General features: G+C 40.3%; 3 protein-coding genes and 1 pseudogene across 3 annotated transcripts; all 4 read left to right on the top strand.

Annotated features, from left to right (window-relative positions):
- Positions 1–8,210: 8,210 nt before the first annotated feature.
- LOC145544556 (olfactory receptor 5BS1-like) lies at positions 8,211–10,935 on the top strand. The gene is made up of 2 exons (XM_081587452.1): positions 8,211–8,983; positions 10,773–10,935. Exons 1-2 carry the CDS (start codon positions 8,211–8,213, stop codon positions 10,933–10,935), a joined length of 936 nt encoding a protein of 311 aa, XP_081443578.1.
- A 14,300-nt stretch (positions 10,936–25,235) lies between these two features.
- On the top strand, positions 25,236–28,173 carry LOC145545655 (olfactory receptor 5BS1-like). Its single transcript, XM_081590493.1, has 2 exons — positions 25,236–26,008; positions 28,011–28,173. The coding sequence occupies exons 1-2, from the start codon at positions 25,236–25,238 to the stop codon at positions 28,171–28,173; spliced, it is 936 nt and encodes a 311-aa protein (XP_081446619.1).
- A 13,437-nt stretch (positions 28,174–41,610) lies between these two features.
- On the top strand, positions 41,611–43,958 carry LOC145544897 (olfactory receptor 5BS1-like). The gene is made up of 2 exons (XM_081588281.1): positions 41,611–42,387; positions 43,797–43,958. Exons 1-2 carry the CDS (start codon positions 41,611–41,613, stop codon positions 43,956–43,958), a joined length of 939 nt encoding a protein of 312 aa, XP_081444407.1.
- Positions 43,959–53,025: 9,067 nt separating this feature from the next.
- Positions 53,026–65,359, top strand: LOC145545654 (olfactory receptor 5BS1-like; annotated as a pseudogene).
- The last annotated feature ends 6,730 nt before the right edge of the window (positions 65,360–72,089 follow it).

Here is a 72,089-nt window from a genome sequence, read left to right as displayed (position 1 = left end):
TACAGACCTAGAATCCTCAGTCATATGGTATTGGCACACACACACACAAAGAAAAAGTTCCACACAGATCTATGGGACAGAATAAAGAGCCCAGAAATGAACCCACACTTATATGGTCAAGTGATCTATGACAATGGAGGTAAGAATACACGATGCAGAAAAGAAAGCCTCTTCGATAATAAATGGTGTTGGGACAACTGGACTGCTGAATGCACAAGAATCAAACTAGAATCCTTTCTCATGTCATCTACAAAAATAACCTCAGTTCAGTTCAGTCGCTCAGTCGTGTCTGACTCTCTGCAACCCCATGAATAGCAGCATGCCAGGCCTCCCTGTCCATCACCAACTCCCGGAGTTTACCCAAACTCATGTCCACCAAACCTCAAAATGAATCAAATGCTTCAGTGAAAGATCTGAAGTCATGGAACTCCTAGAAGAATATATGGGCAGTATGCTCTTTGACATGAGTCTTAGCAATATTTTGCAGAGATCTCTCTCCTCAAACAAGGAAAACAAAATGAAAATAAACCACTGGGAATCCATCCAACTGAAAAGCTTTTGGACAACAAAGGAAACCACTCACAAAACAAAAAGGCATCCTACTGAACGTGAGAAAATATTTGCAAAAAAAAATGATGTCTTGTGACAAGAAGAATTGACCTAGAGGGTATTATGCTAAGTCAGATATGTCAAATGGAGAAAGAGCAATACCTTATGATGTCATTTATATGTGTATAGAATCTACAAAATGAGCAAATGGATGCTTAGATCCCAAGAATATGCTTATGGTTGCTAGAAAAGAGTGGTAGGGGGATGGCTGCAATAGGTGAGAAAGATTAAGAGGTACAAAATTCCAATTATAAAATAAGTGTCATAAGAATGTAATGTACAGCATATGGAATACAATCCATAATATTGTAAAAACATTGTATGGTGATGAATGGTAACTAAACAAATCTTGATGATTATTTTGTAGTGTATAAAAATATTGAACCACTATGTTGTATTCCAGAAAGCTAATATAATATTGACAGTCAATTATACATCAATCAAAAAAAGAAGAAGAAAAAATACTATCTTAGAAAAGAAAGAGCATAATGAGGTAAAAAGCATATGTCAGATGAAACTGTGAAAAGATGTGTGTTGAAGAGACCATGTCCGCTGAAGCTCACCTCTCAAGTCACCCAGATGAATTGAAGGACTCAAAGAGGTAAGGACATTTGATACTACTAGAGAACTTGTTTGTATCTTTGTTTAAATAAGCTTTATTATCTGTTTAAAGAAGCGTTGTTGTTGTTCAGTGGCTAAGTCGTGTCCGGCTGTTTGTGACCCCATGGACTGCAGCACACCAGGCCTTCCTATCCCTCACAATCTTCTGGAGTTTGCCCAAGTTCATACCCATTAAATCCGTGATCTCATCCAACCATCTCATCTGTAAAGAAATGTTGAGTTCAAAGCAAAATTGGATAAGGTACAAAGAGGTCATATAAGCCCTCTGCTGTGACCTGGCTGATTCTCTCATCACCCCCCATGGGTGCTCACAGCCTTCCACATCCAAACTCTCCTATTAACATCCTGTGTGGTGGTCACCCATCATGATCACCAGAGTCCAGAGTTTACATTAGGGTTCACACCTGGTGTTGTACATACTATGGGTTTTGACAAATGTATGTCACCATGAATACATCCTACTGAATAATTTCACTGCCTTTAAAATCCTCTGTGCTCAGCATATTTATCACTCCTCACCCCTCAACCCCACCATGAGCCCCTTACATCCCCACTGATCTTTTCATCCTTTCCATGGTTTGCCTTTTCCCAAATGTCATACATAGTTGGTACTCTATGGTAAGCCACCTTTCCAAATTGACTTCTTCCGGTGAGTAACATGCATTTCAGGTATCCTACCTGTCTCCCCATGGCTCTCTATCTCTCTCATTTCTTTTCGGTGCTGAAAAACATTCTGTTGTATGGATATAACCAAGTCTATTTGTCCATTCACCTCCTGAAGGACATCGTCATTGCTTCTAAATTCTGGCACTTAAGAAGAAAGCTGCCATAAAGGTTCCAGTGCAGGTTTTTGTGAAGATGTAAACATTCAATTCATTTGGGTCCTTTGATTCCAAGTATTTTGAGGGCTGGATTGTATGGTAACAACGCATCTCATTTTGAAAGACACAGCCCATATTCACAGAATTTCTGAAGATGGTAGCTGAGAGCATGTCTGCCTACTGAAGACTTAAGACAAGTAAAGGGGTAGAATTATAGATGCCAGCTAGAAAGATGACTCTAAGACAAAAACCTTACCTCCACCTTCTTAGAGTTAAAAGCTGGTCCTGAGAATTAAATGGATACAAGACATATTCACAGGAGAGAAGCATACATATTTATTCCCCATAAGTTGTATGTGACATAGTTCACTTTCCTAAGGAAATAAAGAAAGACAAAGAGAAGTGACAAAACCTAAATGTTTTTCTATTGGGTTGAAAAAAGAGAGGTGATTGTGGGAAAGGAACTACACTATGTGGGGAGGCTAACGGTGGTAACAATGATATTGAATAAGGTCTATTTGTACAGAATTCTCTCATTCTCAGTTTTCTGTCCTTGATAATGATGTCACCCTCCTTCTAGGGAGGCAGGACATCATCAGTGGGGGTTGAGGAAGGGAAAGGACATTTACATGCATATATACATACACACATACACCCATACAGACAGAAAAATAGAGAGGCAAAGACAGAGATAGAGAAACTGAGAGACAGAGAGAAAGAATGAACACAAGAAAGGGGGGATGAGTAGAAGTCACAGACTTTTCATAAGTCAGTCTGTATATTATAACCCAGTTGCAATGTCCATCCACTTGGAGGCGTGGGGATTACACAAGGATGCATGACCAGGAGCCAGGAACCCTGGGAGCCATAATGGGGGCAGCCCACCACATAGACCAAGATGAAACACTTAGACTTGAATCTAAACATACATAACAACAGGACCTGGAAGGCTGTATGCCAGAGGGGACAATGTCTGAATTTCATTTAATTTCAACCTTCCCAGGGGGCCTAGGAAACAGGCAGGGAGGAGAGTGACTTCCTCTTGATCTCAGAGTAGACCCAGGCTTGTTGCAGTTGTATTCTGTGCTACAGCAGCCCTTTATAAATGTAATCTTTCCTTTGCTAAGTCTGTCCATGAGCCATGTGTGATACGAGCCTATGGGCTTTACAGGCAATATAGGTATATAAGGTCTATACACCTTATGACCTCCCTAGAAAGTAGACACCAGAATGGCCCCCACTATTCAGATGGGGAATTGGGGGACCCTGAGAGGTACATGGCTTGCTAAGGGTCACATCACTGTTGAAAAGGAGGAGCCGGGTCTGAACCCAACTATGTCCTCAAAGTTGGGGCCTTTACTGCACCCAGGCCTCCCTGGAGCTATGGATTGGGTTGTGTTGGTATCGCTGTGCATGGACATGGCATGCAGTCATCAGCTCAAAGGTGCCCTTGGGGAGCTTTGTGAAAGGAGGAAGCCCAGGTAAGGGGACCCCATGAAGTGGCCTCATTTCCCTGGCAACAAAACCAACAATCTTGGAACCTGAGTAAAAAGTCAACCACATTCTAGAGATGCCCGCTACCCAGCTAACTTGAAAACTCTCAAATGGACATGTTCTGCTGTGTCCCAATGTTCCAAGGTGGTGGCCTCAGGAGAACCCATAGTGAGAGCCTTTACTGACACTGCCAACATTGGGTCAGGTCTCACCCCAGACACCTATGGCTATTTGCCTAGAGGGACCCAAAGGTAACACAGGGAGGCCCAGAATGGACTAGCCCAGGCCAGGACACCACTCTGATTCCACTTGGGTAGTCTTATAACTTCACATAGATAATGAATTTTAGCCTAATTCATTATTGGTATGAAGTTATAAAAGACTACAAACTATTTAATTTGTGTTAAAATGCAGATATATTTCTGAGTCACTCAGAAATAGCAACAGACTTTATATTCTTGGGCTCCAAAATCACTGTGGATGGTGACTGCAGCCATAAAATTAAAAGATGTTTGCTCCTTGGAAGAAAAGCTATGATAAACCAAGACAGTGTATTAAAAAGGAGAGACAGATATTACTTTGACAACAAAGGTTCATATAGTCAAAGCTATGGTTTTTCCAGTAGTCATGTATGGATGTGAAAGTTGGACCATGAAGAAGGTTGAGCGCTGAAGAATTGATGCTTTCAAACTGTGATGCTGGAGAAGACTCTTGAGAGTCACTTGGGTAGCAAGGAGATCAAACCAGTCAATCCTAAAGGAAATCACCCCTGAATATTCATTGGTAGGACTGAAGCTGAAGCTGAAGCTCCCATACTTTGGCCACCTGATGCAAAGAACTGATTCATTGGGAAAGACCCTGATGCTGGGAAAGATTGAGGGTAGGAGGAGAAGGGGACAACAGAGAATGAGGTGGTTGAATGGCATCACCAACACAATGGACTTGAATTTGAGCAAATTTTGGGAGATGGTGAAGGACAGGGAAGCCTGGCATGTTGTAGTCTATGGGGTTGCAAAGAGTGCGATATGACTGAGCAACTGAACAACAGCAACAATATTTCTGAGTATGTAGTTCAAACTCTTGCAATAAAAGTTTTACTTTTTATTTTGTCTGTAGTAATATTTCCTCTTACCCTTTGTAGCTCAGAGATCACTTAATGTACATCTCAAACATAATAGATTTACTTCTGAAGGCACACCAAAAAAATGTTTAACTGCAAACTTTTTTTGGTGGTGGGAAGTTGGAAATAATTGGAGTTAGTTAGGACCTCTGTTTTAGGAAGGTAAAGGATAAAGCTATTACAGAAGAGGTTCCAAAATAAAGTGAATCAAACAATTTAAAAGATTATTTTTTTCTGAAGCTCAATAATATTGGATGGTCCAGAGTGAAAAACCCAAGTTCCTTGCATATTGTTGCTTTGTTATCTCCTAGGGTTTTAGTCAGTCAATCATCATTCAGTCTTTATCTGTGGCAAAGACTGATAATTGCTCTTCAATACCTATCCTTTTCTACCTTTGAACAAGTTCATGTTTTAAGTACTTGACTATTCATGTAATATAGAGATCACATTTTTCGATCACATGTGGTCAAATTGTCAATGAGTTGATAATTGTTGAAGCTGGGTGATGGATACAGAAAGATTATTACACTATTCTTTTTGCTTTTATATATGCTTAAACTTTTCCATAATAAAAAGTTTCTACCACAGTTAAAATTTTAAGTGTTTTTTTTCCTTTTTAACTGAAAGTGAAAGTGACTCAGTCATGTCCGACTCTTTGTAACCCTATGGATTATAGCCTTCCAGGCTTTTCGGTCCATGGAATTCTCCATGGCAAGAATACTGGAATGAATAACCTTTCCCTTCTCCAGACAATCTTCCCGACCCAGGGATCAAACCTCGTCTCCTGCATTGCAGGCAGATTTTTTTACCGTCTGAGCCACTAGGAAAGCCCTTTTAACTGAAGTTAGATGATTTCAAGTGTTGTGTTAATTTCTGCCATACATCAAAAACATTCATCAAAAACATTTACACATTCTTTTTCCCTTTATGGTTTATGACAAGATATTAAAAATAATTTCCTGTGCTATACAGTACGACCTTGTTGTTTATTCATTTTATATATACTAGTTTGCATCTGCTAACCCAAAACTGTTTTACAGTTTTTAACCTACTTGGATTTTTTCAAATTGCAAAAAATTAAAGAATTAATATTGGATGGCATAATAAATTTGTATTTTTGCCTGTTATCATGAAGTTATTTAAATATACTTTTTCATTTTTAAAATACCTAAAATATCTTTTTTTGTATTATATCTTTTATCATTATATTTCTATAATCACAAATATTATTTAAAATTGAACAGAAAGAGGAATTCCCTGGTGGTGCAGTGGATGGGAATCTGCCTGCCAATGCAGGGAACATGGGTTCAATCCCTAGTCCAGGAAGATTCTACATGCCACAGTGCAACTAAGCCCACGGGCCACAACTTCTGAGCACATGCTCGTGAGCCCTCAAGCCGAAACAAATGAGCCCCTGTGCCGCAACTATTGAAGCCCATACACCCTAGAGCCAGCAAGCTGAAACTAATGAGCCCATGTGCTGCAACTACTGAGCCCGTCTGCTGCAACTAGGTGCCCATGTGCACATAGATGCTGTGCTCCACAACAAGAGAAACCACCGCAATGAGAAGCCCATGCAACACTGCAGTGAGAAGTAGCCCCCATTCTTCACAACTAGAGAGAGCACACATGAGCAATGAAGACCCAGTGCAACCAAAAGTAACAAATGAAACATATCTATTTCTAAAAAATTTAACAAAAAGATAAGAAAAAGGAGGGAGGGGAAAGAGAAAGGCATAACAAGATTTAAAACTAAGAAACCTTAGTTTTAAGGTTTCTAAACCTTGAAAGAGAGACTCTGTTTATAGAGTCTCTTATAGAAAAGACTCTATCTTCATCTTCAGAAACTCTTAGCCACCCAAGGGTACCTCTTGCAACCCACTGAAACAAGAGTTAATACAGGGAGGAATGTTGGCCCTGGAGAACTCATTCAGATCAGAGCAGGCCTCCTGCTTAAGGGCCTCTCCAGGGACCACCAACACTCTCCAAGGTCTAGGGCTGAGATCAAGTCCCTCTGGCCATTGTTATTTTGGAGGCAAAGTCAAGAAATTTTCCCATTGGACAGAAGGACCATAGGGATATTTCTTTGCTCAAAATCTCCACCCCTGCATCTTCTAAAGGAAAGACAAAGTTGTCGGTAGTCCTTGAAGCCCTAGCCATATCTGTGGCTTTTGCTCCAGTGTTAGAAAGAATGCCATTCAAATATCTACCACCGAGAGTGTCTCTTGTTGGCCTAGGGAACCCAGGTGAAGACAAATGTCCTTCTCACTCAGCTCCATCTTATCTTAAAACTATCCAATCTGGGAACTCCTGAGTATACAAGCCATAAATAGAGATCAGATTCTCATTTACCCTCCTCCTGAGTTACCCTTCAAGGGGAGAGAGGGGAAAACAATATCTTGCTTTGCTGCTGCTGCTGCTAAGTCACTTCGGTCATGTCCGACTCTGTGCGACCCCACAGACTGCAGCCTACCAGGCTCCTCCGTCCATGGGATTTTCCAGGCAAGAGTACTGGAGTGGGTTGCCATTGCCTTCTCGGATATCTTGCTTTGCTCTGCACTAAATCCTCTGGCTGTTCATTTTGCCACATGTTCTTTTATCTCTCCTCTTTTTCTCTTTTACTATCTTTGTGATGCACAGGTGATCCAAATTTGACTTGGCTTCATCCAAATCCTCTAGTACCAACTCAGAGAATAGCACAGTCTTCACGGACTCTCACATTAGGTGATGAGATTAAAGTACAAACAGTGGACATTATAAATTTACAGAAATCTTGGGATGGGAGGCCCTTGGAGTCACTGAAATACACAGCCCTTGCCTCCCATTTGATGGCTTCCTCCTGCCTGACTTCCACGAAAACAACTACTCCAGTGCCACTTCTGCTTCTGTTGACACAGAAGGGGAGAAAGTTTCCATTTAGTACCAGAGATACCCAAAGAAGATTGACTCCCAATCTGTAGAATTCTAAGCTGGAACAGATTTTAAAATGTCTAGTTTTTCCAGATTACTTTTTTAATGAGAAACCCAAGTGACTGATTCATGAACTTACAGTGACAGAGAATGGTTTTGTGCCATCATCAGCTGTCATAATACCTCTACCAATCACTCAAACATGCATCATGGACTATCAGCCTTAGGTCGACCATATTGCTTACTCACTATGCCAGTGAGTCTTCCTGTGGTTTGAAGTCAGTTACTTTTGGAACTGGAGAAGAGCATTTCTCAGTGCTCTGGAGGCAATTTACAACTCCCTTCCTTTCCTTCTCCAGTCTGAATAATCTCTTTTCTCTTCTCCTTCCTTTCTAGGTTTGAACCTCTACATCTTCCTTCCCACCATCTCCACTGCCACCAATAAGTTATTGCTCTGAGCTGGGCAGGATTGATGAGTTCTGACTTAGCAAGTTGGCCTCTGCTACACAATCTGTCCTGGGTCAGCCCTGAAGCTTTATTCATAACACCTCATCCCCAGCCATTCTCTGAGACTCATAGCACACTGGAGCATTCTTTTCTGTTCTTGTCCTTCTAAAGAGAAACTCCAGTGCTCCATGGAAGCTGGCAACACCACCAGGGTCACTGTGTTTGTTCTTCAAGGACTATCCAACAACCCTCACATCCAGGTAGTACTATTTGTAATATTCCTGGTGATTTACCTCCTGATCCTCACAGTAAACCTGCTGATGCTGCTGGTGATCAGGACTGAGTCCCGCCTCCACACCCCCATGTACTTCTTCCTAAGTCACCTCTCCCTCCTGGATGCTTTCTATGCCTCAATCATTGTGCCTAAGCTGCTAGAGAACCTGCTTTCCAAGTGGAAGACTATATCCTTTCTTGAATGTTTCATCCAGATCTTCTTTGTTATATTTCTTGGGGGCACTGAAACTTGCCTCCTTTCAGTCATGGCCTATGATCGGTTCCAGGCTGTGTGTCACCCGCTATTGTATGTGGTGACCATGAACAAGAAGGTGTGTGCTGGCCTGGCGGGAGCCTCCTGGGCCATAGGAATGGGGACTGGCTTACTTAACACCATCCTCCTGGCTCAGCAGCACTTCTGCGGCCCCAACCTCATCCACAGTTTTGCCTGTGAGCTTCCCCCAGTGCTCCTGTTGGCCTGTTCTGACCCCTACGTTAGTGTGTTCTCCATCCTGACCACCATGGTGGTCCTGGGCCTTGGCACCTTTGTCATATTGCTAGGTTCTTACACCCGTATTATCCTGACAGCCCTGGGAATGAACTCTGCCACAGGTTGGAACAAGATCTTCTCTACCTGCTCATCTCATTTTCTTGTGGTCATCATCTTTTATGGTTCTGGAATTTTCAGGTATGTCATTGGTAAAACTTTGCCTACAAATGCAGTGTGTTTTTCACACTAAGTAAACTTGCCCTTTAGACAGAGCATTGCAAAGTAGCAGGAAAAGAATTATACTGGGATCAGTAGGCCTAGGTTCTAGTTCTGCTTCGTTGTGGACCTGATGCATGAATTATTTTTTTGAAAATTCATTTTCTTTCTGAGGCCTCAATTGCCTAACTCTGCAAAATAAGTTTTTACAATAAGTAAAGACTTTCTTGTTTTCATTAACCTGTGGTTTCAGAATCATCAAAAGAAAATCATACAGCCTTTTGCTAGATTTTTATTAGCGCTAGACAAAAAAATAAATAAACTATATCATCCTTGCAACAGATGTCATTTCTCTTTCCTACTGGAAATTGATGTCTCCACAGCTTATTTCTGCCTTAACTGTTTATTAGGCATTTACTATGTAACAGCTGCTTTACATAATCAAGCTCAATTTTAGTATACATCACACCACAACAAAAGAGAAATATTATTAATCTCATTTTCTGATAAGAAAGTTGATTTTTAGGAGTAACCAAGTACCCTACAAAACTTTCCAGAACAAACTAGGAATGAAGCCAAAATAAAAACCAAGTCTCACTGACTTGACACCTCAAGCTCTTTTCTACCACATTTCTCTCAAACATAAACAACAATACCTGATGAGTCCTTGCTTCCCAGGGAACAGAGTAGCTAATGGCCTATGCTCTCTACTAGTGAACCAGAGATGGATTTACAAAAATTGCTCTAAACTTTTCTCACCTGCTTGTTTTTTTTTGGGCAGAAGTCACAAGGTGTGAAAGGATAAGGAATGGTCTAGGAGAGCTCACTTGAGCCTGTGGACAAATCTCTTGAGCTCTCTTTGTCTCGGTTTCCTCATTTTCCCCAGGGGGTAGGAGATTTCTCCCACCTACTTCACAGATATGTTAGGAGAGTGAAATTAAAAGATGAAAAATGACAGTAAGATGAATATCTTTCTTAACCAAGCACACCAAACCCACAAAAGAATATTCCAATGATAATGGAACAATTGCAAAGTTTTTTTTCTAATGCTTCTTTGGGAAATACTCCTGGTGATACTTAACAAAGTACATCCAAATTTTAATTCTTACTATTTTGGAATCATATCTCATGCTAAATACATTTTTATAGTTCACTCTATTTACAAAGCTTGGCTTCTTTTCTAAGCCAAAGACAAATATATTAAAAAAGGACAAAATTTTATTCTACTAAGCATTGTAAAAAATAAAGTGCTGTGATTCTGGGTTAATTCCCTATAAATGTTTGGAAAAAATGACGACATTATTGGACTAGCACATAGTTTTACATATGCTAGTCCAACAATGGAACTATCATCACAAGATGGGAACATACAGTTGTGTCTATGAGAAAAAAAGAAAAAAAATCCTCATCGTCATCATAACTATTAAGAAAAGACACTTTGAAATGTATGAAGTGCTACAGAAATGCATGAAATCATTTTTAGCTCTATTCTAACCTGTAGCACTTCATATGCTGCAGAACTTCCTTTTGCCTCAGGGTAGATCCTATAATGTTTTGCATAAGAAAATTCATGTGTGGAAGTGTTTGAAGGCAGAAATGACAAGACTTCTCACTGACAATACAGTCACTTCTAGATGCTTCTGCCAGTAATAGCCGACTCAGCCCTGAGGACCCTCTTTGCAGAGTCTGGGATGGGATGGACACTAGCTGCCAACAGCATTGTGGTCATTGTCCTGAGCTCATTTTATTCCTTTGTGCAATTCCCTTCAAGGTACATGACTCCAGCTTCAGGCTCAGCCCTGGAGCAAGTGCTATCCATGCAGTACAGTGTGGTGACCCCACTACTGAACCCACTTATCTACAGTTTGAAGAACCAGGAGGTGAAGGCAGCTCTTAGGAGGAGGTTGGCCAGGAAACCCAGCCTTACCTTCTAAGCCAAGCTCTACTCCATCCTCATAAAAGGAGGAAAAGTCATGAGAAAGGAGAGGAGACAGAAAAACCTTCATCTCAAAGCTATCTCAGCATGAAAAACAGAAGCCTTAGTTGCTTTGACCCCAGTGCCCTCCCTAGTCAGTTCAGTTCAGTTCAGTTCAGTCGCTCAGTCGTGTCCGACTCTCTGCGACCCCATGAATTGCAGCACGCCAGGACTCCCTGTCCATCACCAACTCCCGGAGTCTACCCAAACCCATGTTCATCGAGTCGGTGATGCCATCCAACCATCTCATCTTCTGTCGTCCCCTTCTCCTCCCGCCCCCAATCCTACCCAGCATTAGGGTCTTTTCCAATGAGTCAACCCTTCGCGTGAGGTGCCCAAAGTATTGGAGCTTCAGCTTCAACATCAAACCTTCCAGTGAACACCCAGGATTGATCTCTTTTAGGATGGATTGATTGGATCTCCTTGCAGTCCAAGGGACTCTCAAGAGTCTTCTCCAACACCACAGTTCAAAAGCATCAATTCTGCGGCGCTCAGCTTTCTTCACCGTCCAACTCTCACATCCATACATGACCACTGGAAAAACCATAGCCTTGACTAGACGGACTTTTGTTGGCAAAGTAATGTCTCTGCTTTTAAACATGCTATCTAGGTTGGCCATAACCTTCCTTCCAAGGAGTAAGCGTCTTTTAATTTCATGGCTGCAGTCACCATCAGCAGTGATTCTGGAGCCCAAAAAAGTAAAGTCTGACACTGTTTCAAGCAAAATGGAAATACCTCCACAAAACGAATGGCAGCCATCCAGAGGACCCAGTCACCACACAAGAAAATCTTCTCAATAAACATATGGAGGATCTTCAGAAAACTAAAAATGAAGCCACCATATGTATCAGCAATTCCATTTCTGGGAATACATTCAAAGGAAATGAAACCAGTAACTCAGAAAGGTATCTGCATCCCCATGTTCATGACAGCATTATTTACAACACCCAACACATAGAGAGAACCTAGGTTTCCTTAATGGATGAATGGATAAAGAAGGCATGGATAAAGCAATGGAATATCATTCAGCTATAAAAATGAGGAAATTCTACCATTTGTGATGAAACGGATGGACCGTGAAGGCATTTTGCTCAGTGAAATGTCAGACAAATAAAGACAAATGCAATATGATCTCACATACATGCAGAACCTAGGGAAAACCAAACTCTTAGAAAAAAAGGTCAGACATATGGTTATCAGAGATGGAGGGTAGGAGGAAAGGCAATTGGAGGAAAGTAATTAAAAGGTACAAATTTCCAGTGTAAGATAAGTATTAGGTGTAATGTACAATATGACGACTATAGTTAACAGCATTGTATGATACATACAAAATCTGATAAGAAAGTAAATCCTAACTAGCAACATCACAAGGAGAAAAGTTTTTTCTTTTTCTTTTCTTCTTGCTTTTCTTTATATTATACATTTATGAGATGATGGAATTTTTTGAGGAATAGAGAAGAGTTTTATATGAGCCAAACCGAGGACTATAGCCCAGCAGACAGCCTCTCAGATAACTCTGAGAAACTGCTCGATTGAAGCGTGATTTTTAGCATAGTCATATGCCTTATCAGAACACAGAACATACATCAAACATTACCCAGGTATATTCCTTCAAGATTCCAAAAGAGACAGGATAAGTAGATATAGGATGAGACAGCAGGACCCTGGTATCTAGGAAGGAAACCTTTCTTCAAGGGAGTTAAACACAGATGTCCTAAGAAGAGAGTTTTTTATCTTTATCTTCAAAACAGATGTTGTTTGCCTTAATGGTTGAAGCAGACCTGCTGTGTGTGTTTGACAGGTTCTTCAGGTTCACACAAACTCCAGGCTGAACCATGTATAAGCTAAAATGACTTCCCCAAAACTCAATGTGTGAAATTTTTTCAATCAGAGCTAACTTGCAAGATTTTTTCCCTATTAGAAGTTTTTAGATGATGGATATTAACTGAACCTATTGCAATACATATTTATGTGTGTGTGTGTGTGTGTGTGTATTTATACTCTCTTGCTGTGCACCTTAAACTTACCCATTAAAGTATGTCAATCAGCTCTCCATAAAACTGGGGGAAAAATAGTAAAGACAATCTTCACAGCTCCAACAGCCATTTCCACTATCTTTCTCCTCTCATTTCTTACCCTTTCAATCCCTCCTCTTTTGCCTCTCCTTCAATCTTTTACTTTTGTTTATACACAAAGAAGAAATCCAACCACTAGCAAATTTCCCACTTCATTCTGGGAGAGTCTTATCTTAGTACTGAGATCCAGCTCCTCCCTTGTTCCCATACAGAAAACTGCCTGGCAAAATCTACAGCTCCAGAGTAACCTGGAAAGAAATAAAAGAAAAATAAATATGTTTCCAACTGTATTATTCTTAACTAGTAATACCTAAAGTAGAACATAGCAAATAATAAATTCTGAATAACTATTTTTTGATTAAGGGCTGCATAAAGGAATGAATGATCAGTCTGTCTCAGGAATCCTTTCCCTTGCATGATCCTAGGAAAGAACAGGGAATATTTTCCTCTAAAATGTGAGTCTTGAGAGTAAAACCCTATCTAACCAATTCTGTATCCTCAGTGTCTAGTAGTTTCTATTACTTAATAGGCTCTCAATTAGAATACAAAAAAACATGAATGAGAGAGAAGAGAGTGAGAGAAGGAACATATGAAAAGAAACATTTAAAAGAAAAACACCAATACAGTATACTATTGCATATATATGGAATTTGAAAGATGGTAACGATAACCCTATATGCGAGACAGAATAAGAGACACAGATGCATAGAACAGTCTTATGGACTCTGAGGGAGAAGGTGAGGGTGGGACGTTCTGGGCGAATAGCATTGAAACATGTATATTATCATATGTGAAACAGAACACCATTCCAGGTTCGATGCATGAGACAAATGCTCAGGGCTGGGGCAATGGGATGACCCAGAGGGATGGGATGGGGAGGGAGGTGGGAGTGGGGTCCAGGAAGGGGAACACATGTAAACCCATGGCTGATTCATGTCAATGTATGGCAAAAACTACTACAATATTGTAAAGTAATTAGCCCCCAACTAAAATAAATAAATTTATTTTAAAAAAAAAGAAAAGAAACATTTAATTTAGTCCAATAAAATTCCTGCCTTCATAACAATATAGATTTCACAGGAAAGTAGCATGGAGGAGAGATCAGGATAGAAAAAGAGAAAAACCGTCCTTATTTTGGGACACCATCCAGGGTCATCTTCACAAGAGGTTGCTGAAACATGTGCACTCTGACCCCCTGTCCTGAGTCTCTCCATCACCCACCTGAGTCCAGACAACTTCAGATCCTTGACGGGTTCAAGAACTGTTCCAAGCCTAGAGGAAGGAGAAGAAGTTGGAGAAAGCAAAACACATGCTCAGCTGCCACCTCATCTCCCACTCAGCTTCAAGAGAGTTCTCAGAAAGACAATAGCAGACCACTTCCATGCCCACTCCCTGACTTCTATCTGTTCTCGATCCTTTGACCCTCAGGCTAAGATCCTCTCCTCAATTGTCGGTTTTCTTCAGCAAAGCCCTCTGAAAATCGAGGCCTCATATGTGGCATACTCACAGGTGAAATTTCCAAAATGAGGATGTTTCTCTGGAGATGAAGGCCAGAGCTGAGGAGCTAGCAAAACAGTCCCAGGTTCAGTAGCATTTCTGCTCTGCACACTTGGTGGAGCTGGTGCTTTACATTTTGCAGAGCATATGCCTTCCTGAGGGTGTAACTGAGGCAAAATAATAAGCAGATTGTGAGATCAGTAGGAGGAATAGCCATTCAATCCTGCCCACCCACACACAACACACAGGAATTATTCCTAAAACCCTATAGATTGGGGAAGACTATTATCTCATAATTAGGGAAGAAAATACATGCAATATCCCTGGGAGATGTGTCACATTATGTTCAAATTCAGATTAAAATCATATTATGAAAGCCGAGTTATTTCCTGAGAGTTTGGTTTCATTAAGTATAAGAAAGAGCTGTCTTGTCCACCACTTGCCAGGGCCTATATGTCCTTTAACAGGCTATGGAGGCTTCATTTGGGAGCTGCTGGTCTCTGAGACAAGAGAAATATGGTCTGAATGCCAAAAGTACCAGTGAGTATAGAGTGTAGGAAGAGAGAATTAGAAGATAAATAACTTCGTTAAGACAGAAATGGGGTATCTTGAATGGAATTTTGGCAAGGTGAATTGTCAAAGCAGGATGAGATCTCAGAAAAATCGCTGGACCAAAGCCTTCATTTAATGATAAAAAAAAATTGAGCCACAGAGACAGAGATGACTTGTCCAGATTTGGACCATCAGTGTGAAGCAGAAACAGACTTTAGGACTACATGTCCTAATTTCCTTCTTTCACATTTCTCATGATCAAACTACAATTAAGTTCTGCAAACCTACCCCTTAAAGGCCAGTAAAGCAGCAAGGAAGAGTAATGGAGTGCAGGGTCCCAACAACAGGCCCCAGGTATTCAAATTTTTCAATTGCTGAGTTGCTGTCATATATATATATATTTTTTTTTAATCAGTTAATTTCTATGGCAATATAGCTGCTCAAACAGTAAAGAATCTGCCTGCGAGGCAGGAGACCAGGGTTCAGTCTCTAGGTTGGGAAGTTCCTCTGGAAAAGGGAACGCAATCCACTCCACTATTCTTGCCTGGATAATTTCATGGACAGAGAAGCCTGGTGGGCTACAGTCCATGGGGTCGCAAAGAGTCAGACTCGACTGAGTGACTAACACACACACATAGCTGCTTTACAAGGCTGTTAGCATCTGCTGCACAGCAAAATGAATCAGCCATATATATATATTTCTCCCTGTTTAGATTTCCCTCCCAATTAGGATACCACTTTAAATGCATCAAGAGGAGTTCTCTGTTATACAGTGTGTTCCCATCAGTTGTCTATTTTATACACAGTATCAATAGTGTGTATGTGTCAATCCCAACCCCCCTGTTACTCCCACACTTTCCCCCTAGGTATCCATACATTTGTTCTGTACACTGTGCCTCTATTTCTGCTTTGCAAATAAGGTCATCTATACCATTGCTGAGCACCAAAGAATTGATGCTTTTGAACTGTGATGTTGGAGAGGACTGCAAGGAGATCCAACCAGTCTGTCCTAAAGGAAATCAGTCCTGAATATTCATTGGAAGGACTGGTGCTGAAGCTGAAACTCCAATACTTTGGCTACCTGATGCAAAGAACTGACCCATTGGAACAGACCCTGATGCTGGGAAAGATTGAAGTTGGGAGGAGAAGGGGATGACAGAGGATGAGATGGTTGGATGGCATCACTGACGCAATGGACATGAGTTTGAGTAAGCTCCAGGAGTTGGTAATGGACAGGGAGGCCTGGTGTGCTGCAGTCCGTGGGGTGCAAAGAGTCGGACACAACTAAGCAACTGAACTGAACTGATACCATTTTTCTAGATTCCACATATATGCATTAATATATGATATTTGTTTTTCTCTTTCTGACTTACTTCACTCTGGACTAACTAGGTCCATCCATGTCTCTACAAAAGAAGAAATTTTGTTCCTTTTTATGGCTGAGTAATAGTCCATTGTATAATCTCTAAAATATCAAAGCAGCCCATGCAGTTCAAAATCGAAAAAAAAAAAATCAGAAAATGGGCAGAAGACCTAGATACACATTTCTCCAAAACAGACACACAGATGGCCAACAAACTCAAGAAAAGATGCTCAACATAACAAATTATTAGAAAAATGCAAATCAAAACTGCAGTGTGGTATCACCTCACACCGGTCAGAATGGCCATCATCAAAAAATCTACAATCAAGAAAGCTAATGAGGGTGTGGAGAAAAGGGAAACTTTCCACTGTTAGTGGGAATGTAAACTGATGCAACCACTATGGGTAACTATCTGGAGTTTCCTTAAAAAGCTAAAAATAAGACTTCCCTGGTGGTCCAGTGGTTGGGCTTGCCAATAGGGAACACAGGTTGGATCTTTGGTCTGTGAAGATTCCAGGTGCCTCAGGGCAACTCAGCTCATGTGCCAAAACTACTGAAGCCCCTGTGCCCTAGAGCCTGAGCTCTGCAACAAAGAAGCCATCACAATGACAAGCCCACACACTGAAACTAAAGAGTAGTCCCCACTTACCACAGCTAGAGAAAGCTCATGTGTAGCAGTGAAGACCCAGCACAGGCAAAAACAATAAATAATTTTTTAACAATACTCTACTCTCTGAGAGGGCTTCCCAGGTGATGCTAGTGGTAAAGAACCCACCTGCCACTGCAGGAGACATAAGAGATATGGGTTCGATCCCTGGGTCAGGAAGATCCCCTGGAGAAGGATATGACAACCCACTCCAGTATTCTTGCCTGGAGAATCCCTTGGACAGAGGAGCCTGATGGGCTACAGTCCAACCAAGACCAGAAAAGGCAGTATGAATTATTAGATGTAAGTGGGTAGGAGACATTCTCCTGATTTTCCTTAATCTTAGAATGCATGGGAAGGGAGGGACCCTACAGTCCACAGGGTCACAAAGAGTCAGACACAGCTGAAGTGACTTAGCGCACACACACTATCTGAGATTGTTTTCTTCAAATGAGTCATGGATTACTGGGAAAAAAATGGAAGCCTGGGAAACCAGATCAGCATAAAATGGCTCACACAAACCATCCTCACATTCCCTAGAGTGAAATACAGATTTCTGGTATTCAGTGTTTTAGTGATGTTGATGAATTATTGATAACCTTTGCTTCACAGACTTTTCTCTCAGACTGAGGTAGCCATATTGGGTTATCTATACCAACATTTCTTATTGTTTCCAAATATCCACATGACTGCCTTTTAGAGAGTTTGATCTGGACATAAGGTGCCATCTCTACATTGATTCAGTGGTATTAAATGCTAAAAGGGTAATTTAAAATAAGTAAACAAATTTTTTAAAAAACTAAAAATAGAAATGCCATCTGACCCAACAATCCCACTACTGGGCATTACCCACAGAAAACCATAATTCAAAAAGACACGTGCACCCAAATGTTTACTGCGGCAGCATGGAAGCAACCAAAATGTCCATCAACAGAGGAGTGGATAAAGAAGAGGTGGTACATCTCTTGTTTCTAGAAAGATTTCCTCTCACAGCAATTTCTGAAGGGTATGTTCTTATCTCAAGGGTAAGGAACTACCTCAACCCCCTTCAAGTCACCCATTTCAGATTCTTGGAGCCCCTGCCCTTCCTGTCCTTTTCCCACTCCACATCTCTACCTGTGAAAACCCCACCAACATTTCAAAACAAGCTTAAATTCATTCCTGTGCCATCAGGAGCACCGAGCAAGGGTCAAAAGTCAGAGCACCAGTAACATATCCCTGGAGAATAGTCCCTGCATGTCCAGTGGTGTCACTACAGGGCCCAGGGCTCAGACACAAATTAGCTTCAAGAAAGTACAAAGAAGCAAAATAAACTAGCCCTAGGGAAGGGTAGTTCCAGGAACAGAAAGAGGGCAGAAGCAGCGAAGACAGCAGGTGTTCACAGCTTCTCATAGAGGTGCTGATCCAGCTTCTCAGAACAGAATGCTTTATGGGCCAACCTGATCAAAAGGGAGACAAGGCAAGTTGACTGACAGGAGTTAGCTCGACTTCCATCTACCTTTGTCCCCAGGAAAGCTGAGATGGAAGAGTGAGGATGAAAATTAAAACCAAAAAGATTTTCCTGGCCAGCTGGCAAGAGACACTGAGCCACCTCCATTTTTTTTAAAACTCCAAGAAGATAGTAGGGCCGTGGTACAAAGAACTTGCCTTAGGGTTTAGGTCTAAATAGGTCGAATTAAATGTGCAAGACCCGCTGAAGGAAATCCTGGTTTTCAGCCCTCTATTAGGGAATTCTTGTTAGGAAAATTGTTAAACAGAAGTGGAGTAAGTGAGGCTCGACAATTGGAAACCTGAGTCTGCTTGATGATTTTTGTTTAGAAGACTATGTTCTAGCTTAAAATACCAGGAAATAAAGAAAAGGGGCTATGGTAATAGAACTAAAGAGCTAATGAGCTCAGAAGAAGGAGAGGAAGGTAAAGTAGAAAATAAAACGGGGACTCTCCAGGAGTTATTTCCTACTTTAGCCAGAATCTTCTTGACACACATAATGTCATCAGTAAGGTCATCATCCAGGAACTCTGGCAGGAGTTACAGGGGGGGAAATGAGAGAGCTAAGTATTACCCAGAAAGGTAATGAGCATCTCTATTCCCCGGTCCTTCTCGGAACTAGAGATTTGTGCTTGTTGTCTTTCTATATGAGAAATCCAATACAATAATGCCTCCCCCTAGGTAAGGACTCCCTTCGCTTTTCTCAGGCATCACCAGAAGAATTGCCAACTTCATCAACTGAATTACTCTGAAAATGCCAGAGTATTAGACTTCAAGATCCCCAAAGAGCTCAGAATATCTACCCGTGAACTTCAATAAGCTTTCTGTGAATTTAGTGATGATGAAAATTTCTAACAACCTCTTGCTCAGTATTATCAAGTCCCACAGTTGATGTGGAATCCAAGACAATGAAGTGAGAGGTGTGCTTGACCCCAGAAAAGAAGATTGTCACAAGAGTAGGCAATCTCAAAAAGAAAATCAAACCTGGAGGCTCACATTTCCCATTTTTACGTGTTAGTACAAAGCAACAGCAAATAAAACACTATGAGACTATGAGGCATAAAGACATACATACAGATGAATGAAATGGATTGGAGATCCCAAAAATGAACCCACCCATCTATGGTGAACTGATTTTAGACAACAGTTAACAATGTTAAATTGCAGGAAAATGGTGTTTTTAACAAATGGTGCTGGGCAATTTGCTATCCACATGAAATTGGACTCTTTCCTCCTACCATATACAAAAAGTAATTCAAAATACATAAAAAACTTGAATGTTAAGAAGTAAAATTACAACCAACACACCATATCCACAGGTTCCACATCCATGGATTCAACCAACTTCAGATTGAAAATATGAGGAAAAAGAAATTACAATGTTTCAAGTAAAACTAGAATTTGCCATACACCAGCAAATATTTTACATAGTATTTACATTGTAATTACTGTATTTGTATAGCATTTACATTATATTAGCTGACATAAGTAATCTAGAAATTATTTAAAGCAAATAGGAAGATATGCCTGTGTTATATGGAAATACTATATCATTTACATAAGAGACTTCGGCACACATGGATTTTGATGTGCCTGGATGTCTTTGAACCAATGCTCCACAGATACCAAAGGATGACTGTATAAATGCTCCAATAAAACATTGGTTAAATATTGAATTTAGTGGTGATTTCTTAGATCTGAGAGCAAAGCGCAAGCAATGAAAGAAAAGACAGATAAAATGGATTTCCTCAAAATTAAAAACCTTTTTGCATCAAAAGTTATAAATCAGAAAGTGAAAATATAGCCCACAGTATTTAAGAAAATATTTGCACATTATTTATCTGATGTATCATTATCCAGACTATATCAAGAACTTTTGCAATTTATCAACATGAAGACAAACAAACCAAGTTTAAAAATGAATAAATGACTTCAATAGACCATTCTCCACACAAGACATACAAATAGTCAACAAGTAGGTGAAAACATGTCAAACAACATTAGTCATGATGGAAATGCAAATTAAAACAGCAATGCAACAATTCCTTCACATACTCTAAAATGGTTAAAATCAAGAAATCTAAAAATAACATAGGTTGGCAACAGTGTGCAGAAATTGGAACCCTTAAACACTATTTGAAAAAATGGAAAAGATGTAACCTAGGTTAAGACTATAAATATACAATTGACATATGGTTGAACAACTCCACTCCTAGATATATACCTCCAAAGAAATGATAACAGATGTACAGATATATTGATAACAGCCCTGTTCACAATAGCCAATAGGTAGAAACAAGGCAAATGTCCAGCAATGGATAAATGGATAAACAAAATGGAATACATCCATAAACAGCCATATTTTGACCAATGAAGGAATAAAGTAAGATGGTTCAGCCACTGTGGAAAATAGTATGGCTGTTCTTGAAAAACTTAAACATAGAATTAAAGTATGATCAATCAATTCCACATCAGGGTATATACTCAAAGGACTGAAAGCAGGGACTGGAAAAGATATAGGTACACTTATATTCATAGCAGCATTAATCACAAGAGCAAATGGATAAACTAAATGTGGCATATACACAAAGTAATATAATTCAGCCTTAAAAATGGAAGCAGCCATAAATAGGTGTTGGATTTTGTCCAAAGATTTTTCTGCAATTATTGAGATTATCATATGATTTTTATCTTTCAGTTTGTTAATATGATATATCACATTGATTAATTTGCATATATTGAAGAATCCTTGCATCCCTGACATAAATCCCACTTGATTATGGTATATGATCCTTTTAATGTGTTGATGGGTTCTGTTTACTAGTATTTTGTTAAGGATTTTTGCATCTGTGTTCATCAGTGATTGTTGTTGTTCAGTTGCTCAGTCATGTCTGACTCTTTGCAACCCCATGGACTGCAGCACACCCGTCTTTCAATATCTCCCAGAGTTTGCTCAAATTCATGTCCATTGAGTCAGTGATACCATCCAACAACCTCGTCCTCTGTCTCCCCCTTCTCCTCCTGCTTTCAATCTTTCTCAGCATCAGGGTCTTTTCCAATGAGTCAGCTCTTCCCATCAGGTGGCCAAAGGATCAGGGTTTCAGCTTCAGCATCAGTCCTTCCAATGAATATTCAGGACTGATTTCCTTTAGAATTGACTGGTTTGATCTCCCTGCAGTCCAAGAGATTCTCAAGAGTCTTCTCCAGAACCACAGTTCAAAAGCATCAATTCATTGGCCCTCAATATTCTTTATGGTCCAACTCTCAGATCTGTACATGACTACTTGAAAAACCATAGCTTTGACTAGACAGATCTTTGTTGGCAAAGTGATGTCTCTGTTTTTTAATACGCTGTTTAGGTTTGTCATAGTTTTTTTCCAAGGAACAAGCGTCTTTTAATTTTATGACTGCAGTCACCATCCACAGTGATTTTGGAGCCCAAGAAAACGAAATCTGTCACTGTTTCCATTATCTCCCCATCTATTTGCCATGAAGTGATGGGACCGGATGCCGTGATCTTCGTTTTCTGAATGTTGAGTTTTAAGCCAGATATTTCATTCTCCTCTTTCACGTTCATCAAGAGGCTCTTTAGTTCTTCTTTGCTTTCTGCTATAGGGTGGTATCATCTGCATATCTGAGGTTTTTTATATTTCTCCCAGCAATCTTGATTCCAATTTCTGCTTCATCCAGCCTGGCATTTAGCATGATGTACTCTGCATATAAGTTAAATAATCAGGCTGACAATATACAGCCTTGGCATACTCCTTTCCCATTTTGAACCAGTCCTTTGTTCCATATCCAGTTCATCAGTGATATGGGCCTGTAATTCTTTTTTTGTGGTATCTTTGTCTGGTTTTGATATCAGGGTGATGGTGGCCTTGTAGAATGAGTTTGGGAGTGTTACACCCTCTGTAATTTAATGAAAGAGTTTAAGAAGGATAGGTGTTAGCTTTTCTCTAAACTTTTGATAGAATTCACCTATGAAAGCTTCCGACCCTGAGCTTTTGTTTGTTGGAAGATTTTTTTCATAGTTTCCATTTCAGTGCTTGTGATTGGTCTGCTCATATTTTCTATTTCTTCCTGGTTCATTTCGGAAGGTTGTAGTTTTCTAAGAATTTGTCTGTTTCTTTAAGGTTGCCCATTTAATTAGCATATAGTTGCTGGTAGTAGTCTCTTAGGATCTCTTGTATTTCTGCATTGTCTGCTTTAACTTCTCCGTTTTCATTCCTAATTTTATTGATTTGAGTCCTCTCCCTTTTTTCCTTTATGAGTCTGGCTAATGGTTTATCAATTTTGTTTATCTTCTAAAAGAACTAGTTTTTAGTCTTACTGATCTTTGCTTTCTTTTTCTTCATTTCTATTTCATTTATTTCTGCTCTGGTTTTTATGATTTCTTTACTTATACTAACTGTGGAGGGTTTTCGTTCTTCTTTTTCTAGATGCTTTACATATAAGGTTAGGATGCTTATATGATGTATTTCTCATTTCTAGAAGTAAGATTGTATTGCTATCAACTTCTCTCTTAAAAGTGTTTTGCTGCATCCAAGAGGTTTTGGGTCGTCATATTTTTGTTGTCATTTGCTTCTAGGTATTATTTTATTTAAATTTGTTCAGTGATCTCTTGGTTATATAGAAGTGTATAAAATAACTTCAATATCTTTTTCATCTTAAATGTTTCATCATTTTATTGTTATAGTCATAAATATTATTTAAAGTATAACAAAATGAGAAAGAATGGAAGGAGGGAGGGAAGAAGGGTAGGAATTCCAAGCTTTGAAATAAGAAATCTTAGAACTCTTATATTTTTTCTTTAGAAATTATTGGCCACCCAAGGGTACCTCTTAGCTGATGCAACTCTCTGAAACAAGACTAATACAGGGAAGGAATAGCTGGCCCTGGAGAACTCATTCAGATCAGAGCAAGCCTCTTTCAGGGCCTCTCCAGGGACCCTTTAGATACTCTCCAAGGTCTAAAGCTGAGATATAGTCCCTCTAGCCATTGTTATTCTGGAGGTGGAGTCGGAAGTCATCCCATTGAACAGAAGGACTATAGGAATATTTCCTTGCTCAGAAGCCCCACCTCTGCATCTTCTAAGGGAAAGTTGAAGGAACCACATGAAGCCTTACTTATATCTGTGGCTTTGCTCCAGTGTTAAAAAGAATGCCATTCAGGTATCCTCCCCTGAGAACACCTCTTGTTGGCCTAAGGAACTCAGGTGAAGAAAATTATACTTCTCATTCAGCTACATCTTCTCCTAAACCTATCCAATCTGGGAACTTGTGAGTGTACAAGCCACAAATAGTAACTAGATCCTCATTCATCATCCTCTTGAGTTAGCCTTCAAGGGGAAAGAGGCCATCACTTGGTGTTCCTATGGTCTAGACTAACCCCTCTCACTGTCCATCTTACCAGCTATTCTAGGGAGTCTTTTTTCTCTGCTCTTTTTTTTACTGTCACATTACTGTCTCTGTGATGCACAGAAGGTGGTCCAATTTTGACTTGGCTTTATCCAAATCCTCTGGTACCAACTCAGAGAATTCATTGTTTTCATAGATTCTAGCATTAAGTCCTGAGATTACAGTGCAAACAGTGATTATAAATTCACAGAAATCCTGGAATGGGAAACTGTCAGAATAACTGATGTGCACAGCCCTCACCTCCAATTTGAGGGCTTCCTCAGGCCTGGCTCCATGAAACCAGACTATGACTGTGCCACTTCTGTATGGGTTGACACAAAAGGGGAGAAATTTCCATTTAGTACCAGAGATATCCAAGGAAGATTGTCTCCAATCTGTTTTGTTTAAGTATTTATTTACTTTTATTTATTTATTTGGCTACACTGGGTTTTAGTTGTGACACTCAAGATCTTCAACCTTCGCTTTGTGGTATGGGGGATTTTTAGCTGTGGCATGAGAACACTTAGTTGAGGCATGTGGGATCTAGTTACCTGACCAAGGTTTGAACCTTGGCTGCCTGCATTGGGAGTGCAGCATCTTAGCCATTGGCCCATTAGAGAAGTTCATCCGCATTCCTCAGAATTTTTAAGATGGTATGGACTTTAGAAACCATCTAAAGTTTTCCAAGGTTGGTTTTTTTTTAAATAAGAAGTGCAAATAACTTATTCATGAACTTACAGTGACAGAGAAAGGTCCTGTGCCATCATCAACTGTCACAATACTTCTATTAATCATTCAACATGCGTCATGGACTATCAGCCAGATAGTTGGCCAAAATCTTTATTGCTTACTCACTATGCCTGTGAGGCTTCCTGTGGCTTGAACTCTGTTGCTTTTGTAACTGGAGAACGGCACTTCTCAGTGCTCTGGAGACTATTTTCCACTCCCTTCGTTTCCTTCTTCAGTCTGAATAATGTCTTTTCTCTTCTCCTTCCTTTCTAGGTTTGATTCTCTACTCTCTTCCTTCTCACCTTCTCCACCTTATCCAATAGACTATTGCCCTGAGCTGGGCAGGGTTGATGAGATCTGACATGGCTAAGTTGCCCCTGCTACACGAACTGTCCTTGGTCAGTCCTAAAGCTTTATTCATAGCATCTCATCCCCAGACAGTCTCTGAGACTCATAGCACATTGGAGCATTCTTTTCTGTTCTTGTCCCTCTGAAGGCAATCTCTAATGCTCCATGGAAGTTGGCAACACCACCAGAGTCACTGTGTTTGTTCTCCAAGGACTATCCAACAACCCTCACATCCAGGTAGTACTATTTGTAACATTCCTGGTGATTTACCTCCTGACCCTCACAGGGAACCTGCTGATGCTGCTGGTGATCAGGACTGAGTCCCGCCTCCACACCCCCATGTACTTCTTCCTCAGTCACCTCTCCCTCCTGGATGCTTTCTATTCCTCAGTCATTGTGCCTAAGCTGCTAGAGAACCTGCTCTCCAAGCAGAAGACTATATCCCTCCTTGACTGTTTCACCCAGATCTCCTTGGTCATATTTTCAGGGGGCACTGAAACCTGCCTGCTTTCAGTCATGGCCTATGACCGGTACCAGGCTGTGTGCCACCCACTGTCATATGTGGTGACCATGAACAAGAAGATATGTATTGGCCTGGTGGGAGCCTCCTGGGCCATAGGAATGGGGACTGGCCTACTTAACACCATCCTCCTGGCTCAGCAGGATTTCTGTGGCCCCAACCTCATCCGCAGCTTTGCCTGCGAGTTTCCTCCAGTGCTCCTGTTGGCTTGTTCTGACCCCTACATGAGCGTTGCCTCCATCCTGACCACCATGGTGGTCCTTGGCCTTGGCACCTTTGTCCTAGTGCTGGTTTCTTACACTCATATCATCATGACAGCCTTGGGGATCGACTCTGCCTCAGGATGGAACAAGATCTTCTCTACCTGCTCATCTCATGTTCTTGTGGTCACCATCTTTTATGGTTCAGGAATTTTCAGGTAGGTCATTGTTACACATCCGGAATGTAAATGCAGGATATTTTTCACTCTAAAGTAACCTTGAACTACAGAACAAAACATTGCAAAGTAGCAGGAAAAGAATTGTACTGGAATTCAGAAGTCCTGGGTCCTAGTCATGGCTCTTTTGTGGACTAGATGTATGAATTATAAAACATCCATTTTCTTTCTGAGAGTTGAATTTCTACACAGTTAAGCTCAATTTTAATATGTATTACATCACACAAAAAATATTACTAACCTGATTTTCCAATTAGAAACCTGAGTTTCAGGAGTAACCTGGTACTTTATCAAAATTACCAGAACAAGTTAGGAATCAAATCAAAATATAAACCAAGTCTCACCGACTTGAAACCTTAACCCCTTTTCTACCAAGTTTCTCTCAAACATAAACAGCTCTAGTTGATGAATCCTTAATCCCAGGAAACAGAGTAACTAACGGCCTGTGCTCTCTCCAAGTGAACTGGAGATGGATTTGCACAAGTTACTCCATACTTTCCTCTCTGGTTGTTACTTGGAGAGAAGTCAGGGGTGGGAAAGGATAAGGAATGATCTAGAAGAGTTCACTTGAGCCTGAAAGCAAATCTCTCCAGCTTTCTTTCTCTCAGTTTCCTCATTTGCCATAAAGGTATGGTAAAATTATTCCCACCCACTTCACAGAAATGTTTGGAGGAATAAACTAAAAGATAAAAAATGAGAATAAAATGAATATCTTTTTTAACTAAGCATGCAAAACCCACAAAGGACATTCCAATGAAAATGGCACAATTTCAAAAAGCAAATTTTATTGCTTCTTTGGGAAATACTCCTTGTGACACTTAAGATACACTAAAAATTTTAATATTACTATTTTGGATTCATATCTCATGCTGAACACATATTTATCTTTCATTTTATTCAAATACCTTGGATTTTTTTTAATAAATTTATTTATTTTAGTTGGGGGCTAATTACTTTACAATATTGTAGTAGTTTTTGCCATACATTGACATGAATCAGCCATGGGTTTACATGTGTTCCCCTTTCTGGACCCCCCTCCCACCTCCCTCCCCATCCCATCCCTCTGGGTCATCCCATTGCCCCAGCCCTGAGCATTTGTCTCATGCATCGAACCTGGAATGGTGTTCTGTTTCACATATGATAATATACATGTTTCAATGTTATTCTCCCAGAACGTCCCACCCTCACCTTCTCCCTCAGAGTCCATAAGACTATTCTATGCATCTGTGTCTCTTATTCTGTCTCGCATATAAGGTTATCGTTACCATTTTTCAAATTCCATATATATGCATTAGTATACTGTATTGGTGTTTTTCTTTCTGGCTTACTTCACTCTGTATAATGGGCTCCAGTTTCATCCATCTCAATAGAACCGATTCAAATGTATTTTTTTTAATGGCTGAGTATTTTATTTAAATACCTTGGATTATTTTCTAAGCCAAAGACAAACGTGCTTAAAAGGACAAATGGTTGTTCCACTAAGCATTAGAAAAATAATGTGCTGTGATTTGGGGGAATTTCTCAGAGTCATAAATGTTAGGAAAAACGATAGCATTATTGGACTAGCATTTAGTTTTGTAAGGAACAATCATCACAAGATTGGAACATGCATATATAGGGAAAAGAAGAGGAAAAAATCCTCATATTATCATCATAACTTTTAAGGAAAGTCGCTTTGAAAACTGAAGTGCTACAGAAATGCCTGAAATTATCTTTAGTTCTAGTCTAACCTGTACCACTTGATGTGCTGAAGAACTTCCTTTTTCTTTGGAAACTCCTCTAACATTTTGCATAATATCACTCATGTATGGAGGCATTTGAAGGCAGAAATAACTGACTTCTCACTAATAATACAGTCATTTCTAGATGCTTCTACCAGTGATCGTTGACTCAGCCAGTCTGAGGTGGGATGGACAGTGGCTGGCAATGGCACTGTGGCCACTGTTCTGAGCTCATTTTATTCCTTTGTGCAATTCCCTTCAAGGTACATGACTCCAGCTTCTGGCTCAGCCCTGGAGCAAGTGCTATCCATGCAGTACAGTGTGGTGACACCACTACTGAACCCCCTTATCTACAGTCTGAAGAACCAGGAGGTGAAGGCAGCTCTTAGGAAGATGTTGGCCAGGAAGCCCAGGCTTATCTTCTAAGCCAGGCTCTACTGCCTCCTCATTATCGAAGAAAGAGTCAAGAGAAGGAAGAGGAGATATAGAGAGCTTCACTTTTAAGCTATTTCAGCATGAATTCTTCTCCACAACAGAAGTCTTAGTTCCTCTGACCCCTGTGCCCTCATCCAGTCAAGCAAGATGGGGAAACCACCGCAGAACTGATAGCACTCCTCCACAGATGACCCAGTCACCACACAGGAAAATCTTCTCAAAAACCATACAGAGCAATTCTCAAAAATCAAAAAATAGAACCACCCTATGTCCCAGCAATTCCACTTCTGGAAATATATTCAAAGGATATGAAAATACTAACTTAAAAAGATATCTACACACCCATGTTCATAGCAGCATTATTTACAATAGTCAACATATGGAAAAGAATCTAGGTTTTCTTAATGGGTGAATGGATAAAGAAGGCATGGAAAAGCAACTGAATATTATCCAGCCATAAAAATTAGGAAATTCTACCATTTGTGACAACATGGATGAACACTGAAGGCATTATACTCAGTGAAATAGATCAAAGAAACACAAACACTATATGATCTCACGTGCAGAACCTAGGGAAAAACCAAACTCATAGAAAACAAACATGTAGTTGTCGGGAGTGGAGGGTAGGAAGAAAGGGAATTGGAGGAAGGTGATAGAAAGTACAAATTTTCAGTGTAAGGTAAGTACTAGGGATGTAATGTACAACATAATGACTAATTAACACCACTATATGATACACAGGAAATATGTTAAGAGAGTAAATCCTAAGATTTCTCATCACAAGGAAAAACTTTTTGTGTCTTTTTTTTTTCTTTTGCTTTTCTGTTTTTTATATATTTAATTTTAGGAGATGATGGACGTTTTAAGAATAGAAGAGAGTTATATTTGAGTCCCAGTGAGGACTATAGCCCAGGAGACAGCTTCTCAGATAACTCTGGGTAACTGCTCAGTTGAATCTTTTTTTTTTTTTTTTTGAATAGTAATATAACTTATCAGAGCACAGAACATACATCAAATGTGACAGGGGTATATTCCTTCAAGTTTCCAAAAGAGAGACGTTTAGTAAATATAGAGTGAGACAGCATGATGGTCATGTCTGGAAATGGAAGCTTATCTTTCAGGGAATGTTAATATGGATGTCATAAGGAGGAAGATTTTTATCCCTGTCTTCATAACAGACATTCTTTACCTTAATGGTTGAAGCAGATATGCTGTGTATGGCTGACAGGCTCGCCACATAAAATTCAGGCTGAACAATGTATTAGTCCAAATGACTTCCCCAAAACTCAATGTGTGAAAATTTTCTCCATCAGAGGGAATTTTCAGGTTTTCCCAATTTGGAGTTTTGTGATGATGGATATTAACTGAACCTATTGTAATACTCATTTATATATGCATATCAGAACATCCTGCTATACGCCTTGAAATTATACAGACTTATACAGTAACGTATGTCAATTATCTCTCCATAAAACTGGGGGTCAGGAGAGTAAAGAATATCTTCACAGCTCCCCAGCCATTTCCACACCTATTGCTTTTCCCTCTCATTTCCTGCCTATTCAGCCCCTCCCTTTTGCCTCTCCCTCACTCCTTTACTTTTGCCTATACACAAAGTGGAAATCTGACCATTAGGAAATTTACCACTTGATTCTGGGAGAATTCCATCTTAGTACTGAGAGTCATCTCCTCCTTTGTCCCCATACTGAAAACTCCCTGGCAAAGCCTACAGCTCCAGAGAAACCTGGAAAGAAATGAAAATCACTGTGTCTCTTCCTGTCTTTGTCTTTAACTAGCAACACCTAAAGTAGAACATAGAAAACAGTAAATCCTCAATAACTATTTGTTGATTATGGAGTGAATGAAGGAATGAATGGTGGATCAGTCTGGTAGTCCTTTCTCTTGTATGATCTTAGGATATAGAAAGGACTGTTTACCTGTAAACCTTGAAATACAGCAGACCGTCATATGATATTTAGCAATCAGACAGAAACACATGGCATAAAAGGTCTTATAGAGTTCTGTCTCATCACATTCATTTTAAACAAGGAACTAATATCCAGAAAGTTAATGTACACTGAAGTTGAAGTTATTAAAATAAACAAACTTACCTAAATAAATAAATAAAATTTTAAAATAAAGTGTAAGTCTTGAGAGCAAAACCATGTCTAAGCCTTCCATATTCCCAATGTCTAATAGGTCCTGTCACTTAATCGGCTAACAACTAGTGTGCAAAAAAAAAAAAAAAATGAATAAGAGAGAAGGAACATATGAAAAGAAACATTTAATTTTGTTTAGTAAAATTGCTGCCTTCATGACAATACAGATGTCAGAGGAAAGTAGCATGGAGGAGAGATCGGGATAGAAAAGAAGAAAGAGTCCATATTTTGAGACATCATCCTGAGTATTCCTCCCAAAAGGAGAAACCTGAAACCTGTGCACTGTGACAGTCCCTGACTTGAGTCTCTCCACCACCCACCTGAGCCCGTACCACTTCAGATCCTTGACTGGTTCAAGACCTCTTTCAGGCCTACAGGAAGGAGAAGTAGTTGGAGAAAGCAGAACAAATGTTCAGCTTCCACCCGCATCTCCCCTTCAGCTCCAAAAAGAGTTCTCAGAAAGACAACAGCAATTGTTCCATCCAGATACTGACAGGTCAACATCAGCCAAGACCACTTCCACTCCAGCTCCCTGAATTCTGTCTGTTCTTGATCCTTTGACCCTCAGGCTAAGATCCCCTCCTCAGTTATCAGTTTCCTTCAACAAAGCCCTCTGAAAACCATGGCCTCATATGTGGTACACTCACAGGGGAAATTTCCAAGGTGAGGATATTTCTCTGTAGATGAAGGCCAAGGACGTGGAGCCGAGCAAAACAGTCCCAGCTTCAGCTACATTTCTGCTCTGACCATTTGGAGAAGCTTGTGTTTTACATTTTCCAGAGCATATGCCTTCTTGAAGCTGAAACTGAGGCAAAGTTAAGTAGATGTGTGAGATCAGTGGGAGGAATGGCCATTCAATCCTGCCTTCACATACAACCACATACAGGGATTATTCCTACAACCCTGTAGACTTGGAGGAAAGCCTTTTACCTCATGATTAGAGGGAAATGTATACAGTACCCTCTGGGAGATGTGTCACATTATGTTCAAATTCAGACTAAAATCATAGGATCAATAGCAAGATATTTCTTGAGACTTAGTTTTCATTAAGTGTAGGAGAGGGATGTCCTGCCCACTATTTGCCTGGCCCTATATGTCCCTAAACAGGCCATGGGGCCTTCATTAGGGAGCTGCTGGGCTCTGAGACAAGAGGAATATGGTCTAAATGCCAAAAACTCCAGTGGGTATATAAGGTAAGAAGAGGGAATTAGAAAATATAACTTGGCTAATACAGAAATGGACAATTAAAATTGAAGCTTTGGAATATTGGATTGTCAAAGCAGGAAGAGATCTCAGAAAAATCACTAGACCAAAACCTTCATTTAATAATGAGGAAACTGAGCCACAGAGGCAGAGATGACTTGCCCAGCTTTGGACCATCAATGAGAAGCAGAAACAGATTTAGGACTCAAATCTCCTGATTACCCTTCTTTCACATTTTTCATAATCAAATTAGAATAAAGTTCTTCAAACATCCTCCTTAATGATCAACCAAGAAGTAGGAATAATGAAATTGAGTCTCAACAGCAAGGACCCAGGGGTCCAGATTCTTCCATTGCTCAGCTCTCCTCCTCTATTGTTTTCAGAAAGAGTTCCTCTCACAGCAACTTGTGAAAGGTATTTCCTTATCTCAGAGGTAAGGAAATAACTCAAACCTCCTTCAAGTCATTCATTTCAAATACTTTGAGCTCCTGCCTTGGCTGTTCTTTTCCCATCACACATCTTTACTTGTCAGAATCCCACACCAATACTTCAAAGCATGCTTAAATGTCAATCCTCTCATGAATCTTTCCTTGAGCGCTTTTTCCCACAGCTCCCCCACCAAATATAAATTATCTTTCCTCTTACAAACACTCAGGGCACATTTCTAATCTCTCTCATGATACTTATGACACTATAGCTTGCATTTTAATTAATTCTTAATGTTTATCTTATCTTTCCTACTATTCCTTGAGGAAAGAGATGGTTTCAGCCAACTTTAGATCCCATCCATCTAAGGTGGAGATGATGGAATTCCAGCTGAGCTATATCAAATCCTAAAAGATGATGCTGTTAAGGTGCTGCACTCAATATGTCAGCAAATATGGAAAACTCAGCAGTCACCACAGGATTCAAAAAGGTCAGCTTTCATTCCAATCCCAATGAAGGGCAATGCCAAAGAATGTTCAAACTACTGTAAAATTTTGCTCATTTCACATGCTAGTAAGGTTATGCTCAAAATTCTTCAGGTTAGGTTTCAGCAGTAGGTGAACTGAGAACTTCCAGATGTCCCAGCTGGTTTAGAAAAGGCAGAGGAACCAGAGATCAAATGGTTAACATTCACTGAATCATTAGAAAGCAAAGGGATTCCAGAAAATCATCTACTTCTGCTTCATTGACTATGCTAAATCACAACAAACTACGGAAAATTCTTAATGAGATGGGAATACCAGATCACCTACCAGTCTCCTGAGAAACATGTATGCAGGTCAAGAAGCAACAGTTAGAACTTGACATGGAACAACAGACTGGTTCAAAATTGGGAAAGGAGTACATCAAGCCTGCATATTGTTATCTTGCTTATTTAATTTCTATACAGAGTACATCATGTGAAATGCTGGGCTGGGTGAATCACAAACTGGAATCAAGATTGCCAGGAGAAATATCAACAATCTCAGATATGCGTATGATATCACTTTAAAGGCAGAAAATGAAGAGGAACTAAAGAGTTTGTTGATGGAATAAAAGAGGAGAGTAAAAATACTGTCTTAAAACTCAACACTCAAAAGACTAAGATCATAGCATTTGTCCCATCACTTCACGGCAAACAGATGGAAAAAAAGTGGAAGTAGTGACAGGTTTTATTTTACTGGGCTCCAAAATCACTGCAGACAATGACTGCAACCATGAAATTAAAAATCACTTGCCAACCTAGATGTCCATCAACAGATGAATGGATAAAGAAGCTGTGGTACATATATACAATGGAATACTGCTCAGCCATAAAAAGGAATGATGCACATGAGTCAGTTCTAATGAGATGGACAAACCTAGAGCCTATTATACAGAGTGAAGTAAGTCAGAAAGAGAAATATAAATATCATATACTGACACATATATATATGGAATCTAAAAGGATGGCACTGATGAATTTATTTTCAGGGCAGCAATGGAGAAACAGACATAGAGAACAGAACCTATGGATATGGAGGGAGGGGAGGAGGGAGAAGATGAGATGTATGGAGAGAGTAACACGGAAACTTACAATACCATACGTAAAATAGACAGCCAATAAAAATTAGCTGTGTGACTCAGGGAAGTCAAACAGGGCTCTGTGACAGGCTGAAGGGAGGGATGGGGAGGGAGACGGGAAGGAGGTTCAGGATGGAGGGGACATGGGTGTACCTATGGCTGATTCTTGTTGATGTATGACAGAAAACCACGAAATTCTGTAAATTATCCTTCAATTAAAAAAAATTTTTTAGGTTGCTTGCTCTTTGGAAGGAAAGCTATGACAAACCTAGACAGTGTATTAAAAAGCAGAAACATTACTTTCTGCCATCAAAGGTCCATATATTCAAAGCTATAGTTCTTCCAGTAGTCATATATGGATATGACAGTTGGACCATAAAGAAACTTGAGCATTGAAGAACAGATGCTTTTTAATTGTGGTGCTGGAGAAGACTCCTGAGAGTCCCTTGGACTACAAGGATATCAAACCAGTCAACCCTAAAGGAAATCAATCCTGAATATTCATTGGAAGGACTGATGCTGAATCTGAAGCTCCAATCTTTTGGCCACCTGATGTGACGAGCCAACTCATTGGAAAAGCCCCTAATGCTGGGAAAGATTGAAAGCAAAAGGAGAAGGGGGTGGTGAAGGATGAGATGGTTAGACAGCATCACCAACTCAATGGACATGAATTTGAGCAAACATCGGGAGACAGTGGAACAGAAGGGCCTGGGATGCTGCAGTCCATGGGGTCACAAAGAGTTAGATACTTCATAGCAATTGAGCAACAACACTGGAATCTATTTGTCACCTCCACCATATTATCATAAGAGATTTGATAATATTATCATAAGATCATACCTGAATGGCCTAGTGGTTTTCCCTACTTTCTTCAATTTAAGTCTGAATTTTGCAATAAGGAGTTCATGATCTCAGCCACAGTCAGCTCTAGGTCTTGTTTTTGCTGACCATATAGAGCTTCTCCATCTTCAGCTGCAGAGACTATAATCAGTCTAATTTCAGTATTGACCATGGTGATGCCCATGTATAGAGTTGCCTTGTGTTGTTGGAAGAGGCTGTTTGCTATGACTAGTGGGTTCTCTTGGCAAAACTTTGCCCTGCTTCACTTTGTACTCCAAGGCCAAAGTTGCCTGTTATACCAGGTATCTCTTGACTATATACTTTTGCATTTCAATCCCCTATAATGAAAAGGACATTATTTTTTGGTATTAGTTCTAAAAGGTCTTGTAGAACCATTCATAGAACCATTCAACTTAATCTTCTTTGGTGCTAGTGTTGGTCCATCAACTTGGATTACTGTGATGTTGAATGGTTTGCCTTGGAAACGAACTGAGATCATTCTGTCATTTTTGAGATTGCACCCAAGTACTGCATTTCAGACTCTTTTGTTGACTATGAGGGCTACTCTATTTCTTCTAGGGGATTCTTGCCCACAGTAATAAATACAATGGTCATCTGAATTAAATTCGTCCATTCCTGTTCATTTTAGTTCACTGTTTCCTAAAACGTTGATGTTCACTCTTGCCACATCCTGCTTGACCACTTCCAATTTACCTTGATCCATGGACCTAACATTCCAGGTTTCTATACAAAATTACTCTTTATAGTGTTGGACTTTACTTTCACCACTAGACACATACACAACTGTGTGTCATTTCTACTTTGGCCCAGCTCTCTTTCTGGACCTATTTCTCTACTCTTCCTCAGTGGTATATTGGACACATTCTGACCTAGGAGGCTCATTTTCTGGTGTCATATCTTTTTGCCTTTTTATACAATTCTTGGGGTTCTTGAGGCAAGAATACTGAAGTGGTTTGCCATTCCCTTCTCCAGTGGACCATGTTTTGTCATAGCTTCATTGAGTTACACAAGTCCCTTTGCCACAACAATACCGTGATCCATGTGATCATTTTGGTTAGCTTTCTGGGATTGTGGTTTTTATCCTGGAGGCTACAGCATTGTAGTTCTTGTTTCTTTTGACTGCCTTCTGATGGATGAGGATATAAGGCTTGTGCAATATTCAGGATGGGAGGGACTGGCTGTGTAAAAAGCTGAATCTTCTTCTGGTGGGCAGAGCTATGCTCAGTAAAATTTAAGTCTAATTGCTGATGGGTGGGGTTGTGCTCCCTCCTTGTTAGTTGTTTGTCCTGAGGCAACTCAGTCTACAGAGTCTACAGGCTCTATAGTAGGGCTATTGGAGAACTTCAAGAGGACTTATGCCAACATATGCCTCCCAGGACTATTGCTACCAGTGCCCCAGTCCCCAAGGCAGGCCACTGTTGACCCACACCTCTGCAGGAGACCCTCAAACATTCACAGGCAGGTCTGGCTCAGTTTCCTGTATGGTCACTACTTTTTTTACCCTGGATCCTGGCATACACAAGGTTTTGTTCATGCCCTCCAAGAGTCTCTGTTTCCCCCAGTCTAGTGAAAGTTCTCTAATCAAATCCTGCTGCCCGTAAAAGTCAAATTCCCTGGGGATTCTCAGTCCCTCTGTCAGATCACCAGGCTGGGAAGCCTGACCTAGGGCTCAGAACCTTCACAACAATGTGAGAGCCTCTTTGGTATTATTATTCTCCAATTCATGGGTAGCCCACCTGACTGGCATAGGATTTGATTTTAACATGATTACACCCCTCCTGTGGTCTCATTTCGGCTTCTCCTTTCTCTTTGGACTTACGGTATTTTTTTTTTGGTGGGTTCCAGCATCTTCCTGTATCATAATATTTTACAAGACTGAATGTGCTCCTCCTTCAGCTGCCACCCAAGCCTCACAGGCTTGCCCTGGGCTCCTACTCAGCCTCTGCCAGCTTTTCCTGGTTCTCCTTGAGCTCCGTACTACAGGCTCTAACCACCACTGCCACCACCGCCAATCAGCTGCCCAGTTGAGCACATCCAGCTTCAATCATGTGTGAAGTAAGCATGCTCCTGCCTGAGGCTGCTCACATGTCCACACGTTCCTGGCTGATCTCAAGAATGAGCATATACACACAGGTCACAGGAGAAGTCCAGCAGAAAGTCAAACCCAGGGCATCCCAACTTTGAATATGCTCTTCAATACCTATCCTTGTAGGTAATAGAGCACCTAATGTACCTCTCAAACATAATAGACATGCTTCTGAAGACACTAAAAAAAAATTCAACCTTATTTTTTGTAGTGGGAAGTTAGAGGTAATTGGTCAGTTAGGAAATCTGTTTTAGAAAGATAAAGGCTTATGGACTCTGAGGGAGAAGGTGAGGGTGGGACATTCTGAGAGAATAGCATTGAAACATGTATATTATCATATGTGAAACAGAACACCATTCCAGGTTCGATGCATGAGACAAATGCTCAGGGCTGGGGCAATGGGATGACCCAGAGGGATGGGATGGGGAGGGAGGTGGGAAGGGGGTTCAGGATGGGGAACACATGTAAACCCATGGCTGATGCATGTCAATGTATGGCAAAAACCACTACAATATTGTAAAGTAATTAGCCCCCAACTAAAATAAATAAATTTATTAAAAAAATAATAATTAAAAAAAAAAGAAAGATGAAGGCTTAAGCTATTACAGAAGAGATCCCAAAATAAAAAGCATCAAACAAAATGAAAGATTATTTTTCTCTTAAACCCAGACATGTACCTGATAGTCCAGAGTGAAAAATCCACATTCCTTCTATATTGTTCTTTGTTATCTCCTAGACACATTTCATGCAAATATGGGCACAATAAAGGACAGAAATGGTATGGGCCTAACAGAAGCAGAAGATATTAAGAAGAGGTGGCAAGAATACACAGAAGAACTGTACAAAAAAGATCTTCACGATCCAGATAATTACGATGGTGTGATCACCAACCTAGAGCCAGACATCCTGGAATGTGAAGTCAAGTGGGCCTTAGGAAGCATCACTACAAACAAAGCTAGTGGAGGTGATGGAATTCCAGTTGAGCTCTTTCAAATCCTAAAAGATGATGCTGTGAAAGTGCCGCGCTCAATATGTCAGCAAATTTGGAAAACTTAGCAGTGGCCACAGGACTGGAAAAGGTCAGTTTTCATTCCAATCCCAAAGAAAGGCAATGCCAAAGAATGCTCAAACTACCATACAACTGCACTCATCTCATACGCTGGTAAAATAATGCTCAAAATTCTCCAAGCCAGGCTTCAGCAGTCTGTGCACCGTGAACTTCCAGATGTTCAAGCTGGTTTTAGAAAAGGCAGAGGAACCAGAGATCAAATTGCCATCATCTGTTGGATCGTTGAAAAAGCAAGAGTGTTCCAGAAAAATATCTACTTCTGCTTTATTGACTATGCCAAAGCCTTTGACTGTGTGGACCACTACAAACCCTGGAAAATTCTTAAAGAGATGGGAATATCAGACTACCTGACCTGCCTCTTGAGAAACCTGTATGCAGGTCAGGAAGCAACAGTTAGAACTGGACATGGTACAACAGACTGGTTCCAAATAGGGAGAGGAGTATGTCAAGGCTGTATATTGTCACCCTGCTTATTTAACTTCTATGCAGAGAACATCATAAGAAATGCTGGGTTAGATGAAGCACAAACTGGAATCAAGATTGCCGGGAGAAATATCAATAACCTCAGATATGCAGATGACACCACCCTTATGGCAGAAAGCGAAGAACTAAAGAGCCTCTTGATGAAAGTGAAAGAGGAGAGTGAAAAAGTTGGCTTAAAGCTCAGCATTCAGAAAACTAAGATCATGGCATCCGGTCCCATCACTTCATGGCAAATAGATGGGCAAACAGTGGAAACAGTTACAGACTTTATTTTGGGGGGCTCAAAATCACTGCAGATGGTGACTGCAGCCATGAAATTAAAAGACAGTTGCTCCTTGGAAGAAAAACTATGACCAACCTAGATAGCGTATTAAAAAGCAGAGACATTACTTTGCCAACAAAGGTCTGTCTAGTCAAAGCTATGGTTTTTCCAGTAGTCATGTATGAATGTGAGAGGTGGACTATAAAGAAAGCTGAGTGCCGAAGAATTGATGCCTTTGAATTGTGGTGATGGAGAAGACTCTTGAGAGTCCCTTGGACTGAAGGAGATCCAACCAGTCCATCCTAAAGGAAAACAGTCTTGAGTATTCATTGTAAGGACTGATGCTGACACTGAAACTCTAATACTTTGGTCACCTGATGCGAAGAGCTGACTCATTTGAAAAGATCCTGATGCTGGGAGAGGTTGAAGGCAGGAGGCAAAGGGGATGACAGAGGATGAGATGGTTAGATGGCATCAATAGACATGAGTTTGAGTAAACTCCAGGAGTTGGCATTGGACAGGGAGGCCTGGCATGCTGCAGTCCATGGGGTCGAAAAGATTTGGACACAACTGAGCAACTGAACTGAACTGATCTCCTAGGGATTTATTCAGTCAACCATCATTAGGTCCTTATCCATGGCAAAGACTGATAATAGCTCTTCAGTACCTATCCTTCCCTTCTTCCTTTGAACAAGTCCATGTTTTAGATGCTTGACTGTTCGTGTAGCATAGAGATCATGTTTTACAGTCCGAGTGGTCAAAGATAGATAATAGTCAATGAGTTGATAATTGTTGAACCTGGATAATGGATACAGAAGGATTATTACAGTATTCTTTTTATTTTATATATGTCTAAATTTTTTCATAATAAAAAGTTTTTATCACAGTTAAAAAATTTTTAAGTTTTTTTTCCTTTTTTAATTGAAGTTAGATGATTTAAAATATTGAGTTAATTTCTGCTGTACATAAAAAAAAGTTCAGCTATGTATATATATATTCTTTTATATATTCTTTTCCATTATGGTTTATGACAGTATATTGACAACACTTCCCTGTGCTACACAGTAGGACCTTGTTGTTTATTCATTTTATACATACTACTTTTCATCTGCTAACCCAAAACAGTTTCATGATTTTTAGTCTATTTGTATTTTTTTTGAATTGCAATAAATAAAAGAATTAATTTTGGATAACATAATTAATTTGTATTTTCTCTTGCTATCATGAAAATATCTTTAGTATACTTTTTCAATTTTATAATACCTAAAGTATCTTTTCTCCTATTATATATATTATCATTACATTTCTATATCATAAATATTTTTTAAAATTGAAAAAAAAAGAGGACATCCCTCATGGTGCAATGCATGGGAATCTGTCTGCCAATGAAGGGGACATGAGTTCTATCCCTAGTCCAGGGTATTCCACATGCCAGGGAGCATCTCAGTTCCTGCACCACAACTTCTGAGTATTCATTCTAGAGCCTGCAAGCCACACAGCAACGAAGGGTAGCCCCCACTCTCTGCATCTAGAGAAAGCCCACACTCCATAACAAAGACCCACTGCAACCGAAAATAAATTTGAACAAATAAATGTGTATGCATATATATATTTTTTAACTTAACAGAAAGAAAAGGAAAGAAAGAAGGGAGGGAAGAGGAGAAGGAATTCCAAGGTTTAGCACTAAGAAAAGTTAGGGCTCTCTATATATTTTTATTTTTAGAAATTATTGGCCATCCAAGGGTAACTCTTGGATGATGCAACTCACTGAAACAAGAATGACACAGGGAAGGAACGTTGGCCCTGGAGAACTCATTCAGATCAGAGCAGGCCTCCTGCTTAAGGGCCTCTCCAGGGACCACCAACACTCTCCAAGGTCTAGAGCTGAAATCAAGTCCCTCTGGTCATTGTAATTTTAGAGGCAAAGTCAAGAAAACTTCCGCTTGGACAGAAGGACTATGGGATATTTCCTTGCTCAGAAGCACCACCTCTACATCTTCTAAAGGAAGGACAAAGTTCAGGTAAGCTCATGAAGCCCTAGCCATATTGGTGGCTTTTGCTCCAGTGTTGGAAAGAATGACATTCAGGTGCCCTCCACTGAGAGCATCTCTTGTTGGCCTAGGGAGCCCAGGTGAAGACAAATATTATTCTCATTCAGCTCCATCTTATCTTAAAACTATCCATTCTGAGAATTCATGACTGTACAAGGCATAAACAGAGATCAGATTCTCATTTATCGCCCTCCTGAGTCACCATTCAAGGGAAGAGAAATGAATATTATATCTTGCTTTGCTCTATACTAAATGCTCTAATTCTCCACTTAGCCATATGTTCTGGTGGCCTTTTGTCTCTCCTCTTTTTTTTCTTTTACCATCTCTGTGATGCACAGAAGGTGCTCCAAATTTGACTTGGCTTCATCCAAATCCTCTAGTACCAACTCAGAGAATAGCACAGTCTTCATGGACTCTCATGTTAAGTACGGAGATGACAGTGCAAACAGTGGACATTATAAATTCACAAAAATCCTAGAATGGGAAGCCCTTGGAGTCACTGCAGTACACAGCCCTTGCCTCCCATTTGAGGGCTTCCTTCTACCAGGTTTCTGTGAAATGAGGCTACTCCTGTCCTGCTTCTGCTTGTGTTGACACAAAAGGGGAGAAAATTTCCATTTAGTACCAGAGAAATCCAAAGAAGATTATCCCCCATTCTTTAGAATTTCTAAGCTGGAAAGAACTTTAGAAACCATCTAGTGTTCCTAGATTATTCTTTAATGAGAAACCCAAGTTACTTATTCATGAACTTACAGTGACAGAGAAAGGTTCTGTGCCATCAACAGCTGTCACAATATCTCTGCCAGTCATTCAAACACGCATCATAGACTATCAGCCAGATGATGGGTCAATATCTTTATTGCTTCCTCACTATGCCAGTGAACTTTCCAGTTGTTTGAACTCTGTTCCTTTTGAAACTGGAGAATGGCAATTCTCAGTGCATTGGAGTCTATTTCCATTCCCTTCATTTCCTTCTCCAGCCTGAATAATCTCTTTTCTCTTCTCCTTTCTTTTTAGGTTTGATTCTCTACATATTTCTTCCCCACATCTCCACCTTAGCCAATAGATAACTGCTCTGAGCTGGGCAGGCGTGATGAGGTCTGACATGGCAAGGTTGCCTCTGCTGAAGCTTTATTCATAGCATCTCATCCCCAGACAGTCTCTGAGACTCATAGCACATTGGAGCATTCTTTTCTGTTCTTGTCCCACTGAAGGGAATCTAATGCTCCATGGAAGCTGGCAACACCACCAGAGTCACTGTGTTTGCTCTCCAAGGACTATCCAATAACACTCACATCCAGGTAGTACTATTTGTAACATTCCTGGTGATTTACCTCCTGACCCTCACAGGGAACCTGCTGATGCTGCTGGTGATCAGGACTGAGTCCCGCCTCCACACCCCCATGTACTTCTTCCTCAGTCACCTCTCCCTCCTGGATGCTTTCTATTCCTCAGTCATTGTGCCTAAGCTGCTAGAGAACCTGCCTTCCAAGTGGAAGACTATATCCTTCCTTGAATGTTTCATCCAGATCTCCTTGGTCATATTTTCTGGGGCCACTGAAGCTTGCCTGCTTTCAGTCATGGCCTATGACCGGTACCAGGCTATGTGCCACCCGTTGTTGTATGTGGTGACTATGAACAAGAAGGTGTGTGCTGGCCTGGTGGGAGCCTCCTGGGCCATAGGAATGGGGACTGACTTACTTAACACCATCCTCCTGGCTCAACAGCAATTCTGTGGCCCCAACCTCATCCGCAGCTTTGCCTGTGAGTTTCCTCCAGTGCTCCTGTTGGCCTGTTCTAACCCCTACATTAGCATTGCCTCCATCCTGACCACCATGGTGATCTTGGGCCTTGGCACCCTTGTCCTACTCCTGGGATCCTACACTCATATCATCATGACAGCCTTGGGGATCAACTCTGCCTCAGGTCAGAACAAGATCTTCTCTACCTGCTCATCTCATTTTCTTGTGGTCACCATTTTTCATGGCTCAGGAGTTTTCAGGTATGTCATTGCTATACCTCCAGAATGTGGATGTAGGATATTTTTCACTTGAAATTAATGATGATCTGTAGAACAGAGCACTGCAAAGTAGTAAGAAAAGAACCGCACAAGAATTCAGAAGTCCTGGGTTCTAGTTCTGGCTCTGCTGTGTGAAGTATTAAAAATTTATTTTCCTTCTGAGACCTCAATTGTCTAACTCTGAAAAATAAGCTCATACAAGGACTAAAGGATTTCCTAATTTCATTAACCTATGATTTGGGAGTTTCAGAAAGAAATCAGAGAGATGTTAGTAGGCTTTTATTCAGAGTTGGACAAAATATATATATATAATATATCGTACTTGAAACAGATGCCATTTCTCTTTCCTACTGAAAGATGACAATTCAAAGCCTATTTGTCTTGTAACTATTGATTAGGCAGCTACTTACAACAAATGCTTTGCACAATCAAGATCAATTTTAGTATGTGTCATACCACAAGATAAATGTTATTAACCTCATTTTTGGATAAAAAAACCTGAGTTTCAGGAGTAACTAGGTGTTTTATCAAAGTTTCCAGAACAAGCTAAGAATGGAGGCAAAATATAAACCGAGTCTCACTGGCTTGAAAACCTCAAGCTCTTTTCTACCATGTTTCTCTCAAACATAAACAGCTCTGGCTGATGAGCCCTTGCTTCCCAGGAGATAGAGTAACTAATGGCCTGTGCTCTCTACTAGTGAATCTGGAGATGGATTTGCACAATTAGTCTTACCATTATTGGATTCATAATCATTTAGCATTCATATCATGCTAAACAGTTTTATCTTTCACTTTATTTACAGATTTTGGCTTCTTTTCTAAGCCAAATGTGCTAAATGTGCTAAAAAGGACAAATGTTTGTTCCACTGAGCAAAATAATGTGCTGTCATTCTGGGGTAATTCCAAGAGCCATAAATGTTGGGGGAAATGACAGCATTATTGGACTAGCATATAGTTTTGTCAGGAACAATCATGACAAGATGGGAACAAACAGTTGTATACATATAAAAAAAGAAAAAACATTCTTCATATTCTCAACATAACTACTAAGGAAAGGCGCTTTTGAAAAGTATGAAGTACTATAGAAATGCATGGAATCATTTTTAGTTCTATTCTAACCTGGAGCACTTCATATACTGCAGAACTTCCTTTTTCTCCTCAGGGCAGCTCCTGTAATGTTCGGCATTAGATCACTCATGTATGGAGGCATTTGAAGGCAGAAGTGACTGACTTCTCACGATAATACAGTCATTTCTAGATGCTTCTACCAGTGATAGCTGACTCAGCCCAGAGGACCCTCTTTGCAGAGTCTGGGATGGGACGGACCCTGGCTGCCTACAGCCATGTGTCCATCGTCCTGAGCTCATTTTATTCCTTTGTGCAATTCCCTTCAAGGTCATGACTCCAGCTTCTGGCTCAGCCCTGGAGCAAGTTCTATCTGTGCAGTACAGTGTGGTGACCCCACTACTGAACCCCCTTATCTACAGTCTGAAGAACCAGGAGGTGAAGGCAGCTCTAAGGAGGATGCTGGCCGGGAAGCCTAGGCTTACCGTCTAAGCCAGGCTCTACCGCCTCCTCATAATTGGAGGAAAAATCAAGAGAAGGAAGAGGAGATAGAGAACTTCATTTCTTAGATATCTCAGCATGAATTTTTGTCCAAATGGAAGTCTTAGTTCCTCTGACCCTTGTGCCCTCCCCTAGTCAAGCAAGATGGAAAAACCTCCACAGAATTGATGGCATCCTTCCACAGATGACCCAGTCACTACACAAGAAAATTTTCTCAAAAACTATATAGAGGAATTCTCAAAAAGTGAAAATAGAACCACCAAATGTCCCAGCAGTTCCACTTCTGGGAATAGTGCCAAAGGAAATGAAAACACTAACTCAAAAAGATATATGCAGGAACGTCTGTGGTGATCCAGTGGTAAAGAATCTGCCTTGCAATGCAGGGGACGTAGGTTCAATCCCTGGTCAGGGAACTAAGATCCCACATAAAGAGGAGCAACTAAGTCAACGAGCTACAGCTACCGAGCCTGCACAATCTAGAGCCCATGAAACCAGGCCCCTCAAGAAGCCATTGGAGGGCAATGAGAGAAGCCTGTGTGGGGCAACTAAATACACCCACAGCCACCTCAGCTAGAGAAATTTTGCACACCTCCATGAGCCTAGGGGCCACAACAAAGACCCAGCACAGCCAATAAGTAAATAAATAATAAATATCTTTTAAAAATATATGAGCTCCCATGTTGATGCATGCGTTCTCAGTCACATCTGACTCTGTGCGACCCTATGGACTGTAGCCCTCCAGACTCCTCTGTCCGTGGGATTATCCACACAAGAATACTGGAGTGGATTGCCATTTCCTCCTCCAAGGGATCTTCACAACCCAGGGATCAAACCCCTGTCTCCTGTGCCTCTGCACTGCAGGCAAATTCTTTATCACTGAGCCATGGGGGGAGTCCCAAGTTCATAGCAGCATTATTTACAGTAGCCAAGACATGGAAAGAACATAGGTATTCATCAATGGATGAATGGATAAAAAAGGTATGGGTGAATGGATAAAAAAGGTATGGATAAAGCAATGAATATTATTCAGCCTTAAAAACGAGGAAATTCTACCACTTGTGACAACATGGAAGTTCCTTGAAGGCATTATGCTGAGTGAAATCGGTCAGACATAGAAAGACAAATGCAATATGATGTCACATACATGTGGAACCTAGAGATCAACCAAACTCATAGAAAAAGATATCATACATGTAGTTATCAGGAGTGGAGTGTGGGAGGAAGGTGATCAAAAAGTACAAATTTCCACTGTAAAATAAGTACTAGGGATGTACACAACATGATGACTATAGTTAACACCACGGTATGATATACAGAGAATCTGTTAAGAGAGTAAATCCTAAGAATTCTCATCACAAGGAGAAAAGATTTTCCTCTTTCTTCTTTCTTTTCTTTATATGATATTGTTATGAGATGATGGGATTTTTTTTTTAGGAATAGAGGAGTTTTATTTGAGCCAAATTTAGGGCTATAGCCCAAGAGACAGCCTCTCAGATAATTCTGAGGAACTTTCTCACTGAAGCATGATTTTTAGCATGATCACCTACCTTATCAGAACAAAGAACATACATCAAACATGACAGGGGTATATTCTTCAAGTGTCCGAAAAGAGACAGTTATAGTCCATATAGAGCGAGACAGCAGGACCCTAGTGTCTGGGAATGGAACCATATTTTTGAGGATGTTAATGTGTATGTCATGTGAAGGGAGTTTATTAATCCTCATTTTCTTTCTTTTTTTTTTAATAAATTTATGTATTTTAGTTGGTGGCTAATTACTTTACAATATTGTAGTGGTTTTTGCCATACATTGACATGCATCAGCCCTGGGTTTACATGTGTTCCCCATCCTGAACCCCCCTCCCACCTCCCTCCCCATCCCATCCCTCTGGGTCATCCCATTGCCCCAGCCCTGAGCATTTGTCTCATGCATCGAACCTGGAATGGTGTTCTGTTTCACATATGATAATATACATGTTTCAATGCTATCCTCTCAGAACGTCCCACCCTCACCTTCTCCCTCAGAGTCCATAAGACTGTTCTATGCATCTGTGTCTCTTATTCTGTCTCGCATATAGGGTTATCATTACCATCTTTCAAATTCCATATATATGCATTAGTATACTGTATTGGTGTTTTTCTTTCTGGCTTGCTTCACTCCGTATAATGGGCTCCAGTTTCATCCCTCTCAATAGAACTGATTCAAATGTATTCTTTTTAATGGCTGAGTAATATTCCATTGTGTATATGTACCACTGCTTCCTTATCCATTCGTCTGCTGATGGACATCTAGGTTGCTTCCATGTCCTGGCTATTGTAAACAGTGCTGCAATGAACATTGGGGTACACGTGTCTCTTTCTAATCCTCATTTTCAAAACAGACATTCTTCATCTCAGTGGTTAAAACAGATATGCTCTGTGAGTTTGACAGGCTGTTCCAGTTCAACAAAATTCAGGCTGAACCATGTATGGGCCAAAAATCTTCCCCTTACCTCAATGTGTGAAAATATTCTACATCAGAGAGAACTCTCAGGATTTTCCCAATTAGTTGTCTTGAGATGATGCATATTAATTAAACCTATTGAAATGCATATATATATGCGTGCATGCTCAGTCGCTTCAGTCATGTTCAACTCTCTGCAAGCTTATGGACTGTGGCCCGCCAGGCTCCTCTGTCCATGGGATTCTCCAGGCAAGAATACTGCCGTGGATTGCCATTTCTTCCTCCAATATATATATCTATAAAACGATCACGCTGTATGCCTAGAATTTAAACATTAGTTTATGTCAATTATCTCTCCATAAAACTAGGGGGAAAAGATAAAAAAAATCTTTACAATTCCATCAGCCATTTCCACAACTTTTGCTTTTTCTCCCGTTTCCTGCCCTTTTCACACCTCCTCTTTGCCTCTCCCTCTCTTGTTTTACTTTTGTCTGTATCACCATTCAGAAAACTAAGATCATGACATCCGGTCCCATCACCTCATGGCAAATAGATGGGGAAACAGTGGCTGAATTTATTTTTCTGGGCTCCAAAATCACTGCAGATGGTGATTGCAGCAATGAAATTAAAAGACGTTTACTCCTTGGAAGGAAAGTTATAACCAACCTAGATAGAATATTAAAAAGCAGAGACATTACTTTGTCAACAAAGGTCTGTCTAGTCAAGGCTATGGTTTTTCCAGTGGTCATGTATGGACATGAGAGTTGGACTATAGAGAAAGCTGAGCACCGAAGAATTGACGCTTTTAAACTGTGGTGTTGGAGAAGACTCTTGAGAGTCCCTTGGACTGCAAAGAGATCCAACCAGTCTATCCTAAAGGAGATCAGTCCTGGGTGTTCATTGGTAGGACTGATGTTGAAGCTGAAACTCCAATACTTTGGCCACCTGATGCAAAGAGCTGATTCATTTGAAAAGACCCTGATGCTGGGAAAGATTGATGGCAGGAGAAGGGGACGACAGAAGATGAGATAGTTGGATGGCATCACTGACTCAATGGACATGGGTTTGGGTGGACTCCGGGATTTGGTGATGGACAGGGAGGCCTGGCATGCTGTGGTTCATGGCGTCGCAAAGAGTTGGACACGACTGAGCGACTAAACTGAACTGAATGCACAAAGTAGAAATCTGACCACTAGTAAATACCCCACTTCATTCTGGGAGAGTCCCATCTCAGTACTGAGACCTTCTTTGATCCCATACCAAAAACTGCCTGGCAAAATCTAGAGCTCCAGAGTAACTTGGAAAGAAATGAAATAAAATCAGTGTGTCTCCTCTTGTCTTTGTCCTTAATAAGTAACACATGAAGTTGATTATGGAGTGAATGAAGGAATGAATAGTGGACCTGTCTGAGGAGTCCATTCTCTTATATGGTGCAAGGAAATAGGAGGGACTATCCTCCTCTAAGGACTTTCTAGGTGGCACTAGTAGTAAAGCCAATGCAGGAGGCATAGGAGTTGTGGGTTCAACCCCTGGGTTGGGAAGATTCCCCTGTAGGAGGACATGGCAACCGACTCCAGTATTCTTGCCTGGGGAATTCCATGGACAGAGGATCCTGGCAAGCTACAGTCCATATATTGGAAAGAGACACAATTGAGCAACTTAGCACATATGCACATATCCTCCTTTAAAACCTTGTCTAACAGATTCTGTATCTCCAATGTTTAGTATGTTCTGTTAGTGTTAATGAAGTGTGAAAGTCTCTCAGTCCTGTCTGACTCTTTGCAACCCCCATGGGCTATACAGTCTATGGAATTCTTCAGGCCAGAATACTGGAGTGGATAGCTTCTCCCTTCTCCAGGGGATCTTCCCAACCCAGGGATCAAACCCAGGTCTCCCTCATTGCAGGTGGATTCTCTACCAGCTGGGATACCAGGGAATAGTGTGCAAAGAAAAAGAATGAATGAGAGAGAAGGGGGTGAGAGAAGGAGCATGTGAAAAAAAAAATGTATGTCCTTCATGACAATACAGATGTCAGAGGGAAGTACTATAGGAGAGATCAGGATCCAAAGAGATAAGAGTCCAAATTTTGGTTCACCACCCAAGGTCATCATCACAAGAGCTTGCTGAAACATGTGCAGTCTGACCCCCTGCCTAGAGTCTCTCCATCACCTATCTGAGCCTGTACCATTTCAGATCCCTGACTTGGTTCAAGACCTGCTCTAAGCATAGAGGAAGGAGAAGGAGTTAGAGAATGCAGAACAAATGTTCAACTGCTGCCCCATCTCCCATTCAGCTCTCAAGAGAGTTCTCAGAAAGACAAAAGCAGTTGTTCTACCCAAAAACTGATAGGCCACATCAGGCAAGACCACTTCCATGCCAGCTCCCTGGTTTCTATCTATTCTTGATTCTTTGACCTCAGGCTAAGATCCTCTCTGCAATTGTCTGTTTCCTTCAGCAAAGCCGTCTGAAAGTCAGGGCCTCATATGTGGTACACTCACTGGGGAAATTTCCAAGATGAGGCTATTTCTCTGGAGATGAAGGCCAGGGATGTGGAACTGAGCAAAACAGTCCCAGCTTCAGCGGCATTTCTGCTCTGCACACTTGGTGGAGCTGGTCCTTTACATTTTCCAGAGCATATGCCTTCCTGAGCATGTAACTAAGGCAAAATAATAAGTAGATGTGCGAGATCAGTGGAGGAATGGCCACTTAATCCCACCCTCACACACACAAACACACACAGGGATTATTTCTAAAACCCTGTTGACTTGGGGGAAAGCCTTTTGTCCCATAATTAGGGAAGGAAGAGCATGGGAATATACTGGTTTCAAATTCAAACTAAAATTATGTGATGAATACCAAGTTGTTTCCTGAGTCTTAGTTTTCATTAAGAATAGGAGAGGAATGTCCTATCCACCCCTTGCCTAGAATTATATGTCCCTAAACAGGCAATGGGGACTTCATCAGGGAGCTGCTGGGCTCTGAAACAAGAGAAATATGGTCTGAATGCCAAAAGCCCCATTGAGTATATAGGGTAGGAAGAGGGAATTAGAAAATATAACTTGGCTAATACAGAAATGGGGAAATTTAAATTGGAGTTTTGGTAGGCTGGATTGTCAAAGCAGGAATAGATCTCATAAAAATCACTAGACCAAAACCTTCATTTAAAAATGAGGAAAGTGAGCCACAGAGACAAAGATGACTTGCTCAGGTTTAGACCATAAGTAAGAAGCAGAAACAGACTTTAGGACTCATATCTCCTGCTTCTCCATCTTTCACATTCTTTATAATCAAATTAGAATAAAGCTCTGCAAACATCCTCCTATAAATCAGAAAGAGAAGCACCAAGGATGAGTAATAGTGTGCAGAGTCCCAACCAAAAGGCCCCAGGTGTCCAGATTCTTCAGTTACTGAGCTGTTCTTATCTATTCTTTTTATTTATTTTTATCAATTAATTTTTATTGCAGTATAGTTGCTTTAAAATGTTGTATTAGTTTCTACTCCATAGCAAAGTAATCAGCCCTACATACACATATATCACTTCCCTTTGTGATTTCACCCCCATTTGGGATACCACAGTGCATTAACTGGAGTACCCTGCGCTATACAGTATGTTCCTATCAGTTGTCTATTTTGTACACAGTATCCAAAGTGTTTATGTGTCAACCCCAATCTCCCAATTCCTCCCACCCTACCCTTTTCTCCCTTGATCTCCATACATTTGTTCTCTAAGTCTCTATTTCTGCTTTGGAAATGTTGCAGTGAAAAGGAAAACAAGAGGAATGAGTTTTTTTCTTTCTCTTTTCCTAAGAACGAACAAGATACAGAGAACAGTGAGCAGGACTGAACATTCCTAGTGTTTTGTTTTGTTTTTTTCACTTTAACTGCTCCTAATTCTGCATGTCTATAACTAAGTTTGTTTTTCTGCCCCTAACTCTGCAGGAGCTACACTTTGCACCTATTTCGCTTTGTCTCTACGCTCAATACATCCTGTATATGGTGTTTACCCTTACAACACCCTTCCCCTTGTAGTTAAATATTAGAAAGAAGGCCACAGAGCCACTGAACTGCCACACTCAATTACTGCATTACAGATGCCAGCCTAATGGCTGCTTTTGACAAGATCCTAAAATCCTTGCTCCTCATCATAGATTCCTGACTGGGAATCCTCATCTTATAAGCCTCTAGAATCTTCATGGAGTGGGAGCACATTTCTTGAGGCATGAGCCTACTATATTCCCCTCTCTGCCAGCTGAGAATTAAATCAACTCTGTTTCCAAACTCTATCTCCATATTTTTTACAGCTTTGGTAGGCAGAGAAAGCCAAGATTTTGGCCAGCAACAGAAATAAGGTCCTCTATACCATTTTTCTAGATGACAAACACATGAGAAGATGCTTAACATCACTAATTACTAGAAAACTACTGTGAGTATCAGAATGGCCATCATCAAAAAAATCTACAAACAATAAACGCTGGAGAGGGTGTGGAGAAAAGAGAAACTCTTACACTGTTGGTGCTAATGTAAATTGATAGAGCCACTGTGGCAAACAATATGGGTTTCTTTAAAAAACTAAAAATAGAACTACCATATGACCCAGCAAACCCACTCCTGGGCAATATACCCAGAGAAAACCATAGTTCAAAAAGACATACGCTCCCCTGTGTTCCCAGCGGCAGTATTTACAATACAGGACGTGGAAGCAACCTGAATTCCCATCAACAGAGAAACAGGTAAAGAAGTTATGGTACATCTAGATGGTAAACAATTTGTGAAGGGTATTTTCTTATCTTAGGGGTAAGGAAGTACCTCAACCCCCCTCAAGTCACCCATTTCAGATTCTTGGAGCCCCTGCTCTTCCTGTCCTTTTCCCACTCCACATCTCTACCTGTCAAAATCCCACCAATACTTCAAAATGAGCTTAAATTCATTCTTGTCATGAATCTTTCCTTGATCCCTTTTTCCCATAGCCTCCCACCAAATATAAATTATTTTTCCTCTTATCAATACTCAGGGCACATTTCTAACCTCTCTCATAATATTAATGATACTGTATCTTGTATTATAATTATTTATTAATGTTTATCTTATGATTCTTACTAGTCCATGAGGGAAGTGATGTTTTTACCCAGCTTTAGATCCCCTCCAAAATTCTTTGAATTATGCTAGGTGATCAATAAGACTTGGTTGAATTGAATTGTTACAGAGAGGAATCTCCATCTTTGAGTTGCTGCAAGTTCAGCCTATTTCCTCTTTGGTAGAAATGAAGGTGGCTATGACCCTTGGCCATATCCACCTTTCACCCTGTTTCCTCCCTCCCCCTCCAAGAAGAAAATAACAGCCAGCCACTCAAAATCAAGCCCTTTATTTAGGGCACAGGACGCTGTTGTAGTGAAAGTGGTATTAGGGGCACGGAACAAGAGTCAAAAGTCTCAGAGCACTGTTTACCCATCCCTGGAGAATAGTCCTTGTATGTCCAACAATATCACTAGAGGGCCCAGGTCTCAAAGACAAATTAGCTTCAAGAGGGTACAAAGAAGCAAAATGAGGTAGCCAGAGGGCAGAGGAATTTCAGAAACAGAAAGAGGGCAGAAGCAGCAAAGACAGCAGGTGTTCACTTCTCACTGACCCTGCTTCTCAGAACAGAGTGCTTTACAGGCCAACCTGATCATGAAGAAGGAGACAAGGTAAGTTGACTGACTAGATTTTAGCTCAAACTCCCACTCAGTTTTATCCCCAGGAGGGCTGAGGTGGAAGTGTGGGTGAAAATTACATACAGAAAGACTTTCCTAGCCAGGTGGCAAGGGACACTGAGCCATCTAGTGGAATAAGGTCCATTTTCTTAAACTCCAAGAAAATTGTAAGGCAGCGGTAACAAGGGTTTGTCTTAGGGCTTAGGACTAAACAAGTCAAATTAGATGTTCAAGTCCAACTGAAGGAAATCCTGGGACTCAGCCCTCTATTAAGGAATCCTTGTTAGGAAAATTGCTAAACAGCAGTGGAGTAAGTGGGGCTTGAAAATTGGAAACCTGAGTCAGCTTGAGGAGTTTTGTTTTGAAAACTATATTCTAGCTTAAAACCAGGAAATAGAGAGAAAGGGGTATGGTGCTGGCACTAAAGGGCTGAGAAGAGGGAGAGGAAGTGTTAAATAGAACAGAGACTCACCATAGTTAATTCCTACTTTATCCAGAATCTTCTTGACACACATAATGTCATCAGTAAGGTCATCATCCAAGAACTCTGGCAGGAGTTATAGGTGGAAAAAATGAGAGAGCTAAGTATTACCCAGAAAGGTAATGAGTTTCCCTCTTCCTTGGTCCTTCTCTGAACTAGAGGCTTAAGCCTGTTGCCTTTTATGTGAGCAATCCAATACAGTAATGCCTCCCCCTTGGTAAAGACTCCCTTCCCTTCTCTAGGGCATCTCTGGAGGAATTATCAACTTCATCAGCTGACTTCCTCTGAAAATGCATAGTATTAGACTTCAAGATCCCCCGAACAACCCAGATAATCTACCCGTGAACTTTAAGGGACTGTCTGGGGATTTGGTGATAACGAAAATTTCTAACAGCCTCTTAATAATATCAGTTTAAGTCCCACACTCGATGTAGAGTCCTAGGCAATGAAGCCAGAGGTGCGCTTGACACCGAAAAGAGAATTTATCCCAGAAGTAGGCAATCTTAAAAAGGAAAATCAAAGTTGGATGCTGGGAACCTGGAAGAAAACTCAAGGAGCTGTAGGAACTGCAGACACGTTTATTCTCTCCTGGCTGGTGCAGCAGCTGTAACAGCAGACACACTGTATTCTCTCCTCTTGTGGCTGATCCAGCATCATAACCATTGGCAGTCACACGGAGCCATAAGGTGGCCTCAAGGACTTCTCAGATGGTGCTTCTATAGGCATATCGCACAAAGTAGCCCGTGACCAAGTGAGTAACTTGTGACACGCATGTACAGTGCTATAAATGATCTCAGCTGTTACATAACCATGTATTTACCAAACATGGGGCAAGAGAGCCTGACCACCATCTTGGCTAATTTGCTCTCTCCCTACAGATGCTTACACTTCCCATTTTTACATGTTAATACAAAACACACTGAATAAAACACTATGAGACTGGCATAAAGATATACATAGAGATGAATGAAATTGAAGGGAGATCACAGAAATAAACCCACCCATCTATGGTGAACTCATTTTAGACAACAGTCCACAACATTAAATTGGGGAGAAAATGATGTTTTCAACAAACAGTGCTAGGCAATTGGTTATCCACATGCATAGCAATGAAATTGGACACTTTCCTCCTTCCACATACAAAATGTAACTCAAAATACATAAAAGGCATAAATGTAAGAAATGAAATTACAGTCAACATCCAATATCCACAGGCTTCACATTTCTAGAGTTCATTTAAAGCATACAGAATTTAAGAAAATATTTGTGCATTATATGTCTGATAAATCATTATCCAAAGTATCTCAAGAATGTTTACAACTCACCAACACAAAGACAAAAAAAGCAATTATAATAATGGGTAAATGACTTCAATAGACTGTTCTCCACACAGGTCATACAAATGGTCACCAAGCACATGAAAACATGTCAAAGATCATTAGTCACGATGGAGATGCAAATTAAAACCACAATGCAGCAACTCCTTCACATATTCTAAAATGGTTAAAATAAAGAAATCTAAAAATAACAATGGTTCACAACAATGTAAAGAAATTGGAACCTTTAAACATTACTTGTAAAAATGGAAAATGATGTGACCTACATTTACAATGTGATGTGTTAGCCTCTCATTCAGGTCCGACCCTTTGGGATCCTATGGGCTATATCTCGTCAGTTTCCTCTGTCCATGGAAATCTCCAGGCAAGAATACAGGAGTGGGTAGTGAATTCCTTCTCCAGGGACTCTTCCCAACCCAGGGATCAAACCCAGGTCTCCTGCAATGCAGGCAGATTCTTTACCATCTGAGAAGATGGGCTTACCACCAGGGAAGTCCACATTCACAATATGAATATATAATTAGTATATTGTCAACAACTCCATCCTAGAAATATACCCCAAAGAATTGATAACATGTGTACACATATATTGACAGCAGCACTGTTCACAATAGCCAATAGGCAGAAACAGTGCAAAAGTCCATCAGCGGGTAAATGAATAAACAATATTGTGTAGATCTGTAAACAGACATATTAGTCACCATAGAAAGAGTAAAATAAAAGAATAAAGTCTCTGTGAAAACCGGTATGGCAGTTTTTCAAAAGCTTAAATATAGAATTAACATATGATCCACCAATTTCACATCAGGGTACATACATAAAAGGTTGAAAGCAGGGACTGGAACAGATATGGGTACACTCATATTCATAGCAGCATTAACCACAAGAGCAAAAGGTAGACGCAACACAAGTGTCCATCAATAAATGAATGGATAACCTAAATGTGGCATTCACAAAGAAATATAATTCAGCCTCAAAAACAAAGGAAACACCAACACGTGCTACGATATTAACCTTAAAGTCTTTATGATAAGTGAAATAACCCTGTCACAAAATGACAAAAATATATGAATCCACTTACATGAGGTATCCAAAGAAGTCAAATTCAAAGACAGAAAGTAGAATGTCAATGCCAGGGACTCTGGGAATTAGTGTTTAATGGCTACAGAGTTTCACTAGTGAAAATTGGAATGCTCTGAACGTGGTTGTTGGGGATATGGTTGTACAAAGATGTGAATGTAATTAATATCAAAGAACTGTATATTTAAAATGGTTTGAATAGTAGATGTTTGTATATTTAGGCACAATGAAATAAATGAAGGAAATACTGATACATGTTACAACATGGATGAACATTGAAAACATCTCAGGTGTAAGAAGCCATATAGGAAAGGCATCAGTGTTGTGGATGACCTGGATGTGATCGAAACAGTGGGATTTTTGTAGGTAGAATCTACACCATCTCCTGCAGGAGACCCAGAGCCATGTCAGAAACCAACAAGTTCCTGCTTTTATAGGAAATCCAGAGTCAGGTCAGGGGCCAAGATCCTCGCAGATTGAACCTGCAGCTGCACCTGCAGAGGACACTGAGCCAGGTCAGAAACAAACACCCTGGCAGGTTGAACCTGCTCCTGCTCTTGCAGGACACGCAGGCCAGGTCAGGGTATAGAACTCCTTATGCAGAAGCTGCTCCTGCCCTGCATTAGACCCAGAGCCACATCAGGAACCTTCACCCCTGAAGACTGAAAACTGCTCCTGCAGCAGACCCATGTAGATTCACCACTGCTGCAGGGGAATCTGCTCTGGCTCCTGCAGGAGACTCCGGGCCAGGTCAGGAACCAGTGCCTTTGTGGGTTGAACTGCACCTGTAGGAGACCCAGAGACGTTTCAGGAATCACCACCCCCAAGAGCAGGTCTGGATCTGCAGCCACCATCACTTCCGATATACATCATCAACCCACTCCTTCATCCAAACTTTACTTTCCGTCTCCGGTCATTGTTTGTGTTACAGTTTTTATTGTTTTGTCTTTTATATTATTTACAGCATTGTATATTTTGTGTTTTAAGTTTATAATAATACAATTTAAGCCTGTTTAATATTGCCATTCAGAAGCATTAAATGCACTCATGATACTGTGCAACCATCACCACTGCCTAGTTACTAGTTTCTACATTTTATTCCCCCAATAAAACCCTATATCCAACGAATGCAGCTCCCAATTCCTCCTCCCCCAGACTCTGACAACCATAATCCTCTTTCTTTCTCTGTTTCTTTTTTTAACTCAATTTATTTATTTTTGGCTGCCCTGAGCTTTCATTGCTGTATGGGCTTTCTCCAGCTGCAGTGAGTGGGGGCTGCTCTTCGTTGTGATGCACAGGCATCTCATGTCAGTGACTTCTCTTGTGGAGCACAGGCCCTAGGGCTTGCGGGCTTCAGCAGCTGCAACACACAGGCTCTGTAGTTGTGGCTTGTGGGCTGTAGAGCACAGACTCAGTAGTTGTGGTGCTCGGACTTAGTTGCTCCTTGGCCTGTGTAATCTTCCCGGACCAGGTAATCAAACCAGTGTCTCCTGCATTGACAGATTCTTATCCACTGTACCACCAGGGAATTCCTCTTTCTCTGTTTCTCTACCTATTCTCGATGTTTCCTATAAATGAAATGATTAAAAATGTGGCTTTTTGTGTCTGTCCACATATTTTAAGAAATAACTGGTGAATTTTTCTATTTATTTTTATCTGACATAACATTTTTGTTACTCAAAAGCGGAATTCAGATGCATTGCAGATGAGATGTACAAAATGAGATTTTAAACACAGGAAATATGAGCATAAAATTGGGATACACACTGCTGTTCTAAGTGTGACACCAAATGATATGATGCATATATTCCTATAAAAGGAAACTCATGTGACTACAGAAGGTATGGAACAGAAACAGCCTCACAAGCATTGAGAACAGACTTATGGTTGAGGAGGAGTAGGAGCAGGGTGAGAGTCGAATTGGGAGTTTGGGACTAGCAGACGCAAACTATTATAAAGAGAATGGATAACAACACAGTCTTATTGTGTAGCACAGGGAACAATATTCAATATCCTATGATAAATGATAATGGAAAAAATGTGTAGGGAGATACTCGAACTCACTAGTTATTAATATCATAATTTAAAACAGCAAAGATATGACACTCCACACCTGATAGATGACCAAATATTAGTTAGTTAGCAAGTATTTTGTGATAGAGAAACCCACAAGGATTACAGTGAAAGCTGCAACCTCTCCAGTGAAACTGAAAGTCACTCAGTCATGTCTGACTCTTTGCAACCCCATGGACTATACAGTCCATGGAATTCTTGAGGCCAGAATACTGGAGTAGCTTTTCCTTTCTCCAGGGGATCTTTCCAACCCAGGATCAAACCCAGGTCTCCCATACTGCAGGCAGATTCTTTACCAGCTAAGCCACCAGCAACCTCTCCAAGGCATGAGTATTTGATCAAACTATGCCTACACATAACTATGTCCCAGATACTCTTCATCTGGGTAAATTTCTCTAAATATTGCAATATAAGTTCTTGAGGAAATAAGTATTAAATGTTTATTACAGACAACCCTGTCCAACTTTCAGTGTCCCACACTCTTGGCCTGAACTTCCTCGGCTTCCTTTTAGCCCTGCCCACCTCTTCCTCACCTCCTCCAACAACCATAGCATCCATGGACTGGGCTGAGCAGGCAGCAGAATTTTCCAAGAAATAATTTCTCCAAGATATCCAAGTCTGGTGAATGTCTCATGATGAGAGCTACAGACTGACAGTGCTAATTCAGACACTGATCAGTGAGATCCAGCCACTCCACAGCCTGAAGGACAAGTGAGAAAAGCTTCTGCTGCCCAGGAGAAGAAAACCACCACACTCTAGCAAAACCACTGCTAAGTTATCCGCTAGCACCATAATAACTCAGGAGGAGCTAGCTGAAATAACCCTTGATTCTCCCCCTCCTAACTGCCATGCTGGGCCAATAGAGACAACATTGATGAGTGGAGATCGACTACATTTGGCCCACCAGGTTCTGTATGTGAAGGTGATATGTTCTTTCGGATATTACATTTTCATCTTATTGTCCACACCAGTGGTTTCTTTTTTTAATTTTTATTTTATATTGTAGTATTAACAATGTTGTGTTAGTGTCAGGTGTACAGCAAAGTGATTTAGTTATAAATATACATGCATCTCTTCTTTTTCAAATTCTCTTCCCATGTAGGTTATTACAGAGTATTGAGTAGAGCTCCCTGTGCTACCCAGTAGGTCCTTGTTGTGTTCTGCACCAAAATCTATTATGGCAACATCAACAGTCCAGGAGTCATCTGTCTGTACATCCTCAAAGACAACTGGAGTATCTTTGACTATTTCAAAGGTTTTGCTGTCAGTTTGTTGTCTTCTGACTGACTGCAACCCTGTGGATCCTCTGCTCAAATGCACAGACATTCAGTATTTGATCAACAGAGCAGAAAATAACAAGAGAGCTGGACAGTGGACCAAGAGATGTACAACATAATTCTCATAATTTGTGTGCAATGTAAAGGAGCAGAAGACATCTTCTCACGATGCTACAAATCTTTATACCCTTTATAGTATGAAGTCTATGTAGATGTTACACTGATTCTACTCTCTACTTTTGTCCTTTGAAGGCTGGGAGACTCCCCAAAACATAAATCCTATCAAGAGTACAACTTTGAAGCTTTAGATTACTTATGCTTAAAATGTCTACTTGTAATTCTTATTTCTTTGGTATATCAAAATGTATTTTGCAATGTACTAAAGACATCATTATCTATATGAAATTATAAAAGATTAGGAATTATGTAAGTTGTTTTAAACACAGCTATATTTCTGAGTTTGTGGTCCATGTCTTGCAAAAAAGAAAGAAAGCTTTACTTTTTATTTTTAACAGTTTGTAATGAGGCTTCCTTTTACTTGTAGCTCAGAAAGCACCTGATATATCATCTCAAACATAATAGACATGCTTCTGAAGGCACAAAAAAATTATCCTTGCAATATTATTTTTGGTGGTGGGAAGTTGAAGATAATTGGGGTTAGTTAGGAAATCTGTTTTAGGAGGGAAAAGGCTAAGTTGTTGTAGAAGAGATACCAAAGTAAAGTGAATCAAACAAAATAAAAGATTATATTTTCTCTTCAGTCCAGAGATGTACTTAATAGTCCAGAGTGAAAAACCCAAGTTCCTTCTATATTGTTCTTTGTTATCTCCTAGGGAGTTATTCAGTTGATCATCATTCAGTCCGTATCCATGGCAAAGACTGATAATGGCTCTTCAATATCTATCCTTCCCTTTTACCTTTGAGTAGTAAAATATGTCCATGTTTTAGACACAACTATTCATGTAATACAGAGACCACACTTTGTCACTCCCATCTAGTCAAAGTAGTCAATGAGTTGATCATTGTTGAAGCTAGGTGATGTATAGAGAGGAATTATTACACTATCCTTTTTATTTCTGTAGATGCTTATTTTTCCATAATAAAAACTTTCTACCACAGTTAATGTTTCAAAGTTTTTTAACTTTTTTAATTGAAGTTAGTTGACTTATATGTTGTGCCAATCTCTGCTGTACAGCAAAGTGATTAAGTTATACATCTATATATATATTTTTTTAATTTTCTTTTCCATTATGGTTTATCACAGGATGTCGAATATAGTTCCCTGTGCTATGAAGTAGGACATTGTTGTTTATCCATCCTATATCTAATAGTATGTATCTGCTAACTCACACTGTTTTAAAGTTTTTAACTTACTTGGATATTTTCAGTTCATTTCAGTTGCTCAGTCATGTCCAACTCTTTGCAACTCCATGGACTGCAGCACGCCAGGCTTCTCTGTCCATCTTACTCAAACTCATGTCCATTGAGTCGGTGATGCCATCCAACTATCTCATCCTCTGTCATCCCGTTCTCCTCTCGCCTTCAATCTTTCCCAGCATCAGGGTCTTTTCCAATGCGTCGGTTCTTCCCATCAGGTGGCCTAAGTATTGGAGTTTCAGCCTCAACATCAGTCCTACCAATGAACACCCAGGACTGATCTCTTTTAGGATAGACTGGTTGGATCTCCTTGCAGTCCAAGGGACTCTCAAGAGTCTTCTCCAACACCACAGTTCAAAAGTGTCAATTCTTCGGTGCTCAGTTTTCTTTATAGTCCACCTCTCACATCCATACATGACTACTGGAAAAACCATAGCTTTGACTAGACGGACCTTTGTTGGCAAAGTTATGTCTCTGCTTTTTAATATGCTGTCTATGTTGGTCATAGCTTTTCTTCCAAGAAGCAAGCATCTTAATTTCATGGCTGCAGTCACCATCTGCAGTTATTTTGGAACCCCAAAAAATAAAATCTGTCACTGTTTCCATTGTTTCCCCATCTATTTGCCATGAAGTGATGGGACCAGATGCCATGATCTTAGTTTTCTGAATGTTGAGTTTTAAGCCAACTTTTTCACTCTCCTCTTTCACTTTCATCAAGAGGCTCTTTAGTTCTTCTTCACTTCCTTCCGTAAGGGTGGTGTCATCTGCATATCCAAGGTTATTAATATTTCTCCCGGCAATCTTGAGTCCAGCTTGCAATTCATCTAGACCAGCATTTCGCATGATGTACTCTGCATATAAGTTAAATAAGCGGGGTGACAATATACAGTCTTGATGCACTCCTTTCCTGATTTAGAACCAGTCTGTTGTTCCATGTCCAGTTATAACTGTCACAATAAATAAAGCAATTAATTTTGGATAACATGATAAACTTTTACTTTCTTCTTTTATCATTAAAATATCTTGAATACACTTCTCAATTTAAAATACCTTCAATATCAGTTTTCATTTTATATATTTTATTATTATCTTTCTATAATCAAATATTATTTAAAATATAACAAAGAGAGAAAGAAAGGAAGGAGAAAGGGAAGAAGGGAAGGAATTCAAAGATTTACAACTAAAAAACCTTAGAACTCTGTATTTTAATCTTTAGAAATAATTAGCCACAGACAAGTACCTCTTAGATAATGGAACTCACTGAAAAAAAGTAATACAGGGAAGGAATTGTTGGCCCTGGAGAATTCATACAGATCAGAGCTTAATGGACTCTCCAGGGACCACTGATGTGCTCCAAGGTCTAGAGCTGAGATCAAGTTCCTCTGGCCATTGTTATATTGGAGGCTGAGTCAAGAAATCTTTCTGATGGAGAGAAGGACTATAGGGATATTTCCTTGCTCAAAAGCTCCACCTCTACATCTTCTAAAGGAAAGACAAAGTTGAGGGAAGCCCACCAAGTCCTAGCCATATCTCTGGCTTTTGCTCCAGTGTTAGAAAGGATACCATTTAGGTATCCTCTACTGAAAGCATCTCTTGTTGGCTGAACGAGACCAGGTGAAGAAAATTGCCCTTCTCATTCAACTCCGTCTTCTTCTAAAACTATCCACTCTGGGAACTTGTGAGTGTACAAGCCATAAATAGTAACATCCTCATCCATCACCCTCCTGAGTTACCCTTCAAGGGGAGAGGGGTGACCATGCTATATTCCTTTGCTCTACACTAAACCCTCTAACTTTATTTTATCAGGTGTTCTGTACAATCTTTTCCTTTGCTTTTTTTTTCTTTTTCCATCTCTGTTATGCACAGAAGGTGGTCCAAATTTGACTTGGCTTCATCCAAATCCCTAGTACCAACTCAGAGAATAGCATGGTCTTCCTTGGCTCTCATGTTCAGTCCTGATGTTGTAGTGCAAACAGTGGACATTGTAAATTCACAGAAGCCCTTGAGTAACTGATGTACACAGCCCTTGCCTCCCATTTAAGGGCTTCTTCTTGCCTGGCTTCCATGAAACCAGACTACTCCTGTGCCAGTTCTGCTTGTGTTGACACAGAAAGGGAGAGGGTTTCCATTTAGTAACAGAGAAACCTAAGGAATGTTGTCCCCACATTTTAAAAAAATATTTATGATTGTTTATTTATTTGGCTGCACTAAGTCTCAGCTGCAGCATGTGAGATCTTCAGCCTTTGTTTTGTGACATTCCAGATCTTTAGTTGGACCATGTGGGATCTAGTTCCCTGATCAGGGATTGAACCCAGGCTGCCTGCATTGGGATTGCTGAGTCTTGGCCGCTAGACCTTAGAATTTTTAAGCTGGAATAGATTTTAGAAACCATTTGTTTTTCCCAGAATTTTTTTTTAATGAGAAACCCAAGGGAATTATTCACGAACTTACAGTGACACAGAAAGGTCTTGTGGCATCATCAGCTGTCACAATACCTCTAGCAATCATTCGAACACACATCATGGACTGTCAGCAGGATGGTCGGTCAACATCTTTATGACTTACTCACTATGTCAGGGAGCCTTCCTGTGGTTTGAACTCCATTCTTTTTGGAACCTGAGAACAGGACTTCTCGGTGCTCTGGAGGCTGTTTACAACTCCCTTCCTTTCCTTCTCCAGTCTGAATCATCTCTTTTCTCCCTCCCTTCTAAGTTTGATTCTCTATGTCTTCCTCCCCACCATCTCCACCTTAGCCAATAAACCAATAGATTATTGCCTTGAGCTGGGAAGTGTTGATGAGGTCTGACATGGCAAGGTTGCCTTTGCTACACGATCTGTCCAGGGTCAGTCCTGAAGCTGACACCTCATCCCCAGCCGTGCTCTGAGACTCAACACGTTGGAGAATTTTTTCTGTTCTTGTCCTTCTAAAGAGAAACTCCAATGCTCCATAGAAGTTGGGGACACAACTACAGTCACTTCCTTTGTTCTCCAAGGACTATCCAATAACACTCACATCCAGGTAGTACTATTTGTAACATTCCTGGTGATTTACCTCCTGACCCTCACAGGGAACCTGCTGATGCTGCTGGTGATCAGGACTGAGTCCCGCCTCCACACCCCCACGTACTTCTTCCTCAGTCACCTCTCCCTCCTGGATGCTTTCTATTCCTCAGTCATTGTGCCTAAGCTGCTAGAGAACTTGCTCTTCAAGCGGAAGACTATATCCTTCCTTGAATGTTTCACCCAGAACTCCTTGGTCATATTTTCAGGGGGCACTGAAACCTGCCTGCTTTCAGTCATGGCCTGTGACCAGTACCAGGCTGTGTGCCACCCATTGTTGTATGTGGTGACCATGAAGAAGGTGTGTGCTGGCCTGGTGGGAGCCTCCTGGGCCATAGGAATGGGGATTGGCCTAGTTAACTCCATCCCCCTGGCTCAGCAGCACTTCTGTGGCCCCCACCTTGTCCCCAGTTTTGCCTGCGAGTTTCCTCCAGGGGTCCTGTTGGCCTGTTCTGACCCCTACATTAGTGTTGACTCCATTCAGACTACCATAATGGTCATGGGCCTTGGCACTTTTGTCCTAGTGCTGGCTACTTATACCTATATCATCAAGACAGCCTTGGGAATCAACTCTGCCACAGGGTGCAACAAGATCTTCTCTATCTGCTCATCTCCTTTTATTGTGATCACCATCCTTTATGGCTCATGAGCATTGAGGTATGTCATTGCTGAACCTTTGAATATAATGTACAATATTTTCCACTCTAAAATAACCTTGGTCTATAGATCAGAAAATTGCAAAGTATCAGGAAAAATTTTTTATTGGAACTCAGAAGGCCTGGGCTCCAGTTCCACCTCTGCTGTGGACTAGATGTGTGAACTATTAAAAAAAAAAATCATTTTCTTGAGGCCTCAATTGTCTAACTCTGAAAAATAAGCTTATACAAAGACTGAAGTTCTTCCTGTTTCCATTAAACTATGATTTGGGAGTCCTCAAAAGAATAAATGAGAGTCTTTAGTAGACTTTTATTCCGTGTTAGACAAAAAAATTAAATATATCATTCTTAAAACATGCCGTTTCTCTTTCCTACTAGAAGATGATGTCTCCAAAGCTTATTTGTACTGTAACGATTAACTAGTTACTATACTACAGCTGCTTTACACAATCAAGATCAATTTTAGTATCACACCACAAGATAAACATTATTAACCTCATTTTCCAAAAGAACACTGAGTTTCAGGAGTAACCAGGTACCTTACAAAAGCTGCCAGGACCAGCTAGGAATGGAGCCAAAATATAAACCAAGGCTCACTGACTTGGAACCTCAAGCTCTTTTCTATCATGTTTCTCTCACACATAAACAGCTCTAGTTGATGCGTCCTTGCTCCCAGGAAACAGAGTAACTAATGGCCTGTGCTCTGTACTAGTGAACTGGAGATGTGTTTGCGCAGATTGCTCTGAACTTTCCTCACCTGGTTGTTACTTGGCGAGAAGTAAGGGGTGGGAAATGGTAAGGATGGCCTAGAAGAGCTCACCTGTCTTGCAGACAAAACTCTTCAGCTCTCTTTTTCTCAGTTTCCTCGTTTGCCATAAGGGGAAGGATAAGACATCTTCGACCCACTTCACAAAAACGTTAGGAGGGATAAATTTAAAAATAAAAATAACAGTAAAATGAGTGTCTTTTTTAGCCAAGTACATAAAACCCACAAAGATCATTCCAATGATAATGACACAATTGCAAAAATAAAATTTGAATGCTTCTTTCAAAAATACTCCCCATGACACTTAACAGCGTATACCCACAATTTTAATCTTACTATTTTGGATTCATATCTCATGCTAGACACATTTGTATCTTTCACTTTATTTACAAAGTTTGGCTTCTTTTCCAAGCCAAAGACAAATGTGCTAAAAAGGAAAAAATTTTGGTCCACTAAGCAGTATAAAAATAATGGGCTATGATTCTGAGGTAATTTCCAGAGCCATAAATGGTAGGGGAAAAAATGACAGCTTTATTAGACTATCATATAGTTTTGTTAGGAACACTCATCCCAAGATAAGAACATGCAGTTGTATATATAGGGAAAAGAAGAGGCAAAAACCCTCAGATTATCATCATATCTATTATGGAAAGACGCTTTGAAAACTGTAAAGTGCTATAGAAATGATTGAAATTTTTTTTTAGTTTTATTCTAACCTTTAGCACTTAATATGCTGCAGAACTTCCTTTTTCTTCAGGGCAGTTCCTCTAATGTCTTGCATAAGATCACTCATGTATGAAGGCATTTGAAGGCAGAAATAACTGACTTCTTACTGATAATACCGTCATTTCTAGATGCTTCTACCAGTGATAGCTGACAGCCCTGAGGACCATCTTTGCAGAATCTGTGATGGGATGGACCCTGGCTGCCCAACAGCATTGTGGCCTTTGTCTGGAGCTCATTTTATTCCTTTGTGCAATTCCCTTCAAGGTACATGACTTCAGCTTCTGGCTCAGTCCTGGAGCAAGTCCTATCCTTACAGTACAGTATGGTGACCCCACTACTGGACCACCCTATCTACAGTCTGAAGAACCAGGAGGTGAAAGCAGCTCTAAGGAGGATGCTGGCCAGGAAGCCTAGGCTTACCTTCTAAGCCAGGCTCTACTGCCTCCTCATAATAGGAGGACAATAGCAGGAAAAGTCATGAGAAAGAGGAGACAGGAAGACGTTTGCCCCTAAGCTATCTCAGCATGAATTCTTCTCCACAACAGAAGTCTTAGTTTGTCTGATCCCTGTGCCCTCCCACAGTCAAGCAAGATGGGGAAACCTTCAGAGAACTAATGGCACCCATCCACAGGGGACCCAGTCACTGCCCAAGAAAATCTTCTCAGTAAACATATGGAGGATCTTTGAAAAACTAAAAATGGGACCAACATATGATCCAACAATTCTAGTTCTGGGAGTATATCCAAAGGAAATGAAAACATTAACTCAAAAAGATATCTACAAACCCCCATGTTCATAGTAGCATTATCTACAATAGCCAACACATTGAAAGATCCTATGTTTTCTTAATGGATGACTGGATAAAGAAGGCATGGGTAAAGCAATGGAATATTATTCAGCCATAAAAATGAGGTAATTCTACCATTCGTGACAACATGGATCGACATTGAAAACATCATTCTGAGTGAAATGTCAGACAAATGCAATATGATCTCACTTATTTGCAGAACATATGGAAAAATCAAACTCATAGAAAACAAATAGTCATCAGAGGTAGAGGGTGGGAAGAAGGGAGTTTGGAGGAAGGTGATCATAAGGTAAAATTTCCAGTGTAACATAAGTACTAGGGGTGTGACACACAATATAATGACTCTAGTTAACACCATTGTATGATATATAGGAAATATGTTAAGAGAGTAAATACTAGGGGTTTACATCACTAGGAGAAAGTTTTCCCTTTTTTTACTCTTTATTTTTTTATACTTATTTTTATAAGATAATTGATTTTTTTAGAAATAGAAAAGAGCTATATTTGAGTCACATTGAGAACTATAGCCCAGGAGACAGCCTCTCAGATAACTCTGAGAAACTGCTCCATTGAACCATTATTTTTTCCACAGTCATTTACATTATCAGAACACAGAACATACATCAAACGTGACAGGGGTATATTCCATCCAGTTTCCAAAAGTATACAGTTAAGTATATAAGTTAAGTATATAGTTAAGTATATAGAGAGCAAGACAGCAGTGTAACAAGGAAGAGTCAGTTTTGATTCTTCCATTCTATCTCTGTTTCTTTGGCCACTTTTGTTATTATAATCACACATAATGGCCGGCCTCAGAAAATCCTGCCCCTCAACCTGACGTTAAGCTAAAGTGCCTTTGTTCAAAACCCTGTCCACCTTAGATGACAGGAAGGAAGAAATTAATATACGTCCCTGCCTGAGGCTTGGCAATGTAGGAGGTACTTACAAGGTTAAAAGGCCTTTTTAATTTGTTTCCTCACCTCCCCCCATCTCTGATACATAAAAGAACTTGGCATCCAGACCCCAACAAGATGGTTATTTTGAGACATTATTCTACCAAGACATCCTCTTGGTCAGCCAGCTTTCTGAATGAAGTTGTATTTCTTGCCTTAACACCTTGTCTCTCAGATTCATTGGCCTATTATTGTGCAGCGAGCAGAGCAAGCTTGGACTCTTTTTAACAGCAGGACCCTAGTGTCTAGGAATGGAACACAATCTTTCAGGGAATGTTAATATGGATGTCATGGGAATGGAGTTTCTTTATCCCTGTCTTCAAAACAGACATCCCTTACCTTAATGATTGAAGCAGACATGCTGTTCATGTTTGACAAGCTGTTCAGGTTCACACAAAATTCAGGTTAAACCATGTAAGAGCCAAAATGACTTCTCCATACCTCAATGTGTGACAATTTTCTCCATCAGAAGGCACTTTCAGGATTTTCTCAATTAGGAGTTTTGAGATGAAGAATATTAACTGAACCTATTGCAATACTCATTTATATATGTATATCCAACCATCCTGCTCTACACCTTGCACTTATACAGATTTGTACAATAATGTATGTCAATTGCCTCTCCAATAATCTGGGGGGTGGGTGGGGAAATAAAGAATATCTTCACAACTCTACCAGCCATTTCCACAACTATTGCTTTTCCTTCTCATTTCTTGCCCTTTTGACCTGTCCCCTTTTGCCTCTCCCTCAATCTTTTACTTTTGTCTATGCACAAAGTGGAAATCTGACCACTAGCAAATTTACCACTTCATTCTGGAAGAGTCCCATCTCAATACTGAGACCCAGCTCCTCCTCTGTTCCTATATCAAATACTGCCTGACAAAATCTAGAGGTCCAGAGTAACTTGGAAAGAAATGAAAATCAGTATATCTCCTCCTGTCTTTGTCCTTAACTAGCAACACCTAAAGTAGAACATAGCAAATAGGAAATCCTCAGTAACTATTTGTTGATTATGGAGTGAGTGATGGAATGAATGGTGGATCTGTCTGAGAAGTCCTGTCTCTTACATGATCCTAGGAAATGGGAGGAACTATCCACATTTAAAGTGTAAGTCTTGGAAAATAGAAGACAGAGCTGTGATATTTAGCAGTCACACAGAAACACAGGACTTAAAAGGTCTTACAGAGTTCTGGCTCATGACATCCATTTTAAACAAGGAACTAATATTCAGAAAGTTAATATACACCGAAGTTGAAGTTTAAAATAAACACATTCACCTAAATAAATAAATAAAATTTTTAAATAAAATGTAAGTCTTGAGAGCAAAACCCAGTCTAACAGATTCTGTATCCCAAGTGTCTAGTAGGTCCTATCACTTAGTTGACTCTCAATTAGTGTGTAAAATAAAAAAGAATGAATGAGATTGGAGGGAGTGAGAGAAGGAACATATGAAAAAAAATCATTTAATTTTGTCTAGTAAAATCCCTGCCTTCATGATATAGATGTAAGAGAAAAGTAGCATGGAGGAGAGATCAGGATAGAAAGAGAGAAAAAATTCTATATTTTGGGACTCCAATCTGGGTCGTCCTCACAGAGCTCACTGAATTGTGTGCAGTCTGGCCTCTCTGCTCTGAGTATTAAAAAAAAAAAAAAGCTGAGCATAAAAAGTACCACCCACCTGAGCCCAGACCACTTCAGATCTCTGACTGCTTCAAGATCTGTTCCACAAGATAGAAAACTCAGAAATAAGCCCATGCTGCTGCTGCTGCTGCTGCTACTAAGTTGCTTCGGTCATGTCCAACTCTGTGCAACCCCATAGACAGCAGCCCACAAGGCTCCCCTGTCCCTGGGATTCTCCAGGCAAGAACACTGGAGTGGGTTGCCATTGCCTTCTCTGTAAGCCCATGTACCTATGGCCAATTAATCTATGACAAAGGAGGCAAGACTACACAATGTTGGAAAGATAATCTCTTCAACAAATGGTGCCGGGGAAACTGGACAGCCACATGTAAAAAAAAAAAAATGAAATTAAATTATTCTTTAACTCCATACACAAAATAAGCTCAAACTGGATTAAAGAGCTAAGATGAGACCAGACACAATTAAACTCTTAGAGGAAAACACAGGCAGAACACTCTCTGACATAAATCACAACAACATCTTTTTTGATCCATCTCCTTGAATAACGGAAAGAAAAACAAAAATACACAAATGGGACCTACTTAAACTAAAAAGGTTTTTCACAGCAAAGAAAACAATAAACAAAGCAAAAAGACAACCTACAGATTGGGAGAAAATATTTGCAAATGATGTGACTAATAAGGGACGAGTTTCTAAAATGTACAAATAGCTTATGATGCTTAGCAGCATCAAACAAATAGCTCACTCAACAAATGGGCAGAAGACCTGTATTGACATTTCTCCAAAGAGGACATACAGATGGCCAATGGGTACATGAAAAGATGTTCAATGTTGCTAGTTAGGAGAGAAATGCAAATTAAAACTACAATGACATATCACCTCCCACTGGTCGGAATGTCTATCACCAAAAAATCCACAAACAACAAATGCTGGGGATGGTGGAGAGAAAAGGGAAACCTCCTACATTTTTGGTAGGAATATAAATCGGTACAGCCACTAGGGAACACAGTTGGAGGTTCCTTAAAAAACTAAAAATAGAGCTACCGTATGACCCTGCAATCCCACTCCTGGGCATATACCATGAGAAAAACATCATCCAAAAAGATGCATGCACTCCGGTGTTTACTGCAGCACTGTTTGCAATGGCCAGGACATGGAGCCAACATAGGTGTCCCCCGTCAGAGGAATGGATAAAGAAGATGTGGTACATATGTACAATTGAATATTACTCAGGCATTAAATAGAATGAAATAATGCTGTTTGCAACAACATGGATGGACCTAGAGAGTGTCATACTGAGTGAAGTAAGTCAGACAGAGAAAGAGAAATATCATATGACATCCCTTATATGTGGAATCTAAAAAGAAATGATACAAATCAGAAAGAGATTCACGGACTTAGAAAACAAACTTATGGTTGCCCAGGGGGAAGGGATAGTTAGGGAGTTTGGGGAGGTCATGTACACACTGCTGTATTCAAAATGGATAACCAACAAGGAGTTATTATATAGCACATGGAACTGTACTCAATGTTATATGCCAGCCTGGATGGGAGCAGGGTTTGGGGGAGAATGATGCATCTATATGTAGAGCTGAGTCCCTTCACTGTTCACCTGAAACTACCACAACATTGCTATATCCCAATACAAAATAAAAAGTATAAACTTTGGAAAAAAAAAAAAAAAGATTTGTTCCACGCCTCAGGGAAGAAGAAGTAGTTGGAGAATGCAGAACAAATGCTCAGCTGCCACCCAAATGCCATCTCCCATTCAGCTCCAAAGAGAGTTCTCAGAAAGAGAACAACAGCAGTTGCTCTACTCAAAGGCTGACAAGCCTGCAGCAACCAAGACCACTTCCATGCAGGCTCCTTGGTTTCTATCTGTTCTCAATCCTTTGATCCTAGGCTAAGATCCTCTCTGCAATTGGCAATTTCCTTTGGCAAAGCCCTCTGAAAATCATGGCCTCATATAAAGTACACTCACAGGTGAAATTTCCAAGATGAAAATATTTCTCTATAGGATGAAGGTCAGGGCTATGGAACTAAATGAAACAGTCCCAACTTTAGTTAAATTTCTGGTCTTCCCATCTGATGAAGCTGGTCCTTTGCCTTTTCCAGACAAATTTAACTCAGATGACCATTATATCTACTACCGTGGGCAGGAATCCCTTAGAAGAAATGGAGTAGCCGTCATAGTCAACAAGAGAGTCCAAAATGCAGTACTTGGATGCAATCTCAAAACGACAGAATGATCTCTGTTCATTTCCAAGGAAAACCATTCAATATCACGGTAATCTAAGTCTATGCCCCGATCAGTAACGCTGAAGAAGCTGGGGTTGAGTGTTCTATGAAGACCTACAAGACCTTTCAGAACTAACATTCAAAAAAGATGTCCTTTTCATTATAGGGGTCTGTAATGCAAAAGTAGGAAGTCAAGAAACACCTGGCATAACAGGAAAATTTGGCCTTGGAGTACAGAATGAAGCATGGCAAAGGATAATAGAGATTTGCCAAGAGAATGCACTGGTCATAGCAAACACTCTCTTCCAACAACACAAGAGAAGACTCTACACATAGACATCACCAGATGGCCAACACTGAAATCAAATTGATTATATTCTTTGCAGCCAAAGATAGAGAAGCTCTATACAGTCAGCAAAAACAAGACCAGGAGCTGACTGTGGCTCAGATCATGAACTCCTTATTGCCAAATTCAGACTTAAATTGAAGAAAGTGGGGAAAACCACTAGACCATTCAGATTGACCTAAATCAAAGCCCTTATGATTATACAGTGGAAGTGACAAATAGATTTAAGGGACTAGATCTGATAGAGTGCCTGATGAACTATGGATGGAGGTTCGTGACATCGTACAGGAGACAGGGATCAAGACCATCTCCGAGAAAAAGAAATGCAAAACGGCAAAATGGCTGTCTGAGGAGGCCTTACAAATAGCTGTGAAAAGAAGAGAAGTGAAAAGCAAAGGAGAAAAGGAAAGATATAAGCATCTGAATGCAGAGTTCCAAAGAATAGCAAGGAGAGATAAGAAAGCCTTCCTCAGTGATCAGTGCAAAGAAATAGAGGAAAACAATAGAATGGGAAAGACTAGAGATCTCTTCAAGAAAATTAGAGATACCAAGGGAACATTTCATGCAAAGATGGGCTCAGTAAAGGACAGAAATGGTAGGGCCTAACAGAAGCAGAAGATATTAAGAAGAGGTGGCAAGAATACACAGAAGAACTGTACAAAAAAGCTCTTCACACCCCAGATAATCACGATGGTGTAATCACTCACCTAGAGCCAGACATCCTGGAATATGAAATCAAGTGTGCCTTAGGAAGCATCACTATGAACAAAGCTAGTGGAGGTGATGGAATTCCAGTTGAACTATTTCAAATACTAAAAGATGATGCTGTGAAAGTGCTGCACTCAATATGCCAGCAAATCTGGAAAACTCAGCAGTGGCCACAGGACTGGAAAAGGGCAGTTTTCATTCCAATCCCAAAGAAAGGCAATGCCAAAGAATGCTCAAACTACCACACAATTGCACTCATCTCACATGCTAGTAAAGTAATGCTCAAAATTCTCCAAGCCAGGCTTCAGCAATATGTGAACCATGAACTTCCAGATGTTCAAGCTGGTTTTAGAAAAGGCAGAAGAACCAGAGATCAAATTGCCAACATACACTGGATCATCGAAAAAGCAAGAGAGTTTCAGAAAAACATCTATTTCTGCTTTATTGACTATGCCAAAGCCTT

This window comes from Giraffa tippelskirchi, chromosome 4 (genome assembly GCF_054371585.1).
Source record: "Giraffa tippelskirchi isolate mGirTip1 chromosome 4, T2T-mGirTip1v1.2.pri, whole genome shotgun sequence".
In the NCBI taxonomy this organism is placed as follows: domain Eukaryota; kingdom Metazoa; phylum Chordata; class Mammalia; order Artiodactyla; family Giraffidae; genus Giraffa; species Giraffa tippelskirchi.
Note: the sequence above shows the minus strand (reverse complement) of the source record. Positions and strands in the feature narration are given on the sequence as shown.

Coding starts and splice junctions, on each gene's coding strand:
- LOC145544556 (XM_081587452.1), top strand. CDS start 8,211: ATGGAAGCTGGCAACACCACCAGGGTCACTGTGTTTGTTCTTCAAGGA. Junction 8,984..10,772: donor TATGGTTCTGGAATTTTCAG/GTATGTCATTGG, acceptor ATTCCCTTCAAG/GTACATGACTCCAGCTTCAG.
- LOC145545655 (XM_081590493.1), top strand. CDS start 25,236: ATGGAAGTTGGCAACACCACCAGAGTCACTGTGTTTGTTCTCCAAGGA. Junction 26,009..28,010: donor TATGGTTCAGGAATTTTCAG/GTAGGTCATTGT, acceptor ATTCCCTTCAAG/GTACATGACTCCAGCTTCTG.
- LOC145544897 (XM_081588281.1), top strand. CDS start 41,611: ATGGAAGCTGGCAACACCACCAGAGTCACTGTGTTTGCTCTCCAAGGA. Junction 42,388..43,796: donor GCTCAGGAGTTTTCAGGTAT/GTCATTGCTATA, acceptor ATTCCCTTCAAG/GTCATGACTCCAGCTTCTGG.